The sequence below is a fragment of the Cyclopterus lumpus genome, chromosome 19 (assembly GCF_009769545.1).
Source record: "Cyclopterus lumpus isolate fCycLum1 chromosome 19, fCycLum1.pri, whole genome shotgun sequence".
NCBI lineage: Eukaryota > Metazoa > Chordata > Actinopteri > Perciformes > Cyclopteridae > Cyclopterus > Cyclopterus lumpus.
In genome coordinates this window covers 4,766,640-4,836,568 of record NC_046984.1, presented here as the reverse complement: position 1 = coordinate 4,836,568, position 69,929 = coordinate 4,766,640, and the positions used below count along the sequence as shown (strand labels likewise).

Below are 69,929 nucleotides of genomic sequence, written 5' to 3'. Positions count from 1 at the left end.
TTCATCAAATGCCATCAGCATTCATCAAAAAGTTACATTATTTTCACAGGGGCGGATGTTTCGTAGGAGCTCCCTCTTCAGAAAACCACCTCAGTAGAATCTACAATATTATCAAGTCAGAAATGAGTATTTTTTTTTTTTCGTAGCAATCTTTCACCAGATTTTCTATATTCAGCATACTGTAAATTCCCAGAGTCACAGGCGAATGGGAAGAAACAGAACGATGAGCCCTTTCACATCTTTATCACAAATAAACAGTGTGTGTTTCGCTCGGGACGTCACTACAATGTGACATTCCTCGCCCTCTCTTTGATGTCGCCGTCTGGTCATATATACGCCGCGTGCTAAGGGCGGCTGCTCGTGACTGAACGGTGTCTCCCACTGTTTTTGTTTGATGTATGAAAACCCAGTCATGAGCAAGAATCTCTCAAGCACCAACAGACATATTAATATTGTGTGCAGACAATATGATCAACTCTTCAAAGTGTATTACAGTTTTTATTGAGAAAATAAACCCCCAAAAAAACGTAGTGTCATGTCATGACCAGCACAGATATGTTTACAGGGACAGTTTCACGTTCCACTGAAAGATGCGTTCAAACCTCAGATATTTTCATTCAATCGGGGACCTCTGCGGCTTCATGGTGCTGACACTATGATTATAGTCTCCGGGCTAAATTCTTCATATGCAAGTCTCTCTTAGTAAGTATTAGGTTAGCAGCACAGGGAGGGACATTATATAATACGCTGATATTAAACAGCAGCAGCTACAGAACAGTATACGTCCCAAAAGGCTTTATGTCGCCTCATGTGACCTGGACCCTTTAGATTATACACGTCTGCTCTGCACTCGTCACCTCACCTGCATAATGATTTCATCGGTTTATTTGCAAATGTCCTGCATGTGATGAGTCTCAACACTTGTTGGAGGACAGCGTCCCATCCTCCTCTTTTATTATCCCACTCGCAGTGCTTTCGGGATGTCAACAGCCAACAGGAAATCAACTTGGTGACAAGCTCTGTCCCCTGTTGCATTCTGATTCAGTTCCCACGGCTGCAGTAGACGAGTTGAGGACCTCTGCAGCTTCTCTGGCAGTTCTTCTGGGATTGCTGTTGAATGTATGTGCAAAACAGAAGCTATCAAAAGAGATGAATATGAATCTATGGAGGAGGCAATGAACTGAATTTAGCATAAAGACTGTAGACTCTGCTCTGTCTCAATGTGATCAAATCCGATTACAAGATATGACTTGTTTGTTCAATGTGTACAGAGGAACAATGTGTGAAAACAACAAGCTGAGGTTTCAGTTACATGCTTTTAACTATCTGCTAACAGATCCTTTTTTCTTTTTTTGCCAAAAAATGCTACGTTAGCAGTAAACGTTTTATGTAAAGTTACTGTGAGGACCTTTAACTGGTTGTGAAACTCTACATGGCCTTCATAAGTAAAAAAAGACCGTCAGAGAGAAGTTTGGATATTTCTATATAGTTATTTCTAATGCTTGTCATCTGTGCCACCGGGTCGGATTCCGTGCAAAAATCAGATGGAAACGATGCAGGTTCACCAGAAACTCCTTCAGCTCCAGATACCAGCGGGGGCCTCCAGCACCAACCAGACAGACCAAGATCGGGAGCCGACACCAACGCCACGCTGCTGGAGACCCGGACCATTAAGTAAACTCTAAGTGTGGCTGGTCAGGAGTGTTTTTGTGATGACATTGTTTAATCGATGTGACAGGTTTACACATTCAATGAATATGACAGAAATGTATGAATAATTAGTAGTAGGCATGGACCATGATCCAGATTTCCACAAAAAGGAGGAAGAGAGTACTATGGCAGGAGGACGGCCCACCAGGCAGGAGGGATCGCGAAGGAGGCCGGACCAATGAGGCCAAGACTTTGAGGCAGGATGCACAGAGAAGAAGGCAGGGCCATTGGGAAGGAGGCCAGGTCCAGGCCAAGGGCTGGATGCATGATGCAGGGGCAAGGATCCAGGACCAGCTTCAGACACAGCCAGGTCCTATGAGGCGAGAAGGCACAAAGACTCCGGGGAAGAAGTAAAGTTAGTAATGTGCAATGAAGAGACGTAAAGGAGAAAGAGAGAAGAGGAGAGAGGAGCTCAGTGTATACTAAAACATCCCCCAGCAGCCTATAGGCCGATAGCAGCATATCTAGGGGCTAGACCAGGGCAAACCTGATTCATCCCTAACTATAAGCACTATTAAAGAGGAAAGTCTTAAGTCTATTCTTAAATGAGGTGACTGTCTGCCCCCCGGACTGAAAGTTGAAGCTGGTTCCATAAAAGAGGAGCTTGATAACTGAAGGCTCTGGCTCCCATCCTACTTTTTAGGACTCTAGGAACCACAAGTAGCCCCGCATTTAGTGAGCGCAGCTCTATAGTGGGGCATTATGGTACTACAAGCTCCTTCAGATATGATGGTGCATCACCAATCAAGGCTTTGTAGGTGAGGAGAATAATTTTAAATGTGATTTTTGAGTTTACAGGGAGCCAGTGCAGAGCAGCTAATACAGGAGTCATGTGATCTCTTTTCTTAGTTTTTGTGAGTACACGAGCTGCAGCATTCTGGATCAACTGGAGGGATTTAAGAGACTTATTAGAGCAGCCTGATAATAAGGAGTTGCAGTAATCTAGTCTGGAAGTAACACACGCGTGAACCAGTTTTTCTGCATCTTTTTGAGACAAGTGCCTGATTTTTTAAATGTTACGTAGATGAAAAAATGCAGTCCTGAATTAGCGTGGACAATGTAGGGCTACAGTGGTCAGCTATGACATATGAGGGAGAGTTTTGTACAAAGACGAGGATGGCGTGCCGCCCATCACCTAGATGTGCCGATAGCCGGTGAGGGGGAAGAGCAAACCGGAACCTCAACTCCTTTCAAGCAGCCTTTAGACACAAAAGCAGACGGGGGGGATTAAATTGGCATTTACAATAGCGTATAGGCTCGCTGGAGCCAACTTGTATTTTCAATTTAATTTTTTTCAGCCTTTCGGGAAAATGTTTGTTCAGTGTTCAACTGGTGTCACGAAGAAGTGTTCCTTATTTTTATAATAAAAAAAAGGTTCACCAAAGTCGCCAGTGGGCCATTTGCTACTTCATCCCCATCAAAAGGAGCGTGTCTCCCTTTGACACTTGTGACGCGTTTGTTTTTTCCGCTGTAACGGACCGCGGCTCCCATGCCCGATAACTTTGTCTTTTGAGCCGCTGCGTCACACATGTTTAAACACTATGTCTTTTTCTAGATTAGTCACGCTAAATGCCGCAGGCACAAATGAGGACTCGGCAGCTAACACGTTGATTGTAAAAGTAGTTCTTTGTGGAGTCACTTGCTGAAAGAGGGCTCTAACTGTGAAACAGTCATCACACGTATTAATTCTGTATTAATTGGATCAAATAATATTACATTGGGGACACGTGTGTTTCAAAACGTGTCAGTATTTACTCATCACTTATTCTTAAATTCAGTATGTAAGCCATACAGTGAGTGTTGGGTCTCCCACCGGTTGATGACGTCAATCTGTGTCTAAAAACAACACCAGGGGCATGGAGGGAATGCCACGTGAGGATTAACATACTGACTCTGAAGAGTGGCACACACACACACACACACACATACACACACACACACACGCATTCGTGAGGGACAACTTGGCATCGCTGTGCAGGCAGCACACTGAAAGCCTTCCTCTGTGTAGCGAGCATCAATCTGTTGGGCAAAGACGTCAATGTGTGAAGTTTCCTGGCAACAGAACTGCAACGGCTGAATTTGCGGATGATCATCACTCTCTCTGCCGCGTGCTCATTCATAAACACAAGGCAATATTCATATGACAAGCGAGAGTGTGTGGGTTAAAACCATGGACTGTATATAAGAAGTGAGCGTAGTCATCGTGAGGGCGTCACCCATTGGTTTCTGGGCTAACGTTTTTTTTTTTTTTAAGCAATGAGTTTGGTGTTATGTCCATCGCCATGTTGGGTTTATGCAACCAGAAAACTGAAATTACAATATTTTGGGCTGCGGAGGAGTGACGTAGGGACGCCGTACACGGCTCTGGTACAGCCTCTCAATCACCCTGTAGCCCCGCCCTAACGCATACCCTGCTTTATCGTCTATTACACTGGGATAACTCATATTAATAATGTTTACTGAGGTAAAGAAGTAGGGTCATATTTTAGACTTCTACACAACCAGACTTTTTGCAACTGGGGGAGTCGCCCCCTGCTGGTCATTAGAAAGAGAATGCAAGTTTATGACACTTGCACATTGGCTTAATTTTTTTAGTTTGCAGCCTGGTTGGAACTGGTTACCTAACTAAACTAAATATATTCACCACTTCCAATGATTCCACAGTGTATGTTGGATCACTACAGCAACACGCAACACAAACCCTCGGAGCTAACAATTCCACCAAGTCGTTATGTGGGCTTCATGCCACCCCTCTGGGGGTTTAAACTCCACAGGAGTGTGAAATCCACTCATATTCTCAAACCAAATGTGATTCATCTTCCTAGCAAAGGAGGGTTGGGGGAGAAAAAAAAAAGATTTTTTTGTCATCTTCTCTCTAATTCTTCTGTCATCCCTAATTTTGGAACTTTTTTTCCTCACTTTCAGAGCGGGATGATTCAGGATTCATGGGGTCACCATTTCCTCAAGCACACACACACATGATCCACACTTAGTATGCCCTATGGCCTATGCTGTATCTGTGTTCTGGTTTTTCCCAGCCAGTCAGCATTTCATGCAGGTTTATATGCAATTTTCCAACTCACTGAATCTTACTAAAGGACTGCAGTTCATAGCAACACTCACACACACACACACACACACACACACACACACACACACATGTAAAGTAGTGTTGCCTTTAATTGGCACCTCTCTGTTGGATATTGTTAATGTGTCTTTGCTAACAGGCCATGTACCACATTCCTTCAAAGTACCTGTAATTAAACCTCTCCTGAAAAAGCCCACTCTTAATCCAGTGGTGTTGGCTAACTACAGACCAATCTCTAACCTTCCCTTCCTCTCTAAGATCCTTGAGAAAGTAGTCGGAAATCAGTTGTGTGACATTCTACATCAGAATAGTTTATTTGAGGAGTTTCAGTCAGGATTTAGAAAACACCACAACACAGAGACAGCACTGGTGAAAATTACAAATGACCTCCTAATTGCATCAGATAAAGGACTCATCTCCGTACTGGTATTATTAGACCTTAGTGCTGCGTTCAACATCATTGATCATGACATCCTATTACAGAGACTGGATCAGTCGATTGTCATTTCAGGTACCGCACTAAGTTGGTTTAAATCCTATTTATCAGATCGATCTCAATTTGTATTTGTAAACGATGAAGCCTCAATGACCACCAACGTTAATCACAGAGTTCCACAAGGTTCTGTGCTTGGACCACTTTGATTTACCTTATATATGCTTCCTTTGGGCAACATTATCAGGAAACACTCCATAAACTTTCATTGTTATGCAGATGATACTCAATTATATCTATCGATCAAACCAGAGGAGACCAACCAGCTCGCTAAAATTCAAGAATGTCTTAAAGACATGAAAACTTTGATGACCTCTAACTTCCTGATGTTAAACTCAGACAAAACTGAAGTTATTTTACTGGGCCCTGAACACCTCAGAGATCAATTATCTGGTGATGTGGTTTCTGTAGATGGCATTGCCCTGGCATCCAACACCACTGTAAAGAATCTCGGTGTTATCTTTGATCAGGACTTGTTCTTTAACTCCCACGTGAAGCAAATCTCAAGGACTGAATTTTATCATCTACCTAACATTAAAAAAATCAGGCACATCTTGTTTCAAAAAGATGCAGAAAAGCTGGTTCACACGTTTGTTACTTCCAGACTAGATTACTACAACTCCTTATTATCAGGCTGCTCTAATAAGTCTCTTAAATCCCTCCAGTTGATCCAGAATGCTGCAGCTCGTGTACTCACAAAAACTAAGAAAAGAGATCACATTACTCCTGTATTAGCTGCTCTGCACTGGCTCCCTGTAAAATTAAGAATCACATTTAAAATTCTTCTCCTCACCTACAAAGCCTTGATTGGTGATGCACCATCATATCTTAAGGAGCTTGTAGTACCATATTGCCCCACTAGAGAGCTGTGCTCACTAAATGCGGGGCTACTCGTGGTTCCTAGAGTCTTAAAAAGTAGGATGGGAGCAAGAGCCTTCAGTTATCAAGCTCCTCTTTTATGGAACCAGCTTCCACTTTCAGTCCGGGAGGCAGACACAGTCACCTCATTTAAGAATAGACTTAAGACTTTCCTCTTTAATAGTGCTTATAGTTAGGGCTGAATCAGGTTTGCCCTGGTCCAGCCCCTTGATATGCTGCTATAGGCTTATAGGCTGCTGGGGGATGTTTTAGGATACACTGAGCACCTATCTCCTCTTCTCTCTCTCCTTATGGATGAATTTACATCACTCCATTGCACCTTATTAACTCTGCTTCCTCCCCGGAGTCATTGTGACTTCACGTCTCATAGGGTCCATTGGACCTGGAGGTGTCTGATGCCTGGTGAGCCGGCCTCCTGCCTTGGCCCTGCTGATGCGCCCCGCCCCCCCTCCTCTCTACCTCCTTCTGTTTCATGGATTGGAGTTCCATTCATACATTGTCATATTCATGTAATGTGTTTATGTAACTTTGTAATGCTGTTCATTCTGTACACATGACATCTATTGCATCTGTCCATCCGGGCAGAGGGATCCTCCTCTGTTGCTCTCCTGAAGGTTTCTTCCCTTTTTTCCCTGTCAAAGGTTATTTTTGGGGAGTTTTTCCTGATCCGATGTGAGGTCAAAGGTCAGCGATGTCGTATGTGTACAGATTGTAAAGCCCTCTGAGGCAAATTTGTAATTTGTGATATTGGGCTATATAAAATAAACTGAATTGAATTGAACACACACACACACGCACACACAAGAGGGACTTTGTGAGTCAATCTGTGCAGCCTTCTTTCTTTATCCTTTCTCTTCTCAGGCCACTCACACACACACACACTCACACAGCTACGCGGGCGCGCTGTGCCGTTTGCGTCATCCTCCTATTTCCACGGCTCCGGCTATGCCTCGGAGCGCGCTGCATTATTTATCTTCTTGTATTTGGTGGAAAACTTCAGAGCTCCTGTAAAATAAGTACATGATGAAAACAAAATACAAAAAAGAAGAAGAATCACACAGCGTGTAGCTTGTGAGAGGAATACCAGAACAGATAACAGATAATCAACAATTCAGTCTTACAGTAAATCCAGAAATTTGAAATATTGACATGGCTTTCTAATACATATGTTTTAACCTCGGCTGGCTCGAAAAGAATGTTTTGTACAAGAATGAAGTCAGACTCATTCTGTGACACAAGTGTAATTATTGTTTCCAAATAAGATCATCGCATTTTTTATTAAAGGCTCTCCGCTGCCATATCTTACATTGAGTAAATGTAAATCAGTTATTTCATGGCACAGAGCAAGGATCTACGGTTTAGGACACACAACTACATGGTTAGCTTCAGGGAAAGATTGTGTCCGGGGTTCAAATAATTATGTTTGCCACATGGACTTCCACACATAAGTTGTAGCTCATCGTTCAGTTTGACTTATTCACTTTTCTTATCGGCGTCTTTTTTTTCCATCAGTTTTCAACCCACCGTGGTCTACCCGCCCAGTGCACAACTAACACTCGTCAAAGTTATCAATTAAATACAAATATTGAATTAATGCTCATCTTGGATGTGTAAGCACGTTGACCACAACAACTTCAGAATCATATCGCTGTGGTGCAGGATAGTCACCCATCTCCTGCTCCTCATCACGACCAGGAGGGCGGCCAGTGTTTTTATTTTTTATTTCTCCAGGGTGCTATTTTTAAAATCTCATATCTTTCCACTTGCATTTGATATTACATTGTGCGAGTTGCTGGTGAGCCTGTGGTTGGTGGTTATGTGTCAGTTTTAATAAGGTTAACAACATATTGCCACACAGAGGACCATCGCATACTAAAACCTAATTAACAATAGGATGGGATAAAATGTGTGTGTGTTTATGTGTGTGTGTGTGTGTGTGTGTGTGTGATCGGTCCTGTGCCTGTAAATGAAGCAGCTCGTGGAAATGTACCCACTTTTCCTTTCTATTTCCACACACACACACACACACACAGTGCATGAAGGCAGGCATAAACAAACAAGCAAGCCGTGGTGTTCTACCCATGGTCGACCGTACGGAACACACAACCCCCGCTGATATGCAGATAGATTTTTTTTCTTTCATTCGCAATTAGTGTTTAACTTCTTCTGTTAAAACTCAGTGTTGAACTCTGATCTGTCTGTCGCTTCCCCAACTATCTACTTTCCCGGCACTCCTCGCTCTACCCATCTCTACGGAAATCGCAGCGCCTTACTTGAAAGGGAATTACTTTTCCGAGAAACTTCAGCAGAACAGGACTCATTCGCAATTAAATGCAACATGTGACGTAAGTGCGAGGCAGCGTTACTTTTTTCTTCAGAAAAGAGAGAGAAAAGGCCCTGAAATGAAGTGCTTCGGATGAATTGTGCACTTAATCAAGATTTGTTCCGCTCAGATGCCGACTTCATTTTCTTTCTCTTAAAAGAAAATGAAGTCCCATCCTTTGTACGACACGCGTTAATGGTTTCTTAATGGCAGCTTTTCACAGAAAGACTGCAGACCCTTTGCCTCCCTGTGAACCGGCACAGAGCAACGGAGACGAGGAAAAGACGTTTTATTTTTATTATTTCACCTTTGTTTCATCGAAAGAAAATTCCCCTTTCTGATACTTCTCTTCTTGCTGGACACAATGGATGGAAACCAAAACTACCAATAGTCAATATATGTTCATATTAAGAATGGCATGCTTATGTGTATGTGAAAGGAGAACTCTGCTGTCCCTCCCAGCTCTCCTGAGCTTTTTTAAGCATCTTGCAGCGCCGTCACTCAGGAGTTGGTGACCTGATCTCAAAGATGATTGAATCTTCTATTCTTCAGGTCGCCTGAAACACGACACTCCAAATCAGAGCTATAATGTCGCTCCAAGCGAAGAAGCCCTGTGAGCAGGGTTGCAAAATTCCTGGAATATTAAAAGTTGGAAACTTTCCACGGGAATTAACAGGAATATACGGGAATATACGGGAATTAATGGGAATTAACGGGAATAAACTGGAAATGTGGGGTTAATTTAACTGTATTTACCTTGTCATGCATGCATGCAGACATGCATGCAAACATTTATAATACAACTTTTAAAAATGACATTTTTTACTTTTTTGACATTTTTTGAGTAGAACTTTATTCTTTCATCGAACAACAAAAACATGAACGTTGAATAAAAAAGGTGTATTCCCTATGATCACCACCCCCCAACCCAAATTGTTTTTGGGGTGTTTTTCCCTGAATCCTTTCAGGTCTAAATGCTTTCTTCGTCGACCTCATCAACGTCCTCCTCACTGCTGTAAAAAGTTAGTCTACTGTATACAAATAAACTTGGTATTAAAATGAACATGGCTTCAGTTTACCAAGTAATCAATATGCTAGGTAATGACAAACAGTGTTGGGAAAGTTCACTTTCTACATGAACTAGTTCAGTTCATAGTTCACATATTTTAAAATGAACTAGTTCAGTTCATAGTTCATAATTCAAAATGTTGAACTAAGTTCACAGCTCCAAAAAATAAACTATCAGTTATTTGTTTCAATATATTGCGAGCTATAATTGAAATCTCTATATGTCTGCAATACCGCTCTTGGCCTCTACGCAACTCGGCGCTCTCACACTTGCCAGGCATAGGGCTGAAACGTTCAGAGCAACACTGATGACAAAGACGTTCAAACACAACAGAACGTTTTATGTTTACGTTTATGTTTCTGTCAGACAATGTTCCCAACCAGCTGCATTCAGGGTCCAGCTGAGCTAGGCGTGCATAGTCTTGTTCTCAACTACATTTAAGTTCCCTGTTATATGCTTTTGCAAATAAACTTTTTATTTTTTTTAATTCCCAAAATTCCCGAGACAAAATTCCCGTGGAAACTTTCCGGAAACTTTCCGCCCCTTTGCAACCCTACCTGTGAGTGACACCAGGCTAAGAAGCTTGTGCTCGAGTGTTACGTTTGAGAATTGAAAAGTATAGGCAGGCTGCATTATATATATTATATTATTATTGGTGCATTATAATTCTCATGCAGAGCTTCTTAATGTGGCCCCAGCTCAAGTTCAGTAACCCCCTCCAGACTCCGAGCGGCCTGGTATAAAAGCGACATGCCTAAGTATAACCCACATTATGGAGGGGAACTATAGACCAGCTGACTCCCTGATGACATCTCAAACTCTCAACCCCCAGATCTCACCCTCTCCCTGCTCCACAGGCCCCCTGCGTAGGGAAGGCTGAATGCTTTCCGTACGCTTGGAACATTCAAAGAAAATAAAGATACGTGTGTACAGTTGAGACTACACTGAATAAATAATGGTGTGGAACAGAAACAACCAGAAAACTATTTAGAACACCTTTTTTTTCTTCTTTTACTGCTCAATCAATTAATAATGGGGAAGAAAAGAAGAGAAATAAATGATATGTTGTTGATAGAGTGGACTGAGAGAGACATGAGGGCGACAACACCAGATACCATAAAACAGGCTTATCAGTGTTACTGTCGTCGAGTGCGGAATTGTTTTTCTCAGTAATTACTCGCAGTGTTTGACTTCCACCCATAACACCAGCTCAGCAAAAAAACACAGCGCCCTGTTCCCCCAGCCACACAGACAGACAGATGGATGGGTGACTGATGCAGACACAAACACATGACAATAAACCAGACTGTCATCACCCCCCCTTCCCGTGGCACTGGCAACAACATGAGATATCTGGGATGTATCTCATGCACGAACACCAGAGGACACGAGACAACACGCGGAGCCATGTTTCTGTCACGAAACCCTCTGCCATGAGGGGGGCGGGGGGGGGGGGTGCGAAAAAAAAACATTCCCTTCCATTCCGGTGGCAGAGGAGATTCGCTTTTCAAAACGTTGGTCCTTTTTATCGCCTCAAATATGTTAGTGAAGTTTTTAGCTGAAAGATGAGAACGCTTGTGACCCGGCCGCCATGTTGAAGACATTCAAGGCAACCAACCAAGCAAAATCGACTCACACTGCCCCTGCAGCCTCCTTACGAGTCAGTTTAGGAAACAAAAGTATCATGAAGGAACTTGGCTACACTTGACATCCTCTAAAAAGCCCACGGCAGGCTGTAAAACCAGCAGTTTTAACACTGTTGTTGGAAGGAGAGCCAATCCAAACAGACAGAGATGATAACGGAGAGTGAGAAACAGGGGGAGGACGTCCAGGGCTTCTGACGGAAGGAACTCAAACAACTCGGCAAACAGGAGAAGCTCTACCTGACCCCCTCTCTCCGTTTTCATGAGCTCGATTGCGCTTTTTTGTGTTCTTCCTGTTTTTTGTTTTTTTGTGTGTGTGTGTGTGTGTTTTTTTTCCGGTCATCCGTTTGTACTGTTCCACCCCCTAGGAGGACGTACCACATGCACAAACATTCACATTGGTTCCACTGAACACAACAGTGGGCGCTTCCAATGGAATATGTCGTTCCCTAATTATTAACCTCCAACATCAGCAGGACGTGGTTAACCCAAACCTTAAGTCTAATCTAAACATCGCGCTGACTCCTTGGCCCCGCCGTCATAGCGAGGACATCTTGCACAAACAATACAGACTGTCCTCTGCACACTATTTCCTTAGTATGTTCAATACCAGCGCCCCTCCCTGTGAGTGCGGAGCGCTACGCCCCATTCTGCTAAATCCCAGTTAAGTCACTCTGTTGTTATTTTCTCCGGACTCTGACGCATTTGCCCAATAAGGGGCGACCTTTTGGAGGATGCAGTGTATTCCTCAGAATCCTGCGCTCTTCATTCCAAGGCTTAGATTAGGGCAACTCAAAAGGCCAACTCCAAATGAATGCACACGCACTCACACACACACGCACTCACACACACACGCACACAAAATCCCCTGGGGAGATTTTTTAAAAATGAGTTGAATAATGTGTTTTGGTTTTCGGCTGCCCCCAAGTAGCCAGTGATTCCATTGGTACTGCTTTATATTTAGTCTCCATTTTCAGTCAAAAACATTATCCTTCAGAATAAAAGAGCTGCTAAAGAGCTTTTGGAGTCGCGTGGTGCTCTTGAATATATTCGCTGGCCTCTCAATGATACCAATGAAACCAAATTTAAGAATGTCGGATATCTGCGCAGAATATTTCTGCTGGGAACTTTTAAGAAGAAGTCAAGTGTTGGCAAACACAACATCAGCCAGACAAAATTTCTGCAACTCTGAAAGAAATAAGGGTCATCGGGATTTTCTAATGGACCAGAGGGTTCCACATTGTTTTGCCTCCAGGTAAAATGACACATCGGCTACAGAAGAAATACGTCTGTAGGCGGGTCTAACTGTAAAGCAATCATTGTTTTTTACTGAGCTGGTGTTATGGATGGAAGTGAGTCACTGTGCGGGTGTCCGGGTGATGACTGACAACCTTTTAATTAGTATACAAACACAAAGAAGCACGTGACCGTACACAGTAGATGTCACATTTTATTTTATTTTTTACAGTTTGTGTCATTACATGAGCATGCCTGTTATTATAGTTCCAATCAAATGTACTGTGCCAATATAAAAAGAAAAGCCACAGAACACCCCTATTTCCGGGGTGTTCTGTGGCTTTTGAAGGCCATCTTTATCGGTAATGTTACATTTGAGGCATGGTGTATTTCTGCTGACGGCAGAGGAGGCACACGCTCGTTTAGTAATGACACAGATGTATCGCACACTAACGTGTGTCACCTGAACCAGTTTCCTACCTCAATATCAATGTCTGCAGAGGACAAATGGAAATCTGACTGAATTTACAGCCCGCCCAAAACATGCAAACTAATGCAAAGTTCTGGCATTTTAACACAATTTCCTCTAGTGGCTTTATATATACCACCTTCAGAACCACTAGATGTTGCAACAGAAGGACCATCATCTCAGAGCAATAGGCAACTCCCCCCTTTCCTGAACATACAACGAGATAACGTTACCCGTTGTGGACAATGTCCGGTCGCGAGGTAAGTACACGAGGAAAGCAAGAGGATGCACAGCGTGGCTATTATTTGGTCAGGTAGAATAATGATGCTTACAGTTTAAAGCTAATTTAGATTCAACAGAGTGATCCATTTCAGAGTGGCCTAAATCCATAAAACATTATTATTAGCTTGCTAGCTGTCGTGCTGAAGCTAGCGACCTGACACACGACGTAACGCTTTAGGTAGCTGAAGTTTGATGGTTTGAGACAAAGCTAGCAAACAGCTATGCCTTCAGTAGGCTAAGGCTAATGGTTAAGGTTGGGCATTGATCTCAAATGGTTAATGTTAGGCCTTGCCCTTGAAAGGTTAGATGTTGAGTGTGCAATTTAATTTGTTATCTATGTTGTGTGTACAAAGAGTGCACAGTAGATCAATGTGTCAATTCGATTAAAAAAGACCAACCCTGATAGCAGATACCTGATAACCATTACCAAAATGTGCACCAGTTAAAAAACAAAACAATATGTTAAATGCTTCCTTCTCTTATGGCCAATGCCAACACAAAGTTATTGCTTCCTTCTTATATATCTGCACATGTAGTCTATTCTAAAGTTAACGTCAGGGAAAGATCAGGGTTATGGAAAATAATAACCAAAATTACTTAAACACTTGGTTAGGGACATATCTTGTTCCTGCATCCTGCCTCCTGGCCTGGCCTCCCGCCTCATTGGCCCTGCCTCCTGCCCCTTGGCCCTGCCTCCCGCCTCATTGGCCCTGCCTCCTGCCCCTTGGCCCTGCCTCCCGCCTCATTGGCCCTGCCTCCTGCCCCTTGGCCCTGCCTCCCGCCTCATTGGCCCTGCCTCCTGCCCCTTGGCCCTGCCTCCCACCTCATTGGCCCTGCCTCCTGCCCCTTGGCCCTGCCTCCTGCCTCATTGGCCCTGCTGATGCCCCTCCTCTCTACCGCTCTCTGGTTATCTGGATCGTGGTCCATGTCTACAACTCATTATTAATAATTTCTGTCATATTCATTGAATGTGTTGTAACTCTGTAACGTTGTTCATCTGTACATATGACATCTATTGCTTCTGTCCATGTTGGAAGAGGGTTTTTTCCCTTTTTTCCCCTGAAAGGATTTTTTCAGGTTTTTTTGGGAGATTTTTCCTGATCCGATGTGAGGTCCTGGGACAGGGATTTCGTATGTGTACAGATTGTAAAGCCCTCTGAGGCAAATTTGTAATTTGTGATTCTGGGCTATACAAAATAAACTGAATTGAATTGAATGGCTTCGGAGAATGTAAGAGCTAATTGCTGGTCTGTGATGCTTCATTTAGGGCATGCCACGTCCCCAAGACCAGCACTGAATATAGTGGCATTAGACTTACAGCAAGAAGTTCCTGGTTTGAAGAGAGCTTGCATGTTGAGGGAAGACGGACAGACTATAATCTCCTTCAGACTGAGCAGTCATCAGAAGTCTGGTCAGTTACAGAGAGAATTTGGCCCAAAGAATGAATTCTGGTCGCCCGCCAAACACATTTCACTGCAATTCTGATCCAATTATGTCTCGTGAACATTAGTCTTGGCAAGTGCAAGACGTGGATAATTTACAGCCATTAAAATGTTATGACAGGAAACGCTGGACAAAAAGCAAGTCGTCGTTCAGATAAACTGCATCCATCAGATTCTTTTATCTTTAATTTAACTCGAAATACAGTCGAGCCAGTGCTAGTTATATAATGTTTATTAACTCTTTGCTACAATACCAACAAGAATCACAAAAGAATTGAAGAAACCCCCTAAGAGTCTAAGAAGAGACATTTGGAGCCTCTCATTCAGCCTTAAACGGCAGCTCACCAAGTTGCCCTCAGTGTGAAAATACAAAAAGTAAACTGCCTTTATTCCTGTTGGTCTTGTCGTGGACCGTCAACCTGTTCAGAAGACCAATCATCATTGCTAATGCATGCTGGGAAAGGCTCCAGGCTGGCGGTATTGTTCCATTCAACAACACAACTCTAAACGCACACCCAACTGAGCGGCACAACAGTACTCAGGTGCTGATGTAAAGGTTTGAGCGTGACCTCAAAGGACCCAGTGCTGTGGGATTATGGAAGTTCACACCCGGTTCTTTTGACACTGTGGAGGCCGATTGTACATAATAGCATCTATTGTACCCCGCTGACAGGGTTCTGCTGTGGTTTATGTAAGGACGGTACCTTTGACACATGCAAACATCTAAATTGAAGGAAGACAAGACAGCATCAGATTAATTTGTTTTGCTTCAGGAATTCTTTGTTAAATCCATCATTTCTGCCATCGTGGTTTCACATTTTCACAAATGATTATCAGCACCACAAGCATGAGACATTCAGTGTGAAAAGAACAACAACAAAAAAGGCTGACATACAACTGACACACCTGCAGTGCCGGTGCAACGGTTGACTGGCGTGTCGCCGTCACGGCTCTTCATTGTAACAACAACATGGCTACCGGTTGGGTGGTCACATGGAACCGATCAGTTCCTGTGCAGAAGATTCAAGCCGGCCTAAGTTGACCTGTTAGTGGCGGCCAGGAGGTATGGAGAGAAAGCGAAGGGGTGACTTTAAACGTGCTTCCGGGTCCCAAACGAGGGGACAGGTCGAGGGTTTTATGGCGAGGAGAGAGCTGACGAGAGAGCGACGAGGATGCACGTAATGCGTAAGATGTGAAGTGAGAACTCCACTCCCTCCTACGTTGGCCCTTGGTAGCATTCTGTAGTGTTGGATAGATATCGACGCAAGTATTCAGCACCAAAATGCAAGAATTCATGGTCATAAGGAGGCCGATGTTGACGTTTGATAGCCGGCGGTTTCTCGTGGGTGTATCCATCCTGATCCAACTAAATGGACTGAGACCCATTTAGAATCTAGACTCTACACTAATCTTCATATTCAGCTGTTCGCAGTTCATTGTGTTTGGTTAAACTGTTTCATCCTGGCAGGGATGTCGACCCCCACCGAACCCCCTCTTATAAGACACCTAAAAGGGACACGGGTCATCCTGTTATTCTTTTTTTTTTAAACGAGGTGGAATGGAACACACACCACCCGTGAGGTTTTTAGACGTTGCACAATGACACTTCGGCACTAAGTACATCAGTCATAACACATGCCCAGCATCCACCACTCTGCTCCCAAAATCACATTAGCAGCAACGGCCCAAACTCGTAACCGACCCGCCAGAAATAGCCCGAGTGGATTCAAAGGGACTCGCAGCGTGACTTAACTTGATGTACCGTGAAGCAGGACGATGCAAGTGAAAGTGCACCGTCCAAATCATTCGCACCGAATACGTTCTCCGAGGACAACGGACCAATGTGGATTCAGTGTGCGTGTTCTTTTCGGTCAAAATGAAAGAAAATAAATCAATTGTATTGTGGAGGTACTGTGCCTCTGCTTATGTAAACATGCTAGAACTAGAAAATATGATAACAATAATGATAGTGTGTGAAGCGACTTGTCACATGTCTTAAAATAGATTAGAAATTATTTTGAGGTACTATTACTTTGTCATTTCAGTGTATTTCCAATAGAAAAATTGCAAAACCACTATTAATGAATACAATATGGTTTGTTCGAAATGGCTGTGTGAAAGTAGAGCACAAAAAAACAAGATGTAACAATAAAAATAAACCCAACCCACCTTTTTTAAAGTGTTAGTTCAGTCTTTTTTTTTTTTTTAATGTTAAAACAAAATCTTACCCAATACAATATATTTTCCTCCTTTTAATATCTTAAACATATTCAGCACACATTTCTCCGGTGAATGTATCCAAACGCAAGTGATGGGTTTTGGCAACATGCATATGTATGTGTGCAGTTTTGATTTTTCAGTATCAGTTAAGATGCACAGGTTATTGTGAAAAAAAAAAAAAAAAGAAGCACCATATTCATTGTTCATCTTTGTACATCTCTGTCCCTACATATTTGCATACATGACAGCGCAGCTCAGTTGAGCCACTCTCCCAAAATAACAGAACATTAGAGTGTTTGGAAGTCCAGGTGACTTTCTTACAGCATGTTTGTGTATTGCACATACTTGCCGGTGCCCGCCCCCCCCAGTCAAATGATACAGGGCAGCTCCAAGCCACCGTGAGCCATGTTTCTGTTTTGACTTGTCAAAATGTTTTGTTGTCAGTTTTCTTCAGTGAAATTCAGATTCACTTCACACTCAGTCTCGGGGTGCCCCCTTGTGGTCAAACATGTGAATGCCATCTCCCAAACAGAGAGCAACAAGTGTGCACGATGTCCAACCTGTAAGTTATTGTTCATTTGGCTGATCATTGGCATTCCCCCTCCCCCCTTTTTCAGAAGTAAACTCTGGCGTTGCCTCTGCAAGTCAGCGTTTGTGGTGATGATCTCCCGCTGACCGCGAATGGGGCGAAGGGGGAGAGTTCCCTTACTGCCGTTTTGTGTCCAGGACGGCCCTCCAGTCGTCCTCCCAAGACAGGAGCCGTCTCTGGGAGGGCCCGACGGAAAGGTGCTTGTTGTGGCAGGCGGTGAACAGGACGTGCTCCCACGTTGGTTTGGGCTCCACGCCTGAGCAAAGGGGGACACGATCAGCACAAACGTTACATCACCTACCGCTGCGTGTTTCAAAGCGTGGAGGGGCGCACTGCTTTCATGCGACCCCAGCAGACAAAGGGGGTCAGCAGCAGCTGTCTTTAAAAGGTGTGAATGAGGCACTGAACGAGGTGCGTGCAAGTTATTGTAACACCCTCATGACACTTGTCACTTTAAACTTACACTGGTTAAAGTACTGACACCTGCCTGTCTGTGCACTATATCTTATATTTATATTCTTAATTCTCGTACTGTGTTGATTGTTGTTATTGTCTATTGTTGCACCACCCGCCATGACAAATTCCTTGTATGTGAAAACATACTTGGCAATAAAAGGTTCTGATTCTGATATTACAGTAACAGGGTTATGCAATCCTCTTCCTTTCAAGATGTTCTTCCTTCCATCTCCCTTTCTTCCTTTTAACATGTTTGAAACACACCTTTGTGCACACTGACCGCTGTCCATTTTAATGCAGTTTTCTTTTTAGGAACATATCCCCATGAGTCAAGGATCCGTTTTGAAATAATAATAATAATAACCAAGAATTCTGAACTGTAAATCTGCCGTGGTTACACTTGTCTTTTCAATGCGACTTTTGTGTCAGCTGAGTCCACATCTGTGTGTTCACGCCTTGACGCTCGAGTGCGACGGGCCTGATCGGGTAGAGATCGGATATATTTAGCGTTCAGAATCAGTCACATCAGAATAATGGCGGGTAAACACGTTTCACTTCCGAGAAGTTTTTTCACAATAAAAGTCCCATCAGAGGAACCCCCCCCTCTGGGTCGATGCGAGACCTGCGTCCGACAAAACCGTCCGGATCGTGCACACATGCTGCCCACATCTCCCTGGGATCCGATCTCGGAGCGAACGGACTTGACCGTTAAAGCGTCCTGGCACCACGGCCCGTGTCACCTCGCCAAACATGCGGAACTTAGCAAATGTTGCATTGTCACCAATGTCAGATGGGATAACATTAGTGCGATACAGAATATACGTATAATAATTCAAACTAGCAGGCCCCTTTTTTGCTGTTGCGAAGGACTAAACGCATGCGGTCCTCACCTAGAATGTCAGGCTTGTCGTCTATGAGGATGTCTCCGGTGATCACCGTCTTGTCTCTGGTCAGGATGACCTGCTCCAGAAAGTCATGACCCAAATGCCTCTCTACCCAGGCATACTGGAGGGAGACACACACACACACACGCACACACACACACACACACACAACAAATGAGATCTAATTAGAAAGAGGAAACAGAAGTGATCTCCAAAGGGAACAGACTACATGTTGATGTGCAGAGGGCCTACCTTCTCATATGGGCAGTGTCTGTAATGTTTTATGGGGCTGGTGCAAATAAAGACATCTGTGCTGCAGAAAGAAAAGGGAAAAACATACTGATGTTTTTACAGATGCTTATATCCGATGGACAGGTGAAGGCAGTGGCTATTTTGGAGGCGGGCAGTGGACCGTTTTCCCTGGAAGGAAAAACTAAGAGGCGAAAAACAAAAGCGAGAAGTATGAGATCACACCATATGGCAGGTATTCCCCTGATAAAACAGACTAATTTTCAGGCCCAGGTGGTTGCAGAAGGACATTCATTTTCACCAGGAGGGGAAATGTAAACATACAATTTCATAACTATGGCGGCTAATTTTAGACATTGTTCCACTGTGTCGTGTGCTTCTGAGAATACCACCGGAATCGGCAAAACACAGCCTCCCCCGCGTCGACTTCAATGAACGCCGAAGCCGTCATCGATCCAGACGCAGGGGAGGAGCCAATGTTTCTCAATATCACAGTTGCGGATTAAGTAGCATGGGGCCGCACAACCTTATTGCAAATTGCACCCAAAAAAAAAAGCATTTTTTACTCCAGATCAGTTTGTTGAAGGCAAAATTTGTAAAAAAAAAAATAAAAAATGTAAAAGGAATATAGTTGTGCTGAAGAGATGCCCTTAAAATATCCTGGCCTTCACACCCCATTCTCCACACTTATGAAAACGTCACGGCAAAAATCATTTGAATGTTTTTCCAATGAAAATGACAGCGCTCATGTACGAATTATCATTCCCTCTAATATGGAAAATTATATCCCAATTGCGACACGCAATCCTGCTTATTACACTGCTACTTACTGAAGTAATCAATAATTTGATTTTAAATATATTGATTTAAAAAGGATTTTGTTTCTTCCACTAAAAGAAGATTGTCCTTTCGTTGTGTACAGAGATCAGAACTGTATCCAAAGCCTGTTATTCATTGCAATAATCCTCCTTAACCTCGTTAGTGGTTCTTCCTCCCAAGTTTCTCTGCAGATACTCACCACCTTGTTAAAACACTGTATTCAAATTCAGAACTCTTCTTAGATTGCTCTTTTTTCCCCTTCTTCTTTACACCCATTACTTATGAATTGGTGAATTTCGGGCACAAACTCCTCGTGTGGATCACCCCAAAAAAGATCTCAGTGTTTACTCTGGTAGTGTAGAACCGGATGTTTTTGTATCTGAGGAAAGGCTAATGGTTGTATCTGATTACAAGTATCTAGGAGTACTTTTTGATTCCAATTTGTCTTTCAAATCCCAGGTGAAAAAAGTTTGTAATCGGGTCAAATTCAATCTATCTAACTTCCGGTTCTCACGCAACTACATGTCAACAGAGGCAGCTAAACCATTCATAGATTCAATGGTTATTTCCCACATCTCATACTGTTTAACAACCTGGTCACATGCTAGTGCCACTACTCTAAACACTACTACTAAAATTATATAAGCGTACTCTTGATAAAAAAAACATTCTCTCCCATCACTGTCCTATACTAAAAAAATATAACTTGCTTAGTTGGGATAACATGATTAAATATGTGCATGTCTGTCTCATGTACAAAATTATACATGGCTTGACCTCTCCTCCTCTCAAACAATCTGTCACCACACGACCTGGATATCGGCTCACAAGAGGTGCAGCAACAGGGGATTGTATTGTCCCTCTCAGGAAAAGTGCTTTTAGTCATACTGCTTTCTCCCTACAGGCAGCAGTACACTGGAACTCTATTCCAGGATCAATCACAGATCTACAATCATTCAATTCTTTTAAAGCTGAGACAAAGAAATGGTTCATTAGTACCAGCTCTGTCAGCACTAGACTGTAACTGCTCCTACCCGTCCTCAATCTGTCCTTGTTAGACTTTCGCTCTGTCTGTCTGTCTGTCAGTTGACTTTGCTGGTCGACCATTCACTCCACCTGCATGTATGTCTTTTGTTGTTGTTTACCTGTCTGTGGTTATATATCTAATTGACTCTGTATGCTTTTATGTTTTGGGTCTCTGACATGGATGTTTTTATTCTGTCCATTTTAAGATAGTTCTCCCTTATTTTATGTTGCTTGTTTGTACATTGTATATGTAATCTTATGTTTTTAGGTTTGTTTCATAACATCTGCCTCTTGGGACTACGGATGAAAAATAGCCTTTTGGCTAACTCTGGCACATTTACAGAAATGTTTATATTAATGTGCACTGTCCCTTATCAAATAAACAAATAATAAAAAATAAATAAAAATACTGCTCCCCATCTCACCATGTCTACATCGCATGTTGCTAAACCAGCTGATTTACTATGTGAGTGAACCTGCATCTACATAAACCTACTCGTCCATCTTGGCCATCTCCTTGACCGCCTCAACTCCTCCTGGCAGCGGCTCGAGTTCTACGAAGAAGTTCTTGGACTCCCAGATACTGATGGCTTTCTCCTGGGGTGAAAAAAAAGAAAAGAAAAACAGCACACGGAATAGTATCAGTGCACATTGATAAGGCGCGTGTCCGCGTGAGGGTACATGTGCTCTGGAGAACGCTTCAATAAAGACAAAGCAGGAACTGAGAATAAAAACATCTTTGTGGTCCGTTGCTTCGTGTGTGTGCTCAAGTTCAACATGGACCTTGTACACCGGCCGTGGTTCACGACCTCCTGACATTGTATTTGCAACGTATATCACAAATTATACCATATGCCGCTAGTCATTCTATCATAGTCTGTATACTTGATATATGAATTACATTCTGATAAAATTTGACTATTTTAAAGGGACCCTGGGGACCCAGCTCTGGGCCCTGTGTAAACTGTGGATTCTGCAAACTGTGGATTCCATTAACCATAATACAATATTATACACTACAATATATATATATATATATATATATATATATATATATATATATATATATATATATATATATATATATATATATATATATATATATATATATATATATATATATATACACACACTTACACACAGGTCACTCCTCAGCTGCCCGTACTGCGAGGACACCCAAAACCCTCTCCGGTCGTCCAGGGCAATGTGGGGGTCGTCCGGGTACCGGGCCCGGTACTTCTTCAGGAACCCCCCCTCGAAGTCCGCCAGCACTCCATCCATGTCCACCAGAACCCGCAGCCGCTTACCCGAGGGAGTGGAGGACGACATGTTGGTGCAAATCCGCTTCAAAAGGTCACGGAGAGAAGTCTTCCCCCTTCCGAGTAGGCGCGCGGTGCCGAACAGTGACACCATCCTGCTTTGACTCTCGACGAAAGCCGCCGTTGCCGTCACTGACGTGACGTTAACCCTCTTCTTCTTCTCCTCCTCCTCCTCCTCCTCCTCCGAACGACGACGGGAGCCACGGAATGAAGTCCAGCATGGGAGTCCAACGTTTTCGAAATGCCGCGGCGGTTAAACCTTGTTGTTTGCAGCACGTGGCCGCGTTGTTGTTTGTCTTTTCGTGATTTTTCTTCTTTTTTTTCTCTTTTATTGTCGGCTCAACTTTAGCTACTTATTCAGTCACTCGCACTTGAGCTAACGGCCGGCCGCTAGCCTAACTTTAGCTGGCTAGTCGCGCTGGTCATACGTGACATGCCTTCGGACGCGGTGTAATGGGAGCTGCTTGCACCGTGTCAGTGTGTTTTAACTGCCCCGGGCGACTCAAAGCCTCATTTGTATTTATTTTGTTCCAACCCACAGCATCTGTAACATCTGGCTGTTGTTGCTACCTGAGCGAAAACCTGATGCTGCGACACCACCGCGGAAGGAAAAGCTCAGCAGCGAGAACAAACTGTACAATAAGCTTGCTTCGCAGCAAAGATATGTTATAGAAGGGGGGTGGCTCACTACGTTGTTTTGTATTAAAGCCATGTATGGCACAATTTGCATTTACACAATATTGCAAATTTAGGAAAAAAAGAAAGAAAGAAAACGTTTTAGCACCACTATTATCATTAATAAATTTAATATATATGAGCTGTGCTTTTTTTCTTTCTCTCTTTCTTTTGCTCTCCCTCAGATATTGTAAATCGGTTTCAGACATTTGCATTTGCCACAAATCACAAATGGCACATTAGAGTAAACACTAAGCTAATGAAAGATGTGGTGGTACAACAATGAAAAACAAAAACATGCTATTATATATTAAGCATGCACTAAGTATCACCAAAGATAACATAATTAATTTTAACTTTATGAAATTAAAGTACCTGATGGGCACAAATTTGAAAGGCTGAACAAATAGCAACTGTCTTAAGCCACCAAGTGCTTAAGACAGTACTGTTAATGGTAAGTATCTACTTAATTTAAACTAGCTGAAAGGACGTCTCTCCTTATTGTATATCATTTTCTCGACAGTTACATATAAGATGAAGGAACTTAAAAACTGACTGGTTTGGTATTCGACATTGTTGCCTAATACTCCAAAGAGCAGGGTCCTGGGAATGAACCCTGAACACGATAAGCAATTAGAGACTGGATGGACTGGATGGGCTGGATGGATGGGCTGGATGGATGGATGGATGGATGGATGGATGGATGGATGGATGGATGGATGGATGGATGCCCAAACTAGAATTTAGAGTCACACAGAAGTTTTATTTGAAGTGCAACACGCTGTTATGTCCAGTCTGATCAGTGGATGCTTTAAAGTATGTTAGGCAGGAGCTCTTACAGCTTATAACATCTTTGTTAAAAGCACGGTAAACTGTACGTCAGTTCCTGTATTTTCCTTTTCCCTAAAGGGAGAACTGTAGTCAGAATTAGACAAATGCAGTGCCTTAAGTCCCACATGAGACAAGAACAACATTTTACAAATTCCTTCAAAGAAAAACAATTATACAATAACAAATGTGATACAGTACTGCAATACTTTCAGCAAATCGTGTGTCTGTCCCTTTAAGAATACGAAGATTGGTTCTTAAATCTCGTTGCAGTCTGTTCAGTTTTTATGATCTCGCGATAGCTTTACTTCATTGGCGGCTGTGTGGCCCCTCTGTCTTAGTCCGGACGGAGTTGTTTCTGACGTTTGAATGAAAAACAGTGCAAATTACCTCCACTTTGGACCCAAGAAATAATGGCTTCAGCCTTGGAGCAGTTTGTGAACAATGTGCGGCAGCTCTCCGCTCAAGGTAGGGTTGCTAAACTCATTCGAGTGGGAAGTGTTCGCTAGTTAGCCAGCATATGCTATCCAATGCCTTGCCGATAGCTAGGCTGCCAAACTGGTCAGAGCCCTCTTTTTGCTTTATCATGTAAACACACCGCAAAAAATGACTTCCTCTGGCGGCGAGAGTTCTGTAAAGTGTCACCAACAGATTCGTTAGTGCACAGAGATGCCTAGGATAGCCGAGAACTTGGTGGTTCATCAAAGAAAATGTCGAAATCAGACTTTTTGTTTTTGATCTCGAAAATAATTTATCAGGGCTGCCTACCGGTAGTCCCGCCCTAGCCACGACACGATTTGCTGGCAATCGGATTTAGCGAATACTATTGGCTTAAAGTCATCTGTCAATCCTACTTTAATAACCTCTTGCAAGGCCTTTACAGGACACTTGACCGGCTTATTTATACTGAAATGAAGCCTCAGCACGGTGATTGTAAAGCATTTAATGCGTCAATTTGTTTTCTACATTTGTGAAGAATAGTCCCCTGACAGTCGTGGACTATAATATTGCGGTTTTATCATTAATTAGACCACTAAAACAATGAAGAAAATGCCTTCGCATACTTGAGGGGAAAGTATATTGCTGTCTTCTCCTTTTGTAGATTGTATTAAGTTAACCTCATTGACGATGACGGAATGGTGCAATGCCGTTTCTAATTGTCAGTGCAATTCCATCTTTGTGAATAAATTCAACTCTTGTCTGATACAACATTTTTAATGTGCATTTTAATGACATTACATTTCAGTATAACAACCTAATTCAATCAGAGATACAGCAGGCCCTGCCTAAAAATATTTACATTTAAAGGGGATCTGGCATTGCAAAGTCAACCATCTTAGTTTTGAGCTATGCGTCCTTCTAATAATCAAACAGGGTCCAACGTGATTTAATTACTCTCTGTTCTCCTGACCCTTCATCCCCTCCCCAGGCCAGATGACTCAGCTGTGCGAGTTGATCAACAAGAGTGGGGAGCTGCTGGCCAAAAATCTGTCCCACCTGGACACAGTGCTGGGGGCCCTGGACATCCAGGAGCACTCCCTAGGCGTGCTGGCTGTGCTGTAAGTGGCCTGCTCTCTCCTAGTTCTTTCCAGGGTTGCCACTGTCGCTGTTGTTTTCACCATTCAAGAACTCCTCCTTACTGTTTGCTGCTGTTATTTATCTTTTTGGTCTGCTTTTTTAGTTCAGTACCATCCAGTCATGTGTTTCTCCTTTCTCCTGCCTTCAAGACGCTCCTCGTTTCTGCTCCATTTACTTCTGAATTGGATCAAGAGATTCTGTTATCGTTGTGTCTTTTGAAGGTCATATTGTATTTTTTTGAGGCGAGAGCGAGTTGAGCCTCGGAGAAAGATGGTTAACGAGGAAATAATGGTGGACACAACTTTGTTGCCAGTGTTTGTCAAAAATGTGATTGACGAGTTGGTTAAAACATAACTCGTACATCATTCAGGATTTGCATCTTGAATAAAGGGTGCCATTTTTTACTTTGTTTTCGTCATATCATGTTTTGATTATTATAGTCTCTCTGTAGCAGGTAGCATTGCACATTTGATTTAGACCCAATGCAGCTTAAAGCTACCTGTTGCATGTACATTCAATAATGTAACAAAAAATTGGAGTATTTGTTATTATTTTGTGACTCAAGAAATGCCACTGCCGCTTTGGATATTAGTTTTACTCATTCCTTAACAGTTTACTGTAACAAAACACTAACAGTCACAAGTTCCCCTCTGCGTCACAAACATCCAACCTGTGTTGAGGCCTCCTTGGTTCTCTGAGAAGTTGGCTCTCACCTCCTTCTCTGTCCTTACAGATTTGTGAAGTTCTCCATGCCAAACATCCCTGACTTTGAGACACTCTTCTCCCAAGTCCAGCTCTTCATCAGTACTTGCAATGGGGAGCACATTAGATATGCAACCGACACTTGTAAGTCCACACTAACCAAACATCTCACCCGCAGATGTTTAGGAAGCATGTTTGGATGCCGCTGGTGGTTGTTATGTTTTACAAGTTATTAGTTGAACAAAAAGCAGATTACATTCTACACCGATCAGTTGAGAGCATGCACTCTGTGAAAATGTGCACTGTTATGCACATACTTTACGAATATGTAAATCATATACTGGCTTTTTCAAGTGTCCGCTGGCCGGCACTAAAATGTTCTTTGAGTATCAATCAAACTGAAGAACATGCTACATTGTTAGTGGTGTGCCATCTGTAATGTAGATTGTAATGGTCCGGTATATTGCTGTCTTAATCTCAGATACAGTACTGCAAATCTGCAAATTAATTTAAAAGTTACTTTTATTATATATATTTTTTTTAACCTTTTGGGGAAAAGAAATATCTTTGTGATGCATAATTTGCAATGAAGTGGAGCTGCATCTCGGACACCTTAGCAGCGCTTCAGACTTAACAAACCACCTAAAGAGTGAATGAATAACTGGAGACCGTTCCTTCCCTTCTGTTCCCTCTCACAGTTGCTGGTCTCTGCCACCAGTTGACAAATGCCCTTGTTGAGCGGAAACAGGTAAGACTGTAGATTGATTTGGTGGAAGCAAAATGAGTCTTAATTTAATATGAATTATCTACACCTCAAAGGAATCAGCAGTGATTGTTGGTGTTTCAAGTGGAATTGTTGGTTTAAAAAAAATACTAATTGAGTGTATCAAATGTAAAAACCCAATGCTGGATGAAATATTTTTGCAGTGTTTAACCGTGAGCCGTGTCTATTTGATTATATCGAAGCACGGTGGAACCCAGTGTGTAGAGTGCATTACATTACATTACATTTAGCTGACGCTTTTATCCAAAGCGACTTACAATCATGTTACGTTCATACACTGTAGACACAGCTACAGGAAACAATTCAGGGTTAAGTGTCTTGCTCAAGGACACATCAACTAGGGCGGGGATTGAACCACCAACCCCCTGATTGAAAGACAGAGCTGCTAACCACTGACCCACAGTCGCCCCTAGAGTAGTGTGTATTCATTGACAGTTTGTGTCGTAGAGACGACTACAAGCTCCTACATCAGCCCCTCAGCACTTTAGCCGTAGAGAACACACCTACTTCTTCCGAACCATGTTAGTGTTGGCATTTGGTGTATTTTGTAATGTCTGAGCTTTCCACGATGTTCTCGTTACCGGGACTTGTCCTTGCCAACATGTCCATTAATTGTGTATAACGTTTCTTGACGTTGTAGCTTGTGAGTGAGCGAAACAATTTTTTATGTTGCATGCACTTTGCGACGAAAGCCATTTCCCCACGGCGAATAGGAAAAAAATGCAGATTTTAATCTCATTCGTCACCGCTGCCCGACAAGAGTCCCCAAATGAGTCGGCGTACTGCTTCCACGCCGCATGTTTTCCTCTTTCCGTCTTGATCTAAATATTTTAATGCATTTTAAATTAAGGCTACAGGCCCGAACCGGTCTCAGGAAAGCCACAGATGAATAACTTAACTGCAATTTTTTTTTTTTTCCTTTTCTGACAGCCATTGCGGGGTGTTGTCGTCCTAAAACAGGCAATCGACAAAATGCAGATGAACACAAACCAACTTACCTCAGTTCATGCAGACCTGTGTCAGGTGAGTCACTGCTGCACCAGCACCACGGCCTCATGGTTTAACATGCACATTTGAGTTCAGCTAACCGAACGTGATCCATTTTGCTGTCTTATTTGTGATCGTCGCGCCGGTCCTCCTAAATGTTGTTCTGATCTCGTAACCGTCTACGTCGTCTTCACTCGCATACTGTCCTGTCTCCCTTGCAGCTGTGCTTGTTAGCGAAGTGCTTCAAGCCCGTCCTGCCCTTCTTAGAATTGGACATGATGGACATCTGTAAGGAGAACGGAGCTTACGAAGCAAAGCACTTTTTATGTTACTACTACTATGGTGGCATGATCTACACGGGCCTCAAAAACTTCGAAAGAGCACTGTATTTTTATGAACAGGTACTCTCACATTTCTGAAATACTCAAATACATGCAGAATGTGTCTCATGTGCTCTTGAATGGACAGTAACATTGTCACTTTTTCTGTGTGTGTGTGTGTGTATGTATGTATATACATATTTAAATGATCACGTGTGTCCCATCTTCTCTTGTAAGGCAATAACCACTCCAGCCATGGCAGTGAGCCACATCATGTTGGAAGCCTATAAGAAATACATCCTGGTGTCACTCATTCTCCATGGCAAAGTGCAGCCACTGCCCAAATACACCTCGCAAATAGTAGGGAGGTTCATCAAGGTAAGGACGAGACTCATGGGCGGGATGGGTAGGGTTAGGGCATTGCTGTTTTTGGTACGACGGAGAGATTTTGTCCGTCCCATTTATGCCAATAAGAGTACACTTGAGGGGTGTAAAGCACAAGTTTTATCACAATGCGATTTTATATATTGAATCTTTATTCAAATGTATGATATGTGCTTATAACACAAAGTCTGCAGCGATAGGCAATCAACAATCGGTTACATTTATATTGACGCACAAAAAGACTAAAATATGAATTGACAACTTTGTATGAAGGAGGTGCGCTTGCCATGGGAATTTAAAAACAAGAGCGTTTTTTTTTTTTTTCACTTTGCATCGATGGTCATCAATCATCCAATCGGTACCTCGATCCAGATCAATGGATGTCTCCACCCCGTACTTGGCTCTCTAATAAGGCTCAACAGCACCTCAGAATGAGCCCACAGAGGAATCGCACTCGGTGTTCAAAATGCACGTGCAACCAATTTTTGTTTTATGTAATTAATAAAATGGATGTAATGCATGTAGCTTTGAAAATAAAAAAAACAGCCACATCTCAAAAGGTTGTGCCATCATGTGCTGCCCTTTGCTGGTCATCTAGGTTTCATGACACGAGTCTACCGGGCAGCAGTCACTTATTTTATTATCAATTAACCTTTTGATTATGTTGTAATTTATTATTATTATTATTACATTGTCCAAAGTGCTTAGCTGTAAACAAACACTTCTCACGTATAAGCAGTGGTATTGCGATTTTATAATACGATATTTAGTTGTAATACATAACTACAGCATTGCAACGAGCTGTTCACAGCCAATGCCGATGAGCGATTCCGCTGTGGGCATCTTTTTTTCTTTTTAAAAAAAGAAATATATAAGCTTCCCGACGTCTGCCAATTTCTACTCCGCTGTGAAGGCAGAGAGGGGACTTCAGTGACTTAATAATTGAGTTGATGTGTGAAAACGGTGTCTACTCGTGCATTTGATCGTTTGTGGTGCTGGGAAGTAATAGTTTTCTCTCTCTCTCTCCGTCTTTTTTCCCTCCTTGTTTGTCTTTTTTGGCTGTCCCGCAGCCCCTGAGCAACGCGTACCACGAGTTAGCCCAGATTTACACCACCAACAACCCGGCCGAGTTGCGCGGCGTGGTCAACAAACACACCGAGACCTTCACGAGAGACAACAACACGGGCCTGGTCAAGCAGTGCCTCTCCTCACTCTACAAGAAGAACATCCAGAGGCTAACGAAGGTGGGCGTGTGCCGCTGTGGTTTTTTGTTTTGTTTTTGTCGACACCAGTTTGAGCCAAACGCTTTCGCAAGAAACATTCCTCTTATACGCTCCTTCGTGTGGTTTGAACTTTAATGTGTAACAGCTGTTCGTTTGGTTTGAGGATTAGATTTAAACTCTGTTTAGTCTGAGACATATAGAATGTAGGCCGAGAAAGAGCCTTTGCATTATAGAACTAAGCAAAAGAGTATCGCCGTGTATTTAAATCACGCTTTTAAGTCTGTTTACACAAACTCTGAAGCACCTTTTTTAAACTCTGATCCGAGACATCTGGAAGCCTCTCCGTCCTCCTCCACGAGCTCGTCATTAGAAGTGACACAAATCCAAATGGTGGGAAACGTCCCAAAAACATGGGTGACTAAAGCAGATGTAGATGTCTGATAGCCAGCTGTTGGGTCCCAAAAACTGAGCAAAACAGATGTGAAGCGAGAGCTTGCCATCTTCAGCTAGAGCTGTGTAACGTGTCACTTATCATGAGAGGAAACATATTTTAGGTGTTTTCGTTACCTTTCAAAAATGTATCTTTCTGAAAAGCACTTTGTAACCTTGTTAAGAAGAGTGCTTATCATTCTAGTTTTCATTTTAGTTGACATTATTATTATTATCGAGCTCTGTTTCATGTGCCTCCTGCAGACCTTTCTGACACTGTCTTTGCAAGACATGGCGAGTCGAGTGCAGCTGTCCGGCCCACTGGAAGCAGAGAAATACGTCTTACACATGGTGAGTTGGTCCGGGAAATCCAAACACAGGTTTCTCTCTCTGCACATGCATATCTGAATGCAAATACATGGCGATATATTATGATATTAAAATATGTATTATTTTTCAACCGAAGATCTTGTACACAATATGTTAGTTAGTATTTTATCTGGTTTATAGAACTTATTCATTTATCTTTTATCCTACTTTCTACCAAACGCCAGTTGACTCTCGATCCACACTAGAAATCCTCCCGCTTCGTGTCCGTCACGCTCCTCCTTGTCCTTCTGTGCAGATTGAAGATGGTGAGATCTACGCTAGCATTAACCAAAAGGACGGCATGGTTTGCTTCCACGATAACCCCGAAAAATACAACAACCCAGCAATGCTTCACAAAATTGACCAAGAGGTGAGTATGTCCAACTCTGTGTTGTCTTGCTTTGCGTGAGGTCCTATCATAATGCTGTGAGTGAACCTTGAAAATAAGTTCACTACTTGTGCAGTGAAGCTGTGTCCTCTTCTCCCCCTGTAGATGTTGAAATGTATAGAGCTGGATGAGAAACTAAAGTCTATGGATCAAGAAATCACAGTCAACCCACAATTTGTGCAGAAGGTGAGGCAATCAAATATATAACTATTGCTTTTATTCTGTTAGTTAGATTATTATGTTGTTTTTTTTTAAAAATGCATGCATATATTATGCTTTGTGGTATCATAGCAAAATCTCCTTGTGAATGCCATGGTACGTGCCTTGCTTTTCATGTGGTAGAATTCAATATGAAACGATTGTAATAATACAACCAAAACGAGGAGATGTCAAGAGTTCAGAGAGTTGTTGTCTTGTCACATTAATCGTTCTCCACCTGTGAAACTTTGTGTTTTTCAGAGTATGGGATCGCAGGAGGACGATGTCGGTAGCAAAACATCAAGTTATTCCTGAGGGGCCTTGGACGGGGAGAGAACGCTGCAGCCACCCAACACGTTCTTCCCAGGATGAGTTGGATTTTTTTTAAAGAGGAAAACAAACAAACATTCTATTGCATAAGGACTTTGGTCAAGGAAAATCTATTTGTGTGGAATGATGATACATTTGGTTATTCTTTCTTCACAGTGTCTTGAGGATAGCAAATGGTCCTCACAGAAAAAAAGGAAACAAAATATTTCAATTTTGTCAGTGTTTTATTTATCAATGTTCAGGTTGGAGCGCCACTGCTACATTAACAGAAACGACAAAAATAAAAAACTGGACTTATTTGTTCCGAACATGTGTGAATAATCTCACTATTTGTATTGGTTCTGCTGCATGATGGCCGTAACAAGAGGGCATTACATGAGGCAAAGACATCTTTGGCTGACGAGGAATAAATCTGACATATTCTGCAATTGTAAAGACTGACGTGATCGTGTCCCCACACCGTTTGGCTAGAATGTAGATATCATCAATTGCAAATCTGTACACACGGACATGCCCTTGACCAAACTCGGCACAATGGAGGAGTGGTTCACAATCTGGTGCACTGTTTTTCTTTTTTTCTTTTGGGTTGTTTATTTTAGGTTGGATCCACTAGAGGTCGCTAGAGCACTGTATAGAAAACCGTTTTGACAGCTTGTTATCACAAGAGGTGAAGTCAACAGATGAAACCAAACTGTCATGACGTTTGGGAGCTTGAGCTTTGCGATTGTGGATCTGTTAATAATAAATTGTTTAAGAATATAGTTCTGCGTTTCATGCCTTTTTTTTGTGAAAATACCCTCATCCCTTTTGGTTTGACATGCAAGGTGAATTTTGAATTTACACCACCTCTTTATCGTCTCATAAACTAACGCACCTGATTGATACGACGAAGCTGATTTGCGTTTCAGCCAATGAGCGTCCTCTTGCAGGCGGATGTGGTTTGCCGGATAACTGCACCAATCGCGACGCAGCACCCGCTTCATGGAGGCGGGACTTAATTGCAAAAAAAAAAGAAAGAAAGTTGGCACACGCCAATCATGCACAGCGCCCGCTCCTCATTGGTCCGCCGTTATGAATGAGGTGGGTCTTGAAGACTCACCGTGGAAGCTACTGTTAAAATTCCAGTGCTTACCAACTTCAGCCAGCTTGCTAACATGTAATTCAGCGAATGTGGAGAGCTAGCTACATATACAGCGCTGCTGCAGATGTCAATGAGTAAATTATATTTAATTTTCCAATAGAGCAACATTGGACACATCGTGTTGATGTTTGCTACTGCGCGTGCCTCCGTCACTGCAACCATGTCCAGTTAGCCAGGACGCAGCAATTGGTGGATAACGAACCTGGCAAGCTAGCCAGCTCGTCTCGACTGGGTCTGCGTTGAGGGATTTGTACCGGTTTCATCGCCCAGAGAGGACGGTACAAACCGGGTGCTGTGACCGACATGAGTCCCGCAGGCTGCCCCCATGTCAACGGCTTCAAAGTGGACAATTGGAAGCAGAACCTCAGGGTCATTTATCAGTGTTTCGTGTGGACCAGAAAACGCAAGGTAACAAGAAAGTGACGGGACGGAACCTTGGAACAGCTAACGTGTGTGTGTGTGTGTGTGCGCGAGCACGCGCGCGCTTTGTGTGCGTGTTTGAGTCAAGCTGGCGTCCCCCGCCCTTCCATAACAACCACAAACACTGGTCGGTCTCGGTCAAACACGAACTACGCTCACAGTCGAGTTTGACTTTTTAATTTGTCGCCTAAAATAAAACAAGACATGACGGGCTCGCCGCAAACCTTCAGCATCTCGCCCAGTTAACCCCGCACGGCCGGGACGTTAGCTGAGAGAAAGCGAAGAGACCGATCAGAGAGCTGATGTGCGTCTGTTTGCGTTGGCCCGGCGCCTGCAGTAGCTCTACTTCCTTGCACCAGCAGACCGCAGGTCAGCGTATCACGGTGGCATTTCCTCGCTTGGAGGGGGGAGGGGGGTCTTAATTGATTGAAACTAAGCATACTCTCACCCTGTTATCCTGCAACCCCCCCCCCCCCCCCCCCCCCCCAAAAAAAAAGATGCATCACTGCTATCTGCACTGTGCGCCTGCGTGCGTGCCACCAGGCAGCCTGTCTTTTCACATCGGTACAGTTTGTGTTTTGTGTCATACATATTGCAAAAATCCACAAAACGCGTGGATACAAAGCAGATGTGCACAATATGTAATATTTGGTCTTGCATGCCTGCATCCTGTACCACAATGTGCTCTAGGACAACTCCCTGTCATCTGCCGTGGGAGCTGGTGGTCCAGGAGGCGTGTTTACACAAATAAATGGTGGTAAACACTTGCAGGGTCTTCTCCTGGTGTGGTTGCCTGATTCTCTAACTGAAATAACTGCATTCGACAGTTTTCTCCCATCATTTTGGAGGAGAGGTACCATCGTTCACTAGCAACACTCCCTCCTGTCTGCATCGGACTGACCTTCGGATACGGATTGTTTTTTTGTTCAGCATTTGTTCACCGTGAGAATTTCTTTTTCTTTTCTGAAGACTCCTCCGTGGAGAAAAATGACGATTCAGTTCAGCAACACACAGAATGAGTGTGAAAGCGGTCCGATGGGTTGTACACTCGAAGCTGGTGGCAGAGTGTCAGAAGGTCAATGAAATACTTTGCTTGGTGTATTCCTGGCATGACCAGCTGTGGCATGTACATATGACTTCAGTTCCAGCTCTGACGTAAGATCTGGCAAGAACATTAGTTCAAAACTTAAAAAAAAAAAATCAACTCCGATCAAAATATTGTGACGAGGTAACTCTTTTGAAGTCAATGTATTGCCAACCATGTTGACTCCTGAGGCAAGAAGAATGTGCGTTTTCTCGTTTCTCCCAATTAACAAACTATGACCGGTTCCCGGTTTCGGCAGCTTGGTTCAATTTTGAATTGTCTTGCCATGCTGTTAGTAAGTAGTGCCTTTTTAAGAAAAAAAGACACATTTCAAATTTATTTCTTCTTTTTTTGTAATGATGACTTTTTGTAATTTAGATCGCCTACATTCATGTATTGTAATGTTCCTATACTCATCAAATATCACTGTTATTTAGAATTGTTAGGACCTTCTCATCTCCTACAGCAGTGTCCTATTTTTATCAGGATTAAACACTATTTGATACCTCTTTTTTTTTGGAGGGAATGGCCCTTTTATAATTCCCCTCCTCTCGATCCATTCCAGGCTTTTTTTCTTCTTCAATGGTAGGATAGTGTCCTCAGTAGGATAAAGTCCTCACTTACACTTCGAATCAGGATCTTTCCGGCCCATTACCTTCTATTGCTCTTCTCCCACAACATCCTGCCGGCAGATGGGGCGTCACTGTCATCGCAGCGTTCGCAGAAATATGACAGAGCTTGGGCTGTCACAAGGCCTTACTGTGTGTGTGTGTGTGTGTGTGTGTGTGTGTGTGGTGTGTGTGTGTGTGTCTACATGGGCCGGTGTGCTAAAGCAGAACTACTTACTGTATGTCCATTACTACATCGGATGTGTGCACTCAGACTCTTCCTGCGTGGCTGCAGAGGATGTACGGATGTGTTGACAGACACTCACTTTTCTCCACGAATACTAATGCTCTCTCGGGGACCGGAAAGACAACACTGTAACACTGACAGTCGAAAGAATGAGGGAGGGACGATTGTTGCATATTGATGCCTTTTCATAATGCATGTGCTATCTCAGCACTTATGCGTCGAGGGGTCCGTGTGACTGGAATAAGAATCAAGTCGTTGTTTTTTCTTTTTCCAAACGCTAAAATAATCAGCAACAGAGGTTTAAAATAAAAAATAAAAAAGTAAGATGTGACGGGAATATTATCTGAATACGGTGAAAGGAATTGCTAATTGTTAAATACGCATATCTGCTTTCTTGCTGAGAGTTGGATGAGAAGATTGATAGACCACTCAGGGTAAAATATGAAGCTACAGCCAGGGGGTGGTTAGCTTTGCTTAGCACAAAGGCAGGAAACTGGGGGCGTGGGGGGTGGGGGCAGCTGGCCAGTTTTTTGTAGCTTCTATTCCTTAGTCAGGGTGTGGATGAAACGAACAATATGGAATGTGTTGATTAGTAAACTTCAGAGGTGCTGGTAGGTGGATTATGTTGCCTAATATTTATGCTAAGATAGCCATGTGTTGTTTTATTTATTTATATATATATATATATATATATATATATATATATATATATATATATATATATATGTATATATGTGTATGATTTGTAGATGGCAGTTGAGCCCTGTAATTATGGAGCCATAATTAAGTTGTAATTCACGAGACATTTGACATTTTGAATTGCATCCACCACACCTTCCTACACATACAGTAGTCCCCACCACCACCACCCTGCTGTGGTTGCATGGCCATTTCATCACATGGTGCCTTTTAGCGTATTGTGTGTTGATAATAACACTGATAATAACCTCTCCGTTCCTCTCTCCCTCGTCACAGGCCAAGTCGTGTATCTGCCACATGTGCGGCGCCCACCTCAACAGACTCCACTCCTGCCTCTCCTGCGTCTTCTTCGCCTGCTTTGCCAAAAAGCACATCCACGAACACGCCAAGAGCAAAAGGCACAACCTAGGTATGGCGCGTGTGTGTGTGCGTGTGTGTGTGTGTGTGTGTGTGTGTGTGTGTGTGTTTGTTTTCGTGTGCTTTCAAGTTGGTTATACGTTGTCCTTTTTTTTGTCACCTTTTTTTCTCGCTGTGACGCAAGTGGTTTTGTGATTCATTTAATAAAGCGACAAGTAATCGCGAGCAACAGAGAGAGAGAGACGTTATATTATGCAACTCAATTGCAACACAGTCTAAGAGGCTCAGCCTCACGGGGGATTTGAATGTCACCCGTGCATTGGGCCTCATGTGGCCGGTTAGAGTTATATGCATTAGTAAACAAGGACCAAGGCGCCTGTCAAGGTGGCTGATTTACTTTCTTTTTAAACGTAAGGCTGAGAATCTTCTTTATTGTTAACACCTCCCTGTTGTAGCTTCCTCCAAAACATTCAGTGTTTATTGGGCAGGACACAAAAATGGGATTTATCGGATTATTATTCCAGGTCAGAGATGCCAACGTAACACATCGTACATCAGTGATTTGGATTTGTTGAGATATTCTCCCTTTTTTTTTTTAAAGTCAGAGGGAGCCTTCGAAGTGTGTCACATGATGACAACGTCCTGGGTTTGATTCATTGTTGCATGTCATAACCTCCATGTCTACTCCCTGACTCTCTACACCAGGGGTGTCAAGCTCATTTTCACCCACTTCAGCATCACGGTTGCCCTTGACGGGCCGGTTGTAACTGTAACACTGTATAAACTACTCCCTAACATATTGTTAAATAACTGCGATTTCTTCAGCCACAATGAAGCTGACTTTCACCGCGTCAGCATTTTTGTCTGTATCTTTTGTGACTATATACCTGCTGCGATGATTCAATGTTTTTTTTAAGGCTACTTTTCATCACCAACGCTGCCTCATAACACAGTAGACTTTTTTTTTCTTCCTTGAAGCACACGCATGTATTCACTTTCCCATCTTTCATTAAATTGCCTTCCCTCTGCATCGGTCTTTCTCTTCTTGGACATTTTGGGATTATTTGCTGATCTTTTCCAACTCAATTACTTGTTGGAAAACCGCATTCAGTTAAACGGCGACATGGAAACACTGCTTCTTTCGCGGGTCACAAAATTGACATCCATTGTGGGAGATGTAGTTTATGTACACTGTAAAGCAGACTTGCATTTTAAGATAATCCTATGGCTCTCAAGCTCTCGCGCGCCACATAAAATGACGTGGCGGGCCTTGAGTTTGACACTATGCTCTATAGTCTACAGTGTCAAATACAGGTAAGAATTCAAATTAAGTAAGTTTCTTTAAATGATAGAGAAGCCTTCTATTATTATTTTTTGGCAGCGTTGCTCTGGGAGAGCTGTGTTTCAACTCGCTGGGCAAAACTGCTGTCTGCTTTACTTGTGCAAAGAATGAGTGACATTACATCTGGGGCACAAGTGTCCCATTTGTGTCATGGCACAAATGACATGAAGAAAATCCCAAATAATTCAAGGGGTGGGGGGGCTAACGCTTTACATTCATGCTCAGGAACATTGGTCTGGGGCAAGGTGGTAATGCCCAGTACAGCCCACTATATAGATCAGGCATTGTTTTAGAGCTGTATAGAAGATGTAAATCTACCAACATTTGTACAACCGTTAAAAAAAGAAAATACAGTATATATCTATAAAATGATAAGAACTGAAAGGAGAACAAAAGATGCAGCCAAGCGGCACATCTTCAACACAGCGGCATCATTCTGTCTGAATACATGCTGCGACTCCCCCCCCCCCCCCCCCCCCACCACCACCGTCCTCATAATAGAATTAGGCTGCATTGAGCTGCAAGTGAAGCGCGTTGCACTGCAGTGTTTTGGAGGCGAGTCCTGCCGCAGCAGCACCGAGGGGGGGGGGAGGCTTGGGTTTGGCAGATGTTGAGTGTGTTTTGTTTTTTTTACAATGAAGCCTCCTTTTTTTGGCTCGGCGTTATCGCGCCACTCAGGAAGACCCCCCCCCCCCCCCCCCCAAACAAAAACACACGGTGTGTAATTTGTGTGTTTAATTAGGTTAGCAGCTCAATCAAATTTCGCAAAAAAAGAAATCGAGAGAGAAACAGAGAGAGAGAGAACAGGACAGATCTCAGCAGACTGGTGAGGAGGTAATTAAATCGTCTTTAACAAACCTCCCTATGGAATTAGCCTCTCTTAAACCCCCGGCCCCTCCTCCTTCCTGCTTCTCCTCTTTTCTTTCTTGCCGCTCCATCTCTCTCATCTCACCGTTTGATGCATTTTCACTCGCAGCTCTTTGGTGAACGCCGTTCGCTCGTGTATTGGCCTCCTCTCTGTCTCTCTGTCCTCCTCTCGTTCGCTCTCCTCCTGTTCCCTTGGTTACCCGACGACCCGGTCGATATACTCGGGATTGTCAAAGTATTAACGCTTGTGCCTTTTATACGCGTCTTGTCTTTTCTTTCCCCCTCCCATCAGTTCAGTAGAGTTCCGTTCTTTCGTGTACTTCCTTCCTCCACCGGGTTGTCACGGCAACGGGTAGCTGCAGGGTGACTGAGCAAGTGAGGAGAGTAGGGAGTGGAAGGTGTTTTGGTCTCCCTCCTCCCCCTCACCCTTTTACACCTCAAGGCTCTCTCTCAGCCTCTTTTTGGGGGGTCTCCCCACCGCCCCTGGATGGTGCTAACAGATAGCTGATATGTCAACAGATAAACCCCGGCTTCTGAACCCGACCTGGCATCGCAGCGCCATGGCAACGTGGCCCTAGTAGGAAAAAAGGCCTCACGCATCATTTGCTTTTCCTTCTCTTTCCCTCACCTCCCCCTGTCCTTCCAGCGATAGACCTGCTGTATGGAGGGATTTACTGCTTCATGTGCCAAGACTACATTTATGACAAAGACATGGAGCAGATTGCCAAAGAGGAACAGAGGAAAGCCTGGAAGATGCAAGGTATGACACGCACACACACACAGAGACATACACACCATGTGAAAGCTGCATGCTGTCATAGCCCTTGCTGTGTGCGTGTGTGTGTTCCAGGCACAGGGGAGAAGTACTCAACGTGGGAGCCCACCAAGAGGGAACTGGAGCTGCTCCGCCACAACCCCAAGAGGAGGAGAATCACCTCCAACTGTACTATTGGTTAGTCTCGCTTTGTCTCACGTGCACGCACACACAGACCAGTGTTGGAGACGACGGTTGTGTAGCTGCAAAGAGCCGAGAGTCAATCTGGGCCGCACTTTCAGTCAAGAAAGAAAGAAATGTACACTTGTATTGATCCCTGTGGGGAAATTCTTCTCTGCATTTGACCCATCCTTAGTTATTGAGGAGCAGTGGGCTGCAGTGAAGCAACTGGGAGTTCAGTGTCTTGCTCAAGGACACTTCAACATGGAACTATGGGGAGAGTGGGGATCGAACCGGCTACCCCGTCGTTACCGGACAAACACTCATCCCCATGAGCTACAGCCGACCCCAAAAAAATACTTTTTAAAAATGTGTCACCCAAAAATCCATTAGTGCCAGAAGTTTACTATTCAGGAATCGGATGTCTCATTTCCACTGTGGGATTCGGCTCGACTCAACCTGTTCTCTGCGGAGAGTACCCACTCTGTGTCGGTGTCACGGCGCGACACACTGCCTCTGCCTCTGCCTCATCCTCAATGCGACACTAGTATAACAAATTAATAAACAAGGTGTGCAAGGTGTGTGTCGCTTGTGACGGTTCTCTCTGACCAATCAGGGGGTCTGCAGTGTTTTAACGGCACCTTTTTAGTATCGGCCCAGCTCGCTTGGACCGAGGCAGGACCAGAAAAAAAAAGTACCAGCTACTTATCTACAACTTTTGCTTCTTGAAACCAAAAAATACATTTCAAAAAGCGAGTTTGAGTAGTAGCCATGTCGCAACATGCCATTCAGTAGAATTGTGGCAACATGTCCTCAGGAAATGAATTCCTTTTAAACTGTTTAGATGTAAAACAAAGCTGTCCGTACCTCGACCCACAGGTTAATCATTGGCTTTCGGATTTCGAAAATGTATCTTGTCTGATTCAGCCCACTTGAATACAGATTGTTGTGCCAAGAAATGTCAACTCTTGTCACATTTGCACCAGGTTTCCAGGATAAAAATTGTTTTAGTGTTCACTGTTTGAGTGGGAAAACGGCTCACGCACGATTGGCATATTTGGAAAAATGATCTGACAGCAATTTTGATGATTTCAAGTAAAACAATTTCAAAGCTGTGTGTGCATGTGTGTGCGTGTGTGTGTGTGTGTGCGTGTGTGTATGTGTGTGCGTGCGCAACATGCTCGAGCTTCGTTAAGCTGTCTTAAGTGAGGGGAAACTACAGGCTCTTCCCTCCCTCTCCCCTCGTCTGTGTGTGTGGTTTCCCTTGCGCGTGGTCCAACGTCGCCTCGGGGACATCATGGTTACACTGGTGTATGTGTGTGTGTGTGTGTGTGTGTGTGTGTCTTCATAGTCTACCAGCATTGCAGCTGAAATCTCCCCCCCCCCCCCCCCCCATCCTTTTTTCTTCTTTGCCTCCTCGTCTCACTTCTCTCTCCTGACCCTCAGGCCTGCGAGGGTTGATAAACCTGGGCAACACGTGCTTCATGAACTGCATCGTCCAGGCGCTGACGCACACGCCGCTGTTGCGTGACTTCTTCCTGTCCGACCGACACAAGTGCGAGATGCAGAGCAACTCCTGTTTGGTGTGCGAGATGTCGCAGCTCTTCCAGGAGGTAACCTGTCTCCCTTTTCTTCTTTCTTTCTTTGTAAAGACTTTGTTGGGTAAAAGGAGAGGGATGAGATGCGCGGAAGGGAATGTTCACTTTCTCACGCGCCTTCGCTTCTCAAAGTTCTACTCAGGCCACCGGTCGCCGCACATCCCCTTCCGTCTTCTCCATCTGGTGTGGACCCACGCCCGTCACCTGGCCGGCTACGAGCAGCAGGACGCCCACGAGTTCCTCATCGCGGCGCTGGATGTCCTGCACAGACACTGCAAAGGTCGGTTTGCACACGTACACAAATGCCTTTGCAGCGCCCCTTTAGTTGTCAATTGGAATGAAACTTTAAGAGTATGTTTCAGGCACTTATGTGGACATATCCTGCGAGTTTTATGATTATTGATCCAACAGATGTGGAGGTAGTTCTATATATGTGCTTTTTAAAATATTTATTGGTCTATATCTTAAAAAGTACAACACGCTGTATGCCCCTTTTTGATAAGCTTTATCTGGATTAATAAAGTTTTCTAATCTAAATCTAACTCCAAACATGAAATCGGTGTCAAATGTTTAGTTTTCAGGAGGCTTTCGTGACATGACGCCCGCCATACGTTTTGTATAGTACAACCCTTTACATCTCATTTCGTTATCCGTCTGAATTATTACATCATTAATTTTGAAGAAAGAAAGTCACCCATCTGAACAGTATTACATTTTTGTAATGACAATATCAATGAGGGCATTTTAAATATTTCTTTATTTGTAATACATATTTGTTGAATTATTGGGTGCTACACCAACAGAACTCCAAATATCGGGAGATGTAGATGTGAAGGATGTTTCCCGAAGAAAGCACAGGCTTGCTTTTAGCCGAGTGTGGGTGAGAGGTGGAGAGCTGGTTAAACGAGTGGAGATGATAAGAGAGAGAGAGATGCGCGCTGATTGACAGAGAGATGCAGAGATGCAGAGATGCAGAGCCAATGTGCGGATTGCCGATTTCTCTCGCTCTCTCTCACACAGCATTTGTGTGTGTGTGTGTGTGTGTGTGTGTGTGTGTGTGTGTGTGTGTGTGTGTGTGTGTGTGTGTGTGTGTGTGTGTGTGTGTGTGTGTGTGTGTGTGTGTGTGTGTGTGTGTGTGTGTGTGTGTGTGTGTGTGTGTGTGTGTGTGTGTGTGTGTGTGTGTGTGTGTGTGTGTGTGTGTGTGTGTCCACACAGACGACAATGGGAAGAAAGCCAACAACCCCAACCACTGTAACTGCATCATCGACCAAATCTTCACAGGGGGCCTGCAGTCGGACGTCACCTGTCAAGTCTGCCAGTACGTGTGCTCGTTTGAGCTTCTTCTTCTGGGGGGAAAAGAAAACTACCAGGCCTCTCCAGAGCCAGAACACAGAGATTAAAGCCTAATAGAACAGAGCCATGGCCGCGCACAATACGCCATTGTCTTCCAGTTGCATTGTGTTAACAGTGGGCCCTCTCTTCTGCTGTCCTGAACCAAGCAGCCGCTCAAAGGGGACACCCTTCACTTGTCTGTCAACATCCCGCTTCGGAGCTTTCTAATTCCCTGGCCTGAGGTGACCCTCCTGCCTCCTGTGTCCTCCATCACAACGTCAAACACACACACACACACACACACACACACACACACACTGAATGGCTTCACTGCAGCAATAGTGAAGCCCCTTAATGGCCCACAGAATGCAGAGTTGATCTCTAGTTCCACCTGGTGGTCAAAGAAAGCGCCCCATCTCTTTGCTCTGAAGTGCATCTTCATTGTTTTCATTGAAGGCATTTACAGAAGCTGACTCACTGCAATGGAAAGGCACCAGCACAATGTGATCCACTTTGTAACAAAACAACATAACAGGATCTTGATTAGATTCTAGATTAAGACGCAATTATAAGAGACCAAAAAAAAATCAACATCAACCCACCTTAAAACATCCTCTTTAAATGGAAGAAAAAAGAAATTCAAACAATCTACAAGAAGCACTGTGCTTTGGCTTAGAAATAAGTGGAAAGCCATTTAATTCATCTTTATTTTTATTATTATTATAGCAAGGCCCACAACAAACTTTACAGCAAACGCAGTGATCTACACGTTTGGATTGGGATGCGTTTTGTTTTTATACAGGAGGAAGTTCTTCCCCAAACCAGTTCTCTGAAAGAAATCCTGTAGCCACAAGACTTCTGCATATTCATGAATTATTCACTTTGCGTTCTCCATTTAACATGCAAGCCTAACATGGTTGCCAACTCATCCGTTGCTTTTCACCAACCAAAATGGACTGCGGATATTCCCGAGGCGCGGAGCAGCCTGGACCACACCAGTCGCTCTTTTTTTGGGACCACAAAATCTAGGTCATATTTATTTACAGGCTCAATCAAACTGAAGTTCCTTTTTTCTTTTTCTCGCACCATTTCAAATTCAACCCTTTCTACCTTTTTTGTGGCAAATGTGGAGCTAGCTGATGATTTCCTCACTCCATTCGGTCCCGGACCTGATCCTCACCATCGTGTCAGACATGTTAGCGGTGCAGGTCCAGCGTGTCCACAACAAGCCTCGCCGTTTATTAGCGTTCACACCGCGATGAATTCTGTTTTTTCCTTCGGAAGACCCAGGGAGGAAAAGCGATCCACTTTCTAGTCCGACTTGGTTTCCCTCGTGACTTGAAGCGTTCAAGTTTTCTTCCAGGTGTGTTTTCAATTTGCGTAACTTGGTAACAGGCAACGCATGTACTTTGTGTTTAGGGTGCACGGAGAAACCAAAAACTCACCTGGAAGAAAACGTGAATGCTTTCAGTCCCGTAGAAGTGGTTTCTGTATTTTGTCTCGCGAATTTATTTTCCGCAGTAATCCCAAATCTATTGGGAAAATCCCATTTGCTTTTTTGGGGGGGGAAACCAGTGTGACGCTTGATTTGCACTTCAGCTTCTCGTGGCTTAAATTAATTATACAACAACTATCGTTTAAAAAACAAACAAATGTCACCTGTTTTCACGTATTTTTTGAGGAACTTTGATAGAAAAAAAGAGAAAAATTATTCAGATAATTCTTAGAAAATGACTAGGAATTTTTGGAGCTACTAAAAAGGTACTTTTCTTTATCAAACTAATCGGTGGGTTCAGATTTCTATCCAGTTCCCACAGTAGATGTAGAAGTAATAACCTGGACTTAAATGTAGAGCTGTCTGTCTTCCTCCCTAGTGGCGTCTCGACGACCATAGACCCGTTCTGGGACATCAGCCTGGACCTGCCGGGCTCCTCCACCCCCTTCTGGCCCCTGAGCCCCGGGGGAGACGGTTCAGCGCTGAACGGGGAGAGTCACGCCACTGGAGCCACCACCCTCACGGACTGCCTGCGCAGGTAACCGATCCTTCCTTTTGCGTCTGCAATCTTCTTTGTCTGCCACACCAGTGCAGCAATGGAAGTAACCATAGAAACTAGAGCGCCAGACGCTCACCGACAGACCGACGACGTCGTCGCGCCATCGCCCACATGTACACGGTTTATAAATCCCACTCCCTCCATTCCAGGTTCACCAGGCCGGAGCACCTCGGCAGTAGCGCCAAGATCAAGTGCAGCGGTTGCCACAGTTACCAGGAGTCCACCAAGCAGCTGACCATGAAGAAGCTGCCCATCGTGGCCTGCTTTCACGTCAAAGTAAGGGTTTGCTTCTGACTGCCAATTCACGGGACAGATATCGGTTATCAGAGCGGCGCTCTCCTGTCCTTGTTCGTCCTCAGAGGTTCGAGCATTCGGCCAAACTGCGGCGGAAGATCACAACTTACGTCTCCTTCCCGTTGGAGCTGGACATGACGCCCTTCATGGCCTCCAGGTGAGCCCGAACCCCAAAGCACAATGATGTGGTCAGTTGCAGGAGTTTAAAAGGACGACGAGGAGCTGATACGGGACGTGTTTTTATGGAAGTTGTTGACAGAGTTTGTTCTGCGGTGTGTTTCAGTAAAGAAAGCAGGATGAATGGGCAGTACCAGCAGGCCGTGGACCCCTTCAACAATGACAACAAGTGAGGCCAACCAGCACCTGCTTTTAACTGTTCTAAAGGGAACCAGTGTGTCCCCACCCGACTCACTGGGGTCACATGGGTGACGGCTGTCCTGACTAGAATGCATTGTGGGTCTTGTGCAGCGACTGTTTTCATCGACCTGTCTCCTTGAGTTGCCCTTCCTGCCCCCCCCCCCCCCACATTGATCACACCAATGCATTCTGTTTTCATTATATCACCACCGCCTCGTGTTTTTCTTTCATGGGCTTCATTCTCATCAAATGCTGATTTGAACCAAGCAAAAAAAAAACAGTTGGTAGATTATTGGGAGCACGCACTGGAAAGAGTTAATTCATCATGATCCTGCGCCCGCCTCGCACTCATTCAGTTTAAAGTGCTCCACAGAGCACATTATAGTAAGGCAAAACTGCCGAAAATGTATCAGGGGGCTGATGCTAGCTGTAGCAGGTGCTCTTTTTCACCTGCAAATCTCACTCACACGTTTTGGTCCTGCCCCACCCTTGAAACATAGTGGTCTGGAGTGTTCAAAATGTTATCTGAGGCTCTTAACAGACACAGTCACTAAAGTCCAATCTGAATTCTCCTTATGTGGAAATCCACCACACCCCCATCGAGTGCCCGTTGGCTGGAGGATGTCAAGCTAGAAAAAATTAAATTCACACTGAGAGGTTCCATGAAGAATTTCTACCGGAGATGGCAGCCTTTTATTGTTTATTTTGACAACTCAAAGGAATTGGAGACATAGTCTACCCTGGCTTTCCACACTGTCACTGAGAATGTGCGGTACTGGTAATAATGCTCTCAAACGCCTAGTCACATTCGTGATACATAGGCACCTAGGGTGTGTGTGTGCTTTTCTTTTCATGATTCTTATTACTGTGGGGGTTTATCATTTTTATTTTTTATTATTAGTATTATTTTGTGTGTTTTATTTATAGTTCAAAGTACTGTTGGATGATGTTATTTGTTGGATGATGTTATTTGTTTGGAAAAAAAAACAAAACATGGAGATTGTACCATTAATGCCTCCCAATTTACTTTCTGTATACCACCAATTTCCATCAATAAATACATTTTTTTTAAAAAGTTAAATGCTGATTTGAGAATTCGTAAACTGCCGGCCAGCCGAGCATGTCTTGATTGTTGTCCGAGTTCCACCTGGAATAATGACACTGTACTCCTGCTGGAGTGTATCTGCAGCATCAATTAAGCTCTTGCGGACTGTTTTCAGGTACAGTCTATTTGCGGTGGTGAACCACCAGGGGACACTGGAGAGCGGCCACTACACCACCTTCATCCGCCAACACAAGGACCAGTGGTTCAAATGCGACGATGCCATCATCACGAAGGCCAGCATCCAGGACGTCCTGGACAGTGAAGGGTGAGCGGCTGAACCCAGTTTGCCTTTGTGTCTCTAAAAAGCGGTTCGCCAGTGACTGCCCCCTGTTTTTGATGCTGCAATGTGACTTCTGGTTTTATCTCCCCAGGTACCTTTTGTTTTATCACAAACAGTTCCTGGAGTACGAGTAGGGTCCTCCATCTGCCGGAGATGACGAGGGGACGGCGCAAAGAAGAGCTGCATGGGAAAAGTCAACGGAGAGGTGAGAGAGAGAGGCCCACCTGACTCGCCCTGGAGTCGCAGCTCTCACTCCAACATGGACCCCCCCCTTCATGCTCATCCAGTTCCTCCTGTACGACGTTCTTCAAAGGATCTGTGCGCCGTGCAGGGTGCGTGCAAACGTTCAAGAACAAAACTAAACGCAAGACATGTACAAGTGGGGTTTTGTTCTGCCGCTAACGGGACGTTGCAAAAAGAGTGTTTCACTTGAATTCAGGAGGATGAAGGAGGAGGCCGTATCCCTCTATTTCAGATACAGACTAAAGGGCAGAACGGTTATTTCCAACCTTACGGTTTATTCGATCACGAATGCCGTTCCAAATGCACAGCTGCATGTAGTGAAACCCGGACATGTGGCGGCGCAGCCGTCTCAACGGGGGCTCGAGGCTCTGCTCGAGCAGGAACTTCTTATATATCAAAGGCGGCAACTTCCTGGAACACAAGCACACTTGTCTGACACACCCACACTCCCGCAAATGACCAAATATTTCAAGGACGGAAGTTGTCTTATTATGCATTTATGTTCAGATTGCAAAAATGGGGAGGGGGGGGGGTTGTTATGAACATTGTATAGAAGACGGACAGTTAATTCCATTCATTACTTCAACAAGAAGAGTGCAAAGGATCTGTTGTCTTCTGCCTCTCATGCTGCTTCCAACAGTCAGGGGAAATAAACTCCACAGCGAATACTATATTTTTATACATACTGTAGTTCAATCGTTTGTTTACGCCAGAGAAGTCTTGCATTGTTCGACTGTGTGTTTTCTTTGTTCTTCTTTTTTTCTGTTTAATTTTGACTTACGTAGCGACCTTCTCCACCTTCAAGACACGTTGTGATGCTGTTTCTGGTCAATGGCAACAAAAATGTAATCAAAGGAGTATGTGTAACGGGTTCGAAGCTCGATCCCACAGTGTTAACTGATGGCCGCATGTTGCTCTAAGTTGGTGTGTGTGTGTGTGTGTGTGTGTGTGTGTGTTGTGTGTGTGTTGTGTGTGCGTGCATGTGTATGTGTATGTGCCCTCGAAAAAGGGGCAGACAAGAAAAAGTGTAGGTGTGTTTGTATACAATGTGATGTTGCGTGTAACGAGAGGGAATACAAAAACAAAGTGTGCGCATGTGTACCATATGTCCATGTACTGAATCAGTACTTGCATGCAGATTGAGCTGGGTATCAGTTGTTGTTGTTGTTGTTGTTGTTGTTTTTTACCCACATGTTGATGACGTATGTATAACTGTATATATGTACAGTATGTATGTATGTATGTATAAGAGACGAAATGGTGAAACCTCAAAGTCATTTTCTTTTTGTTCTTCTATATCGCTGGAGCCGACCACAGGTGTCGTAATCGGAAGAAACTTCCGGTCAGTCAGTCCTCACACACACACACACACACACACACACACACACACACACACATAGGTAACTGCTGCAGAAACTGGACACGGCGATGGAAAGACACTCAAATAAAGAAAATCTATATCTGTAAACACTTTTGTGCCTCTTATTTATTGTGTTCGATAATGGAATAGGAGCATTTGTTATTACCTCATGTTTTCTGTAGATTCTTGCTAATGCACAGCCCTAATACAATCTAACAGGACTCACTAAGGATTAAACTGACTACGAGGGCTGCCCCCTCTTAGTGGACTAATCGTCACCTAGTCCCTTTTTAAGGCTTTTACGGATACAAACAAACAAGATTTTTAAGGGTGGCTTTCGTGTGATTGTTTGAAGAAGATTGTTTCATACGATTTAATTTACAAATCTGTAAGTATTTGTCGACTAAGACTAGTCTCCTGTCTTTGAGGACAGCCCTACACACTATAAAAATGGATGATGATTCAAACAGCTTCTCCCCAGATGTTTCTGACACCAAGGTTTTATTTGTTCCTCATTGTGGGCAAAACAAGTACAACGGTATCCATCACCCCACAAATATATATATATACATACATAACACAATTAACATGCATACATACACTACATATTTATGTCAGTACTGAGACACATTTCTAAACTTGAAGCCCAAACAGAGGAGTCCTCTAGACCACCCACCGTGGTGTTTTCACTCGTTTTGTTGGAAAAGCAATGAACACGAGTAGTGTCTTCCTGTGACTGTGTTTCTGAAAGTATTTCTTATGGAAATGTGATATGAAGATGACAGTCGGCCATCGAATGCTGCTCGGCCTTCATTTATCTCTTGTGGGTGGCCGTGACCCAGTCGTCACCAGTCGGTCCTTCTCGCGGTCATTTGCCGTGTTGAATCGGTGGCAGGCAATGTGAGGGCAATGTGAGGCAGAGCGTCAGTCGGTCTTCATCAGTTCTTCGCTGTTGGTGTGTCAAGGCCCCAAAAAGACCTTTTCATGAGAGGCCCCTCGACACACATGGATTCTCATCACAAGTCAACTCCATGCCCCACTGTCCGTGGAAACCAATACGTGGGCTTTACACTGGCCTGTGACGATATCCGCAGTGTCATTGAGAATCTGATACGCCGTCTGCCTTCTACTGTGAGCTGACGACACATTTGGACAGTTGTCCCGTGAGACGGCAAATGAGCCTCATCCCACCACAGCCTCCTCCTGTACCTCCAGTCCAGAGGTGTACAGGTTCTCCTCGGACCAGAGAGGCCCTCGCTTGTCGATCGGGGATTCGTGTAGGACGGCCTGCTGGTGGAATGTGTAAGGTGCTCCCAGCGGCCTGTCGTTGCCCTGGCCTAGTGCTTTCAGATCGGGGAAACAGTGGACACACACGCAGGTCTCGGTGGGGCTGGGGTCATATGATGGCTCACGGCCTGCGGTGAGGTTTGAATGTGTCACTAAATCTGTAGAAAGACATAGAGGGCAGTGGGCACACATATGAATGCCGTATGAATCACACAGCATGATATTTTTCAACAGCAATTCTGAGAAACAAAGTTTTGGAAATACAAGATAATAATTAAAAGAATGTATCTGTCTGAAGGGGAACTACTGAAAAGTGATATGCAGGCAACGGCAGCCTTTGGTATTGGAAGCGTATTGGAAGTCAGCAGGCTTTGGTTGATTGGTCGAAGTGCAATCTTGGAACCCACCTGCTATCGTCTGATGATGACTTAGCTGTTTATTGGTTTAAAATTGGCTTGTAAACAATCCAATCACCGATGGGTTCACAGATTGCAGCATGACTAACGGATGAACTACTCATTGGAGCCTTTTCTTTATATCCGTTCCCACACTAACCTTTGGCGTTCTTCCCTGGTTGGCCAACCTCTTGGCCTGGCTGGTGGTGGTTAGCCCCTTTGGGTCTTGGATTGGAGGTCTTGGTCCTTGGCCCCCTCAGTAAGACTGCAAAAGCTAGAGACAAGCTAGAGAACAGCAGCATCATGCTCAGGGCCAGCAGGGAGTAGAGCAGGATCGTGGAGTCTTCCAAGGCCGTCGGCGTCGAGAGCCCTCTGGAATTCGGCACGTGTGGGGTAACTTGAACCAGGAGGTCTTTAGTGATCACAGGGGGGGTTGGAGCTAGGGAGGGGATGGAAAGAATATCTCTGAAAGATCTTTATGGCAAAATTGTAGGTATCTATGGGGTATTCTATTCTTTTCGAAGCTTAGTTACGGTAGAGAGATGACTGGTAACGAAGGGAGAACGATGAGTGCCATGCAACAATGGTTCCCTGAAAATTGGTAACGTTGTGGTTCATGGTTTGTACCCCGAAGCCTCTGGTGCACCGAACTACGTGCATTCTCCACCAATGTACAACCAACACGTATCAATCTAAGCACAGACGTAAGCGTCCTCTACGTACGCCAACCAAATAGCACTCAGCCTCATTATAAAGGAGTCGTGGGATTGTGTCTGGAAACTCCCGCAAGATCATTGAGGTCGAGCATTGACCTCAAGTAGTAAGGTTAGCAAAGGCCGTCGAACATTCGATTAGCAAAAAATCTGTCTGGTTGAGGTGAGGCATTACCCCGGAATGGTTGTGGTTGGGAAGGGTCATCGGGCAGTGGGTCTCACAAGAGCAAATCTAGGATAACCAGTGTGGCACGACTCAATAATTAAAGCTCTAATCCTGGCGAGCGGGGTCAATACTCACTCTGGCAGTGCTGGGAGCACTGTGCCGGATGTCTGCCACAAACCTCAGCGCACCTCACACATTTCTTCAGCAGCATATCATAGTAGTGCCCAGCCCGTGCTTTACAATATGCAGACTCTTAATGCAGGCAAAAAAAAACATGTGATGAATTGAAGTCACTTCCGTCCATTTACATTTCTTCTTCTCGTGATAATTCTGATGTCACCCATGCCAATCAACTGTTCATCTGTTATCCATAACAGGTTGCATCCCTATCTTCTTTATCTTGTTTAATGCATCTTTGATGATGACAATAACAAGGGGAGACAAATATTTCGAGCTGGATTTAAGACTGAGTTTTTATTACAAAGAAATTAAGTGGGGGAATAAAAAAAGACAAACATTTCAAATGCATTTATCTCCCTCAAATGTTGCCTCTAGTGGAACTGGTATTTAAAAAGTCCCTCTTGTGACTAGTATCCCTGCCTTTAGGACACTCGGGTTCAGTTAAAAAAGGCTAGAGCATTGTTTAGTGCATCATTTACCCAACCGTCAAAGCCCTTAAGAGCCACTTAAGAATATGTCATTTCATAAGCACAACCATGGGTTTACATGTATTCCTGTACCCACTGACCTATGTGTTTTATGTATGTCCGTCCGTGTGTGTACTCACCACAGTAACCTTTGCATCTGGCGATGACGTGTGGTCGCTTGCATGCTGCCTGACAACCAATACATTCCCTGATCAAAGCATCCCGGTACTGACCCGCACGGCAGCTTCCATCCATCAGCCCTGATGACCCTCACACTGACCAACACAAACGACAACATAGAAAGACGAGTGTTGATATAACTAAATAATAATAATAGCGATGGTGCGTGACTGGTAATCCATTTTTCTGGATATGTCGTTTCGGTATGATATACTGTTTAACTTTTAGTTCACTGTAAAGTACTGTGTAGCCTACTGTACATTTAATGGAGCGTATACATCCCACAAGAGGCTGCTCTGAGATGAAGTTGCCAAGAGCATGTAGAAAGCAAGTTTCAGGATAGATGGGTGAGCAGGGTTCGTCCTTCAACCAGAGAATCGTCGGTTCGAGCCCCGGCTCTGCTTGTCGATGTGTCCTTGGACAAGAACCCCGCATTGCTCCCGTAAGGTGAATGGGTGTGAATGATTAGAGGTGGCACTTTGCATGGTAGCCCGTCCCATCAGTGTATGAATGATGACATGTCGTGTTAAAGCGCTTTGAGCGGTCTAGATAAGCGCTGTACAGGCCATTTACCAGGTATAGGATAGGTTCCTTTCCTTTTTTTCTTTTTAGACACCTTGTAAAGCCATGCCTGAAGTCCAGCGGGCCCTCAGCAGCAAGTCAAACATCATGTCCTGTTGTTCTCGAGTCAGCGGTCTGTGAAAGACGCGCGGACTCGAACCCTCTCCGCCGCAGTGCACCTGTCACAGCCCGATGATCAGCGCAACGTGTCCTCATCATAAACACGTGCTACACGTTTGCTGTTATTGAAACAAAACAAAAAGGTGCTCATTTCCATGTAAAACATAATGATAACTGCCTTCCTTCTCATGTATTTAACTATTTTTGTGCTTCCCTATTGAGTTTTGATGTCGGGTCTTTCTTTTTTTTTTTCACTATTCATTCCTTTTTATGAGAAAGCTCCTCATGACTTATGTCTGTAATTCGGCGTGTGGGTAAATGTAAGTGGAGACAGTTCACGGCAAAGGAAACGCGTCCCTGGTGATCGAAGAGGGCTCCCCGCGGAGCCGCCTCCAGCTTGGACTCAGACACGTTGACAGAGCTGGCTGAAGTTGAGGGTTTGAGTCTTCGAGTCGGTTGTCCGATGTGACCGCTGAGCGGGTTGAAAACGGATCACTCACCTGAGAGGGTGATGCGGTGGCAGATCCTTGGGCTGAAGATGAGAGAGTGAGAGAGAGGCCTGTATTTCAGCATGGTGCCTCATTTGGGTACGAACTCACTTCCTGATCTGAGACTGCCCCCTGGGAGTGTGTGTGAGGAGAATCCCCCTTACCACACACACACACACACACACACACACACACAAGGTTAAACTAATATAGAAAAGTCTATGAAAAGTATCCACACCCCCCTTGGACTGTTGTGTTTTAACACTGAATCACTGCAGGATGTTCAGTTTAAGGATGTTTTGATAATAATCAACAGAAAATATAGTCCACTAATTTAAATTTCAAATGGATTTCTACAAATGGACCTAAATGACTATGCTCTGCCAAGTGTCATGGGCCCTGTGAGTTGAAACGCTAGCTTGACATTTGAGGTTGTGGATGAATCTTCTCCCAATATCATGTTATTGTGCTCACGGCCCATAATGAAGCTCAGACGTGTGCTTTTCCTGTAAAGAAATATAATAAAATAAAATTCCTGTTTACGCTTTTTCACACAAGAGATGTATTTTGAATTAAAACCACTGTCACCACTTGATTATTTTCCGATTATTTTTTCTTTCATTTTTATTCAAATTTCTTTTTCACAAATTAGCCTAAATATAATAACTGAATGTTTGTAAATCCACTCAAAGTGTTTTGACATTACATGTCATTCACCCATTCACACACTGATGACAGGGGCTATCAGTATATCCAATCATTCATACCCATTCAGCAATTTGGGGTTAAGGACACATCGACATGGACTCGCGGAACCGGGGATGGAACCGTCACTTCTCTGGTTGAAGGATGACCCCTGCCCCACCGCTGAGCCTCAGTCTTCAAAAAGTCCTGCTGGTTGAGCCTTAATGTACAGTTCACGTGAACAGAGACCACAGTGAGTCATTGTTAACAGTTATTAATGCACGTGGAATATGTGACTGAGCCCACTGTGTTGTCAGTGTGAAAGTGTCGGCCGGTTCCACTCCGGTGGTTTTCCTCTCACACTGAGCAGCACAAGAAGGTTTCATCTCGGCTTCCGTTCCCATGTGAACCGGGATCTCTCTGGCCGTGTGCAGCTGAGTTTTAGACCCAGAGCGAATCCACTGAATTGTTTTTGAAACAGAGCATGAACACCTGAAGTTCAAAATGGTTCATAAATTAGATTTATTACATGGTCCAACTTCCATATTAAGCCCTTTATTTTAATTCCCTCAATCAGTCCAACTTGTTCTGTTCATCATTCAATTAAAGGGGCGGCAACATACAGTATACAACTATTAAAGAAGTGTCACAAAGTAAACCTACTGTAATTATGCAATGTATGTTTATGTAGTAAAGAGGGCGGAAAACAGAAAAGACAATAACTGTAGATTGTGAAAGCACTCGAAGACAAAAAGCTTCGGGGTTTCAAGCGGCACGCTGACATTTTTGGCTACGCAGCTGTTGGAAGATACCGGAAGTTCTGAGGCCGACGGGACATTAAAGGTGTTAGTTTAGTTTCACAGCATATGGATTTGGTTCTGCTTTGTAACATTTAAAACGATTGGTAGCAGGAAGACAGCAGGTGCAGGAGGGCTCAGAGGTCACAGAGTTATGGATATTAATGATGGACCATAATAAACCATTGAGTGACACCATTCACTATTTTGACCGTTGGCATTGGCTAGACATAATTCATGGTGGCAATATGTCGTCACATGTCATCACACGGTAACCACAACCGCCACGCATACTACATATAAAATAGTATATTTTTATATGATCAATGAGCAGAAGTTCCGAACGCATTGATACGGATGTGATCCCTCACCGGCTTCCCACCCACAAACAAGTGAGAGATAGATCTCCTGAGAACGGACCCTCAGAGTCACGTTCACGTACAAAACACAAATGAGCCCCGGTGTTAAACACATTCGGTTAGAAAAGATCTTGGGTTGAGCTTAAAATGACTATTTTAGTTTTTGTAACTGAACTTTGTAACATCAACCCTGACCTGCTCTATGAGGACCTCCGCAGACTTTCATGAAAAACCTATTTGTCGTAATGCAGGGGGGCAAATAAATACCCCTCGGATCGTGAATGAGAATGCAGTAAACACAAAGGTCCAACTAAACACAGGACTTTTGTCCAGGAGACGGTTGGTTTGTTTGATTTTGTCCCGTCGAGTGTTAGTCACACTGTAGTCGCGTGCGTAGTCCAGTTAACATCATCCACATGCTTTTCCTGACCCCGAGCACTTAGCCCCTGAAATGGAAGGATGCTAACAGATGATTCTTCTGAAGAAATAAAAATACGGGAATGTACCTGAGCAGGTACGCGGTGGATGTATGAGACTTCCCCCATCTGGATGTAAATCATCTGAATGTACATCATCTGAATGTACATCATCTGAATGTAAATCATCTGAATGTAAATCATCTGAATGTAAATCATCTGAATGCAACTTTAAGTCAGACAACAAATCAAGAAGAAAACCAAAAAGTTCAATTTGAGGAAGAACGAATACAATTATGACTTGGCTTGAGTCACAGTGATAGCAAAAGCTTCTTCACATAATGCATTCACTCTACCCTGGGCTGAAATACTACAGATTGACTATGAAACTTTATTGATGACATCTATAATGGCCGGTGGGAGGAACGAATATGCATAACAATATATATAGGCAAAAAGAAGTAACTGTGAATCAAATATGTTGTGGGTAATAGACATACAAGAAAAAAGAAGGTTTTTATGTTCCAACACATTTGATATGAGTATAACAGCAGGGGTGAACAGCATGGCGGCCCACCCCCACAGACCGCCGGGCGTTAGTTTATGACGTTTTTTTTGTTTAAATGCAGACATGTGACAAAACGTGACTATTTAAATATGCACATTGCTGCTTATGACATTAAAACATCAAACGAAAGCAACAGAGAGGAAGGATCGTTTGTTTTATTCAGACCACTGGATCACAACACGACCAGCTTCAGAAACCTGAGCACCCAGAATAGACTCGCTGCAGATGGGTAGTCAAATTCTGAAAAAGGAAAAAGGGAAGCCAGTTTAACTGAGTAAAAAAAAGAAAAAAGAAAGAAAAAAGACCAAATCATGCTAAATCAGTCATTTGGCAACCTATGCAAACAATTAGGTGAGTCAAAAAAAAGACGTGCATTTCTCAAAAGTCTTGATTGACGTCAATAAGGATCAATATGTGTCGTTTTTTATTTGCACCAATTGGTAAACAATGATTTATTTTTGTTGGTTTTTTGAAACACTGGAGTACAAAGAGAGGTCTGGGTCCGAGAGAGCAAACCACAAAAATACTTTGTGTAATACGTTATCTTTTTTCTGGCATCATTTCATCACCAGAACGAGTCACACCGGAGTCTCGACGTCACGCTCACTGCAACAATACTAGAACTACACCAGGAGATGGAGCCAGCCCACTATTAGAAAAGACACTCCGTTCAGTGCAGGATCGACAATTAGGTCCAAACCTCATCTCTGTGCACTTGTCACGGACTGGAATAAGCTCTCGTTCAACATGTTCACACTTGTGAGAGGCAAGAATCAAAATATTCAGACTTTGGTGACGTGAGGATGGAGAGGGAGAAGATAAGGCGTGTTGGGCTGAAACTAGTGTGGGCTCCCAAGCCTGAGAGCCCACATGGGGAGAACATCTACTCGACCACTGAACAATGTTTTCAGCTCTCACCCATTATTACATTATATATATATATATATATATATATATATATATATATATATATATATATATATATATATATTATATAGTATTCAGTATGTTCCTGTGGCAACTTCACCCGATCGAATGCATTGCTCCAACTAACTCCGATGAGGATTTGAAAACCACATTAAAAACACGGTTTTACTTCAGTTAAAAAAAAAACAATTAAGTAATTGAAGTACCTATAACATGTTTTACCTATTAAAACATGTTTTTAATAATAATGGATCACATGATTACTCGTATTTCAAAGCGGTCGCTCATAGTGAAGAACCCATAAAGAATTATCCCCCAATTCTGCATCCCCCCCGCCTGTGTGTGATATTTCTCGTAGTTAGTGGGGACCAAGACAGAGTCAATATCAGCCTTGATATTCATCCGATTGCCACAATCTCCAGATGAATTATGCTCTGTACCTGCCAACCTCCAGGTCTAACAAGTGAAGCCAATGTGAACGTGCTTTAATCCTGCATTCTTTCTAATTGCCACCAGGAGGCGACTCATCTGGCTACAAAAAGAAGGCAAATTGTATAAAAGTCTCGGAGAAAAGGACTCTACTTCTCTCTTGATTTATTCCCTCAGTACACATGTAATCATAAGTTTATGGTCTCAATCTATAGTTTCAAGTCTGCTTCAATACAGCATAAAATATAAAATATGGTTCCATTTAGAGTCAAATAGACCATAAAGCAGAGTATGCTTCAGGGTGGGGCTACCTTGTGATTACATTTTGTTTCTTCTGTGTTTTCAGTTAATGAAAGTTAATCATAAGATTTTGGTCGCCTATAAATGCCTTATTCATCGTCTGGTAGTACTTCCCTCTCTTGACACCTCTGGTTGCAAAAAAAACTAAATAAGATGGCGACAGCCCAAAATGCCAAATCTTTGGCTTCGAAACCATAATCTCCACTTCATGCAGCTGTTTACTAACCTGTTAGATATATCAAGTTGATAATCTACTTTGCGCCAATGCACGTTCAATGAAGAGAATTAACATCCATTATCCATCCATCCATTTTCAATACCGCTTATCCTCATTAGGGTCGCAGGGGCGCTGGAGCCTATCCCAGCTGACATAGGGCGAAGGCAGGGGACACCCTGGACAGGCCGCCAGTCCATCGAGGGCACATGTAGGGACATACAACCATTCACTCTCACATTCACACCTATGGGACATTTAGAGATCAATTAACCTGCAGCATGTCTTTGGACTGTGGGAGGAAGCCGGAGAGCCCGGAGAGAACCCACGCTGCCACGGGGAGAACATGCAAACTCCACACAGAAGGACCGCTCCGACCGGGAATTGAACCCGCGGCCCTCTTGCTGTGAGGCGACAGTGCTAGCCACTACACCACCGTGCAAAATAAATAGACGTTCACACTCAGTAGTGGGAGTCAAACATGAGCTTTAACAGAATTATTTCTGTTAAAGCTCATGTTCAAGTGCTGCATCTGAATATTCATCAAAAGAACTAAGCCTTGTACCGCCAGCCTTGTTAGTGTTCATGTTTCAAAATGCGCTTTGAGTGTATGAAGAACAAAAAGAAAGAGAAGAAAGAAATTGCCGGTCAAGCTGAAAACACGACTTAGTCTTTGCGTGGAGGGGTTTCACTTGAACCGTTGTCCCTTCCCATCCTGTTAAGTACAATGAACTCGTGCCGTACTCTACATTGATGCTACTCGGGCCCACTTGCCCTCCCTTTGTTCTACTTTAAGTCCGTGTTACGCAACAGAACTTTTCAAAAGGTTTTTCAGGAGTAGTTTGATGAGTCATTTGTTCTGTCTGGTTATTGAAAAGGTCATAAAAGACAGATGATGAGATACAAAAGCAGGGTCATCCTTCAATCAGAGGATCGGTGGTTCGATTCCCCAGCTCCGCTAGTCCATTTCGTTGTGTCCTTGGACCAGATGTGGGCAAGACACTTAACCCCAAATTTCTCCTCCAAGATGAGTGGGTGTGAATGATTAGAGAGTCCTGATGGCACCTTGCATGGTAGGTCAGTGTATGAATGGGTGAATGACACATTGTGTTAAAGCGCATTGAGTGATAGGAAGACTATAAAAGTGCTATACAAGTACAGTCCATTTACCATTTATAATAACTCTATTTGGTGATCTGAGCAAGGGCTGTGTCTGCTGACATTCCTTTACATTCAAACTTGACACTCCCAGAACTCCTTTTTAGCTGGCTAGAGGTAGATTCATGTTCTACTTTGTGCGTTTAATCCTCATTGCCATCCTCTCACCTGCCGCAGCCGCCACCACCACCTCCTCAATAAAACACCCCCAAGCACGACATTCATTACAGGACGCATTTTCTTGTTTCCACAGTGGAACTGAATCCTCAGCAGTGCAGATTGGCACAGCGTTCATAGCCGTGAGTCATATGGAGGCGACTCAGACGGGAGAGAAAATGGGAAGTGATAAGAGGCATTGTTGCAAGTCGGCTCGCTCGTGCGTAGAAGCCATTGAGCCTTACGTACTTCTACAATGTAAGGGGGTGGCCTAAATAAGTCCACATTAAACCAAAAAAAAACATGTATTTTATGTGACAATTTTCAGATGCAACTTGACATTGGCAATGATGAAAGTGCTTGAATGAACTAGAATGGCCATTCAGAATGGTTGTACAGACACAAGTCTTCCAAAGAAATCTAATTCTGTTTAGATCATTTCAGAATGTTTGTCTCTGAGTGCAAACAGAAAATAGACGAAAGAAAAGCTGTTAAAGCTAGCGGCTGTTTACATGTGAAGCTGTGGGTTGAAGTGTAAAGTTATTATAACAGATAGCCAGAATGTGCACAGATATGAGAATAAGACCAGGGTTGAAAAATACCCACATTTCTTTTTAATCAAACAGTGGCTGTGAGAGTTGTGTACAGTCGTGGTTTGAGTGAAAATGCTAACGCCTGCATCATCTAGACGTAGACGGGTTTGTATTGGAGTTAGTTGAAAGTATGGTGGCATATTAGCAAATAAAGTTCAGCTTCAGGCTGATGATGGCTTGAAAAATATGTGGATTATTACAATTTATGCTGTGGGAACCATGAATGTCTGTACAAAATGTTCTAGCAAGCCAACTATCGACAGTTTGGACCAAAGTGGTGTGGGGACAGACCGACATTGCCATTTCTAGAGGTGCTTCTAGAATATCTGATAAAGGAGATTATAGTGTATGTAACTATTATTTAAACAGCATTTATGTTACTGTGTTTCAGTTCTTAACTATAGTAAATGTTGAAGTGCAGTTATTGAAATACTGATAAATGACTTAGATGTCTACAATTTTGCCTGCTTTTAACCCCAACTAGACAACCTTTTATGTGCTAATCATCAACTCAATGCTTACAATGTGAGTTAACAATATTTAATTGCAGTGAAATTAAATATGATCCATTATCTTATAATAACTTTAATGCTATGAAAGGGGAAGACCTTGTCTAAACAGGACTAATTGACTACCAGGCGGCAACCTCTGGGTCTGAAAAATGAAGCCAATTAAAATAGTCACTTCTCGTGGCAAAAAGATGCCGACGGATAAAATGCTGAACTCGAGGCTTCAAAACGTCAGTGATAACGTCCCCTTTCTCATTTACAGTCTATCCCTCAACCTCAGCTCAAAATGACCCTCAACACATATTTCCTCTCCCCCTTTGCTTTTAACCCTTTTGGTTTTATTTGTGGTGTTTTCTCTATTTTCTTTAATTTGTATTCATTATTTTTGCTAAACTCATGTGTTCTCCTCTCGTTATCCAACCTAGAGCTATGTTAGAATAATTGATGAGGTTTCACTGTTCTGCGTTTGGGAGTTCACAGCTCCTTGAGAAATGCTGGAATTCACAGAGTCCCCTTGGGTACCATCTGTATACAACATAGTGTATTCCGCGTGATGTGTTCAGGGAAACATTTGGAGTTCCTCCAAGGATTGCATTCCTGGAGGGAAATACACAGTGGAAAGGATGTTCAAGTTGCATATCATAGACATTACTCACAAACGCTACATATGCACATCCATTAACACACAAATACGCAGGTTTGACCATGGGACCAGAAACTTGCCCGCATTTTAATTGCAGAGACGAGGACATTGGACTGTCCGTTACAATCAATGATCACATTATAGTCACAAATAAACATCTGCTTCTGACATTATATCACACAAAAACATAAGCTATATAATCTGGGGAAATATAGAACTAAAAATGATATACTCTCCGTTATGTTCTAGCTACCAACATGTCTGTACAGTACAGGCCTTTGGTTGTTCGGTCACAATGTTGTTTTGCTGTACATTGATTTCATCGCATGGTTTTTACATGAAGTTCCAAGGCACATAGATAAAAGTCACTGCACAGAAAAGTACATATCCATGGCTATACGCCGTCAGAAACAAGCTTGTAAGTTACGACCAGCTTGGCTAAAATTTGGCTTAGTTACAATTATGTGAAATCTGTATTGTAAAAATCATTTTATTTCTTTGAACAAAAATAATGACTCATTTTGCTGCTAATCACAACAACAACATTTACAAAGTTGCATTCGTTGTTGCTAAAGCTGAAGCCAAACTCAAGTACATCTTTGTACCTTTTTTCTGAGAGTATATCTTGCAAAGAATAATGTGGCCACCCAGTAAGTGTGTACCACTGGTTTTGGTTATTGAGAGAACACAGAAGGCGGGATACGCAGCATACACAAACAAGCAGAGGATACCACAAATACATAGTTAACATTGAACGGTGCATCCTCAGGAGTGCACGTTCTAGCCCTTCCCAAATGAACTTGTGTTTTTCCGGAAAAAAGAAACAGAGCACAAGAAGGCCGAGGTTTCCCCATTCCTCCGCTTCTTCCTCTCTTCTGTACACGATAAAGCGGCAGGAACAAGACGGAAATCCAGACAAAATGTCACATTTGGCGCTGAATCGTGCCCAGCGGACAAAGAACCATGAACCCAAATTCCCTTTTTTTCTTTTCTTTTGCAGAATATTATGTCATTTCAGAGAGATAATTAGGTCTTGATTTCACAAAATTACAAAGGATGCAACGACTGCGGGTCCCCGCCTCATTGCCTCAGCTGTCCTTTTAGCGCTACATTAAACTGGTTTTGACACAAACCGCATTATCAACATCTACTAAACATCAGAATGGTCCATTAAATACATTAATTCCATTAAGTATGCCGAAATGGCCAGCGGCCATGGTGGGCATGGTGTGTTTATACAGTTCATTTCAGCTCGTTGAGTTTGGGTGGGTGTGAAATGTGTGTCAGCTCATGTTATCCTTCTCCAGCAGTGCACGCGAGAGAAAGAGAGATGGAGATATAGAGGATAGGACAGAACAAAAGTACGTAACTGTGCATCGGGAGAGAATAGTTCTTGCACTTGTGTTTGCAGACAGATAAAGATACACAGAATGCTATAGCATGTTTCAGGGTCACTCACAGGTTATATATAGAATGTGACAATCCAAACATGTTTCTGGTTGTGCATCTGGGGAGAGGGATCCTCCTCTGTTGCTCTCCTGAAGGTTTCTTCCCTTTTTTCCCTGTCAAATGTTATTTTTGGGGAGTTTTTCCTGATCCGATGTGAGGTCAAAGGTCAGGGATGTCGTATGTGTACAGATTGTAAAGCCCTCTGAGGCAAATTTTGTAATTTGTGATATTGGGCTATACAAAATAAACTGAATTGAATTGAATTGAAAAATGGTGGGTTTAACCCATGAAGCCTTTGGTATCGTGATGCATCACATTATTACGCACAGTCCACTGAGTCAGTATGACTCCTTGATGTAGACTTGGTCGCTCTTCTGACCTTCTGCGCTACTCTGAAAAGGGTGCGAGGAGCTTTGGACACATTGTGAGTTGCATTTCTAGAGTCTTTTTATACATTACTTGGAATTGTACCTGCACGCAAGTCGACAAATGTCTGTGAGTGTGTGTTCATATTGTGACCTGTGAGTCTAGATGGAAACCGACCCTGCTAGCAGCGACGGCACGCAGTAACCTCCCGGGACAAGCCTTGTGCTCCTCGTGTGTTTTGATTGCGCTGATTGATGGCTTCTAACTGGACCGATATCCTGGAATGAAGTGAATCGGACCCCGCAGCATATGGCGGATGACCTTATTATAATATAGGCTTTGCAAGTTGTCTGACAAATCTCCTGGCAACAAGATGTGGCACCATCATGGAGGTCCGTTGGAAAAGTCGCTGTGTGCAAACAGCCGGAATACTAAAATGGAAATGGATAAATACCTAATTCAGTCCACGTTATCGGAGTGATAAGGTTTCCGAATTCAGGTTACTGTGACATGGTCTTTTGTTGTAGCTCCTTTGGCTGCAGCTGAGTGGAGTCAGTCCAGTTAACTAACAAGCTGGCTAGCTAATTCACCTGAAAGATAATTAACAAACGCTGATAATTACGTAAAATTGTGAAAGTTAAACTTTAAGTTGACAACCGTATATCTTCATTACTGCGCCGCCTTATAGTCTAAAGCCATGCTGCCAGCTCTGTTGCTGCACTTGAGCCCAAGGCTAGCATCAGTGCGCTAACATTCTCACGATGGCAATGATAACGTGCATATTTAGCAGATATAATCTTCGCCATGTCCACTGTCTTTGTTCAGCCTCTTGGCATGCTAACATTTCCTAATTAACACTGAACCTTTGGGCCTTTGGGAGAGTCGTGAGTTTTGCATGTATTTGGTCCTTAAAGTGCTGAACAAATGTGAGCTGATACCTAAAGTTATTACAGTCCTTCATCTGGGGATCATGAATGTTTGTATCCATCCAATCGTTGTGGCAATGTTTCAATATGGACCAAAGTGGTGAACTGACAGACTGACATTGCCACGCAGCTAGCATGGCTAAAAAGAAACTAAACATAGTAACCTTCAGGATGTTCCAATGATTGATGACTCCATTATTCCATCTGGCATCCTGAAAGTCTTGTTTCATCTCAAGAAACCATTCATTATAGAGAGCACAGGGACATAGACTCCTGGAGTTGAAAGCACAATTAACTATGGCCGCTGCCTGCTTAATGTTTTCACTATGAATCCAGTGTAATGATGTCATCGAGAGACTGGGACGGTCTGATAAAAGATGCTAGCCAGATGCATCTTGGGAAAGATAGGATCCATTGCTTTTGGAACTTGTTGCTGCCCGCTGCTTTGACTTTGACCGCTTTTTAAAAATCTGTGACAATTAATGGACCGTATGTTTGGTCTATTGATGCGGGTTGAGTTATTTGTTTTTCTTGTGTTGTGTCAGTAGATATAGTACAGATATAGTAGTTAAATCTAAGAATAAATAAACTAAATCTCCTTTTCTGTATCTCCTCATGCCCCTATCTCTCTCCCTCTCTGACTACATGACACATTTGTCTTCCTTCTGTGAAATTTCGGCAATTATTTTTGCTGAACCAATGTGTGAAGCTGAGAGCAGTGACCATGAATCAGCATGTACTCAAAACACAGCACTTTACAAGTAGAAATGGGCCCTTTACTATATGACACCGCTGGCGCAGGGAGCAGTAACTGTTCAGACCCGGACACAGTGAAGTATCACGTACATATGATGGGTTGCACAAACATAGTTTCATACCTGTCCTCAAAGCATTACAATAATACACAGGGGAAACCGTCGCAACTCATATTGGAGTCGTCCGTGTCAGGCCATTTCCCCCGGGAGTGGACGGAAAACCATTTTGAAGATTTATACAAGGTTAAGCTGTTTGAAAGGGAGAAAGGTCAGAGCGGCCGCCGAGATGTTTTCCATTCCTTCCACCTCGATCAATAATCCAGGATGTTCAATTCGAGAGTTTGTAGGATCAATGTGTCTTCTCCCGCGGAGATGCCAGCATGAGGGAGAAAAGAGCATCTTCCGTGTGTCATGTTGGGAGGGCTTTGCCATTTTGTTGCTTGGTTGATCATGTAAGACCAGGGTAATCAGCTGGTATGAATAAAACATGACAGTGAAGATTTTCAGCTTGGCTTGTGGCTTCTGATTTGTATCTTTCAAAGTCTCCATAGAATTACAGTGCTGGTGGTTTCACTGCATTGGTTGGCTGACTTCTCAAGCAGTATTTCCACATTCAGAGAAATCAATGCCGACCCCTTAACAGCTCTCAAAAACTCCATCAAGGAGTGCTCGACCCCATCAGATCTGGCTCTCTCTCCCGCGGTGTTTCTGGAGTGGATCCCCAGCAGTCCATTCTCCGGCGTTGTTTCGATTTTTGGTTTCCGTCTGCGTGACAACTCAATAGAAACCCTGGAGCTGGCACGAAAAGCATTAGTATTTATTACGTTTGTTTGATGTAACATCACTTGGAATGCAGTTCTAATAAAATCACTTCAGCCAAGATAAATTGCCTGGGGGCGTACCAGCTCCAGTTGCCTCATTAACCCATATCAAGAGGTTTGAGCATGTAGTTTTGCTGACATCTGAAACCCCTTAGGAAATTGTTTAGTCTTCTCTTAGACTTTGTTCATGTGTCAATGTCCACGAGCAGCAGCTAAATCATCCTCCTGCCTCCCGCATCTTTGGGGTCACTAGCTTTGTCAGTCTGGAAGCCACAAGCGCCACTGGTCTGTCTCCCCGGCTTTCCTGGATGTGTCTGCCTTGCCTCAGATGCTGGTCTGCAGCTCGCCATTGAGCAGGGCAGCGTTGTGAGTCTCCAAGTTGGCGTTGATGATCATAGCGTCGTTCACCATCCTGCTCCGGTCTACCCTGCTGTCGCTGCGCTCAATCTCGTCCAGGCCCGCCACCTTTTTCAGGCACAGGACGTTCTGAAAGCTCTTCTTGAAGTTGTCCGACAGGAAGGCGTACAGGATGGGGTTGGCGCAGCTGTTGGCGTAGCCTAGCACCACCACAAAGTCGAAGGTGCTCTTCATGGCAGAGGTGGGGTTGATGGAGCTGGCGACGGAGGTGACGTTGAATATGTAGAAAGGCAGCCAACAGAGGACGAAAACCGCCACCACGATGGACACCATCCGTGTCACCTTTCGCTCGGAACGCTTGCGCTTGGTGGAACCCACCCGCATCCCCGATGACTTTACCTGGCAAAAGAATGGACTGTCAGCAGCTTAAAATCTCCCAAATATAAATGCAAATTGTTCACATCAGGAGACATAGATATATCTTAAAGTAAACGTTAGAAATCTGCTTGTTTACTTTTTTACATAAAACGACATGTAATGTAAATACATGTAATATCTGTGTTAAATGCTGGATTATTTTTTGGCCGAGGGCTTAAGCTTGAACTAAAAAGACTTTAGACATGATTTACGCTTAACTGAGCTAACCGCCCGCTGGCTTTAGCAGACAGGTAAAGACGTGGTTTTCTTATCTAACTCTCTGGCAAGAAAGCCAATAAGTGTGTTGAAACCAAAATGTCAAACTATTCCTTTAAGAGCTTTGGAATCAGGGGTTGTAGCTCATATCTCTGTTCTAGGGCCAAGCCAAATGGCTATTAGAGGGAACCCAAACATTTTAATGAAGATTTTGGAAATACGAACTCACCAGAGACATGCTTTTAATGACTATTAAGGTGGCAAAACTAATGCTGTCAGCCTGATTAAAACATTGGACTTAATCAATATTGCTTTAAATGCACCTCTCAAAGTCTCTATTAAAATTAAATATCCCAATAACGGTTTCAACTAATGCCTGTGAAATGTTACATTTCCAGAGCTAGCCTGGACAGCCTTCCATGGTGTGCGACTAAAAAAATCAATATTCTAAACAAAAATGTAGCAATTCATATGAATTCAGCCTTCATATGAATACAAAAACAGGACTCGCGAGGGGCCAAAATCCTTCCACAATCTTGGTAACGATTGGATGTTCGATAAACATCCTAGCCTTGTAGGCAAAATATCTTGTTAGCATATTATAATGCCCCACGTGGAGGCAGGCTCTCACCTTGACTATAATGAATAGGTAGCACAGACATATGACTGCCAGCGGCAAGAAGAACCCGATGAAGAAGGTGTAGATTATGAAGGCCGTGTAATAGACATCTTGGGGCTCCGGCCACACGATCCCACACACAGGCACCTTGTTAAGACCACTAAAGATCAACGTGGGTAGGATGACTAACAGGGACACACCCCATACCGACAGGTTAATTAGCTTGGCCATGCGGGGCTTCCGCCATCTTGTGGACTTAATTGGGTGGACCACAGCCAAGTACCGATCGATGCTCATCACCGTCAGACAGAAGATGCTGGTGAACTGATTGAGAGAGTCTGGAAAAGGGAAAGAGAAAAGTCAAATGAGGGTGCGTATCAAGTAAGACTTGCAGTCATTGCTAATGCTTGTCATTTTCATTGAAACAGGAGGTGTATTAAGTATAACAAAGGCTGTTAGAAAGACAGCTAGAGTTTAAATAACTATAATCTCAAGACCACTAAGGTTTCGGTTTGTTTTCTGAGGGTGTTTTTATTGGAATGTCGATCTTTCAAATCGAATCAATTATGGTTCACAAATTCCACATTTTATCTGACTGGTCTGGTCTTGACCGAGTCTCCCCCTTGGTCTTGCTCTCTAGCCCTCAAAGTCTTGGTCCTTTCTCGGTCTCGATACACTCAGGTCTTGGTCATGACTCGGTTTAGGTGGTCTTGAATACAACACTGCTGGAGATAGTTGGTTTAGCTAAGAGTATTCCCCAAAATGTGGAACTATTCCCTTAAGACTCATATCCTCCGTATCTAAGATTTTGAACGAACAACAAAGTGTTTTCTTTTAAAAAATATCTTTGTTTTCTTTAAATTGCAACCACAGCAGTTAATGAATTCATGATCATTTCCCTCTGGAGAAAGACAAACGTATTTCTTTGCCCCTGTAAAACGGCCTTTCCCAAGATGCACCTTGAGCTCCTCTGCTTCACACCTACCAACAGTCATGATCACCCTGCACAGCACTTCTCCGAAGGGCCAGTGCACTAGGGCCAGCTGCAGGGCGATGAAGGGTAGGCTCATCATGCACAGAACATCCGCCACCGCCAGGTTCAGGATGTAGATGTTGGTCACCGTCTTCATTTTGGCGTAGCGCAGGATGACATATATGACCAGGGCATTGCCGCACAGCCCCACGCCGCACACTATGAAGTAGATGAAGGTGATGACCACGGAGCTGGTCTTGTCCTGGTGAGACTCCCTGGTCCTGGAGATGTTCAGATCCAGATCGGACTCGTTGCCCTGGATGTAGCTGTCGTAGAGGAGGGGCTCGGGGATGGAGATGTTTGGGGGGGTCGTGAGAAAGGGCCACTGATCCAAGGCCATGATGGCGGAGAGGGGTTTAGGCTATCAAAGGGTTCCAAGTGTCTAAAGATGGCAACGGGTAAAGATGTAAAAAATAAAGGAGTTGGGAGAAGGTAGATATTATTGGGTTTGAGATTACATGTTCGAAAGCACTCATGCTACCATGCAAGACTGTTGAAAAGGGGGCACAGGGACCTCCAGTTGTGAGCTAAACAGAGGAATTTGACACTTTGGGGTCAAAGGGTTTGGGGCTCTGGGGGACGGGATGACTGAGGATCTTCATTAACGTGGAACCACAAGTATCACATCCCAGCTGTAGAGAAACAGAAAAAGAGCAAGATAGATCTATGGAGAGAGAGAGAGAGAGAGAGAGAGACACACAGAAAGAACAGTAAGTTCCTTTAAGATCCATGGCAACAGTCGCAAGTTTACATTACATAACTGCTTTCACGTCTTCAATAAGAGGAACATGTCAAATATTCTCCAGACGTGTCCTCTTTACACGTGGGGGAGGGCTCATAGGCGAGAGGCAACACACGCCTGGCGCTGCACTCATCCAAACATGCACAACTTCAATGTCATGATGTGCGCCGAGTACGATATCTACAAAAAAAAGCTCAGCATGACAGCAGATGTTGCGTCTGTGTTAAATGACAAAATATCAGCAGGATCTCATCTGGTCTTAATGCTCTTTTTTTGTTGTTCTTGTAAATCATACGAACGCTACATAGAGTCAAGTAGTCCAGGTCAGGCGTGTGTATATGCGTGTGTGTGTGTGTGTGTGTGTGTGTGCGCTTGTCACCCCATGTATGCATACATGCAACAAAAAAAAGGTACGCCTGAGCAGGAGCATGACGATGGCACCGCGCTGCAGAAGACAAATGTTTATTTAATCGATCTCGGGGACAAACAGCTCTGGCCCTGGGGCAGGATCACTCACTCTTTCCCTACAGTGACAGATTGACTTGAATTACATGTGATTATGGACGCTCCACTTTGGACATTCCACTTTGGGCTACTGAGGGATATCGTTGGGTAATATTAGTCATCGAGGATGAGGCACAACAAACTTGCGTCTGTGTGTGGTGAATGCGTGTGTGTGCAAAGGTTAGACTACTGAGGGTTATTGACATGTTTATAAAAAACAAAAAATCACAGACGGCCGTCGGTATAATACCAGAGCCATGAAAAGACTAAAACAATCATTAAAATATAATAATTGTCCTCGATTAGGTTTGTCAACCAATTTGTCAGCACAGTAAATAAGGTAAGTCTGGCAATGCAGATGTGTCTGTCTCCACATGCATGGCTGCACAGATTAAGCATCAGTTTGCTGCGGGAGTGTTTTGGCAATCTGCAAAATCTGCAATGGAGCCCGATTTGTCGAGCTGCCGACCAAACTGAGACATAGTTATTCCAAGATTCAAGAAATGTAGAGGCCAAAATGATCAAAAGTTACAATCCATAAGATGTCACTGCTGTAGATTCGACTGTTACTGGTTTAAAAGAAGCGAGTGCAGGAATGGCAGACTCGATGTAATTAGACTGAATGGTTATAGCTGAAAAAATCTCGCTCACAATCCCCTCGCTCACAATTAATGTTATACAAACTCTCCCTGTTAATCCGCGTGTTTCTCCACTGTGGTTTATTTCCCCTCCTCTTATGCCGACTGGCAGGACTCGATCTCAGAGGGTGCATCACGTGCGCAGGTACTTCATTGCAAACAAATGCCACTTTTATCAGATGAAATACGGGAGGGGGGGTGGGGGGAAGACTGCATCAAAGTGCTCAACGGCAAAGGTCTACACAAAACGCCAAAAGATGAGGACATATTTAATGAGCACCATTAATTAAAAGAGGTAAAAAAAAAAAAAAAATAGAAAGTGCAGAAATAATGACAACAGCATCACTTACTTTTGAATTGAAAACAGAAACGCGTCCTCTTCATGTCAAGTCCATCGTGGCAAAGAGTCACTCAGCAGAGAGTGTGGAGTCCAGTCCTCCGCTGCGTCGCTGACCGCGCCAGCCTCTCCATCCACCTGCTGCCCGCCGGGTATTACGCACGGCGCCGGCGTTCAACCGCCCACTCGCCACCTTCGTCAGAGCTCGTGGTTGTACGACGTCTCTCGGGTCTTTTTTTCTTCTTTTCTTCCCCCACACCCACCTCTACGAAATAATCCGAGTTTGTAAACTGAAACTTTGACGGACCAAGAAGAAGAAGATGAAGATGAAGAAGAAAAAAGCCGCTGCGCGCTCTCAGTGCATTGAGTCCACGGAGAAAGTCTTGGCAGCGAATCCCCTGTGACGAGTCATCAGTCAGAGCCGCGGGACGCACGACTGAACAGAGAGAGAGAGAGAGAGAGAGAGAGAGAGAGAGAGAGAGAGAGAGAGAGAGAGAGAGAGAAAGTGTCTGAGCCGCAGATCAGTGGTTTACGTTGAGCGCGTCACCCCGTGCGTCCGGCGGATTTGGAGTCATGCAGAGTTGGTCTTTTTTTTTCTGGTGCCATGTGTCACACTTTTTAAAATATATATATTTCACTGCAAACTGTGCACAGTCAGGCCACGCCGCCGACTGTTGTCAAATGTGAGGATGAGGATGAACCAAGTTAGAGGCGGAAACGTCCACG

The 69,929-nt window shown here is 43.7% G+C and overlaps 5 protein-coding genes across 13 annotated transcripts; 2 read left to right on the top strand and 3 right to left on the bottom strand.

Annotated features, from left to right (window-relative positions):
* Nucleotides 1-16,868: 16,868 nt before the first annotated feature.
* On the bottom strand, nt 16,869-22,871 carry LOC117748917 (5'(3')-deoxyribonucleotidase, mitochondrial-like). The gene is made up of 5 exons (XM_034559058.1): nt 22,015-22,871; nt 21,374-21,474; nt 19,036-19,096; nt 18,790-18,904; nt 16,869-17,699 (listed from the first exon to the last, which is right to left on the bottom strand). Exons 1-5 carry the CDS (start codon nt 22,288-22,290, stop codon nt 17,560-17,562), a joined length of 693 nt encoding a protein of 230 aa, XP_034414949.1. The 5' UTR covers nt 22,291-22,871; the 3' UTR covers nt 16,869-17,559.
* A 984-nt stretch (nt 22,872-23,855) lies between these two features.
* On the top strand, nt 23,856-31,569 carry cops3 (COP9 signalosome subunit 3). Its single transcript, XM_034559057.1, has 12 exons — nt 23,856-24,167; nt 25,129-25,258; nt 26,011-26,123; nt 26,678-26,727; nt 27,694-27,786; nt 27,972-28,151; nt 28,308-28,448; nt 29,525-29,698; nt 30,371-30,457; nt 30,732-30,845; nt 30,969-31,049; nt 31,323-31,569. The coding sequence occupies exons 1-12, from the start codon at nt 24,113-24,115 to the stop codon at nt 31,374-31,376; spliced, it is 1,272 nt and encodes a 423-aa protein (XP_034414948.1). The 5' UTR covers nt 23,856-24,112; the 3' UTR covers nt 31,377-31,569.
* Nucleotides 31,570-32,449: 880 nt separating this feature from the next.
* Nucleotides 32,450-47,821, top strand: usp22 (ubiquitin specific peptidase 22). 4 transcript variants are annotated; one of them, XM_034559055.1, is made up of 13 exons: nt 32,492-32,940; nt 35,867-35,999; nt 38,803-38,916; nt 39,007-39,108; nt 40,537-40,703; nt 40,821-40,968; nt 41,904-42,006; nt 43,895-44,053; nt 44,224-44,350; nt 44,434-44,525; nt 44,652-44,714; nt 45,946-46,095; nt 46,202-47,815. In XM_034559055.1, the coding sequence occupies exons 1-13, from the start codon at nt 32,836-32,838 to the stop codon at nt 46,242-46,244; spliced, it is 1,506 nt and encodes a 501-aa protein (XP_034414946.1). In that variant the 5' UTR covers nt 32,492-32,835; the 3' UTR covers nt 46,245-47,815. The 4 variants fall into 4 exon arrangements, with proteins under 4 accessions (XP_034414944.1, XP_034414945.1, XP_034414946.1 ...); XM_034559053.1 differs by having other exon boundaries at nt 32,450-32,940; nt 38,803-39,108; nt 46,202-47,821; XM_034559056.1 differs by lacking the exon at nt 32,492-32,940 and adding an exon at nt 34,842-35,502 and having other exon boundaries at nt 38,803-39,108; nt 46,202-47,821.
* Nucleotides 47,822-48,195: 374 nt separating this feature from the next.
* Nucleotides 48,196-52,394, bottom strand: LOC117749207 (tumor necrosis factor receptor superfamily member 13B). Of its 5 annotated transcripts, none has more exons than XM_034559461.1 (5): nt 52,283-52,394; nt 51,062-51,901; nt 50,410-50,526; nt 49,556-49,834; nt 48,196-49,158 (listed from the first exon to the last, which is right to left on the bottom strand). In XM_034559461.1, the coding sequence occupies exons 2-5, from the start codon at nt 51,174-51,176 to the stop codon at nt 48,896-48,898; spliced, it is 774 nt and encodes a 257-aa protein (XP_034415352.1). In that variant the 5' UTR covers nt 51,177-51,901; nt 52,283-52,394; the 3' UTR covers nt 48,196-48,895. The 5 variants fall into 5 exon arrangements, with proteins under 5 accessions (XP_034415352.1, XP_034415356.1, XP_034415353.1 ...); XM_034559465.1 differs by having other exon boundaries at nt 51,062-51,196; nt 52,283-52,381; XM_034559462.1 differs by having other exon boundaries at nt 51,062-51,196; nt 51,362-52,380.
* Nucleotides 52,395-60,082: 7,688 nt separating this feature from the next.
* LOC117749219 (somatostatin receptor type 2-like) lies at nt 60,083-69,605 on the bottom strand. Of its 2 annotated transcripts, XR_004611682.1 has the most exons (5): nt 69,217-69,605; nt 66,935-67,646; nt 65,962-66,287; nt 64,422-65,096; nt 60,083-64,314 (listed from the first exon to the last, which is right to left on the bottom strand). XR_004611682.1 is itself a non-coding variant. In XM_034559483.1 (4 exons), the coding sequence occupies exons 2-4, from the start codon at nt 67,320-67,322 to the stop codon at nt 64,665-64,667; spliced, it is 1,146 nt and encodes a 381-aa protein (XP_034415374.1). In that variant the 5' UTR covers nt 67,323-67,646; nt 69,217-69,605; the 3' UTR covers nt 60,083-64,664. The 2 variants fall into 2 exon arrangements, 1 of the variants encoding a protein (XP_034415374.1); XM_034559483.1 differs by having other exon boundaries at nt 60,083-65,096.
* Between the last annotated feature and the right edge of the window lie 324 nt (nt 69,606-69,929).

What these genes read in the sequence shown, in the direction of transcription:
- LOC117749219 (XM_034559483.1), bottom strand. Translation starts at nt 67,322, where the DNA reads ATGGCCTTGGATCAGTGGCCCTTTCTCACGACCCCCCCAAACATCTCC. An exon ending in CAGGGTGATCATGACTGTTG is followed by an intron (nt 66,288 to 66,934) that starts GTAGGTGTGAAG and finishes TCCCTTTTCCAG; the next exon opens with ACTCTCTCAATCAGTTCACC. An exon ending in ACCTATTCATTATAGTCAAG is followed by an intron (nt 65,097 to 65,961) that starts GTGAGAGCCTGC and finishes TTCTTTTGCCAG; the next exon opens with GTAAAGTCATCGGGGATGCG.
- LOC117749207 (XM_034559461.1), bottom strand. Translation starts at nt 51,176, where the DNA reads ATGGATGGAAGCTGCCGTGCGGGTCAGTACCGGGATGCTTTGATCAGG. An exon ending in GTGCTCCCAGCACTGCCAGA is followed by an intron (nt 49,835 to 50,409) that starts GTGAGTATTGAC and finishes TCCCCTCCCTAG; the next exon opens with CTCCAACCCCCCCTGTGATC. An exon ending in ACCAGGGAAGAACGCCAAAG is followed by an intron (nt 49,159 to 49,555) that starts GTTAGTGTGGGA and finishes GTCTTTCTACAG; the next exon opens with ATTTAGTGACACATTCAAAC.
- usp22 (XM_034559053.1), top strand. Translation starts at nt 32,836, where the DNA reads ATGAGTCCCGCAGGCTGCCCCCATGTCAACGGCTTCAAAGTGGACAAT. An exon ending in TGTGGACCAGAAAACGCAAG is followed by an intron (nt 32,941 to 35,866) that starts GTAACAAGAAAG and finishes CCCTCGTCACAG; the next exon opens with GCCAAGTCGTGTATCTGCCA. An exon ending in GAGCAAAAGGCACAACCTAG is followed by an intron (nt 36,000 to 38,802) that starts GTATGGCGCGTG and finishes CTGTCCTTCCAG; the next exon opens with CGATAGACCTGCTGTATGGA.
- LOC117748917 (XM_034559058.1), bottom strand. Translation starts at nt 22,290, where the DNA reads ATGGTGTCACTGTTCGGCACCGCGCGCCTACTCGGAAGGGGGAAGACT. An exon ending in GAGATGGCCAAGATGGACGA is followed by an intron (nt 19,097 to 21,373) that starts GTAGGTTTATGT and finishes TTCTTTCTGCAG; the next exon opens with CACAGATGTCTTTATTTGCA. An exon ending in GACACTGCCCATATGAGAAG is followed by an intron (nt 18,905 to 19,035) that starts GTAGGCCCTCTG and finishes GTCTCCCTCCAG; the next exon opens with TATGCCTGGGTAGAGAGGCA.
- cops3 (XM_034559057.1), top strand. Translation starts at nt 24,113, where the DNA reads ATGGCTTCAGCCTTGGAGCAGTTTGTGAACAATGTGCGGCAGCTCTCC. An exon ending in ACATCCAGAGGCTAACGAAG is followed by an intron (nt 29,699 to 30,370) that starts GTGGGCGTGTGC and finishes TGCCTCCTGCAG; the next exon opens with ACCTTTCTGACACTGTCTTT. An exon ending in AGAAATACGTCTTACACATG is followed by an intron (nt 30,458 to 30,731) that starts GTGAGTTGGTCC and finishes CCTTCTGTGCAG; the next exon opens with ATTGAAGATGGTGAGATCTA.